Raw genomic sequence first — 72,089 nt, 5'->3', positions numbered from 1 at the left:
AGGCGCTCCAGAGACTACATATGGAGTAGGTATTGGCATTGGGCTTGGCGTGTAGGAAGCCCTTGGGTTCCACGCTTGGTACGGTGTTGTGCCATGTGGTGGCCCAAAGTTCATATGGGTGGCCTTGGACATAGCAAACGTCGGATGTGACATGTTAATGCTAGCCGGTATAGACCCATGGAGATAAGAACTTGGGTATTGTGGTTGTGGAGCATAGGTTGTTGAAACGATGGGAGAGGTAGGGACTACATGAGTACGAGGACCCATGGCTGTATATGATTGGTACACACTTGTAGGTACTATTGCAGGCATTGAGCTACCATAAAATGAGGTCCATGGCGTGTTTCTTGGCTTGCCCATCATTGGGGTAGGCATGGTAGCTGTGGTTTCATCAAGGGAAAGATTAGCTAGACTTGGAAAGGTAAAGCTATTACTTGTGGGCTCAGATTGCACTGAGACCCCTGGCAAAACAACATATGGAGGATCCATCGGACTTACCGAGGGAGTCTCCATTTGCGATAAGGTCGGTTGTTTAGCCTTCCCTGTATCCAAGAATCTCATGAGACCCATTGAAGGCATGTGGATCCCCTTGTTCTGTCTCTCTAGCTGAACGACTCTATGGATGACCTCACAAACTCTTTGTTGTTGATCCTCCACACTAGTAGCACCCGTTGTGGGTTGTAGGACATCTAACCAACCCACGTCATTGGTGTGACCTGTGTATAGGTCAGTTAGAGTTTCTGTTTGTAGTTCGTACTCCCAGTTCTCATTTAGAAACGCTCCATCTAAGCTTGAGATGCTAGGGGTGTCCTTTGAACTAGATGCAATGTGGCTCTCTATGGGTTGACCCTTTGTGGTCGCTAATTCAAGAGCACTCGATTGCTCTCCTAGCAAAGATATTGACATAGGGCTTTCTTTTTTAACTCTCTTCGTCGCTCTGCCTTGCGTAAGCTCTCAATTTCCTTTTCCCTAGCCGCAATGATATATCGCTCAACCTCTTGCACTTCGGCAAGGCTTCTACCATCAGGTAATATAACCTCGGAGGGTAATATCTCTGAAGAGTCAGGGGGTGCAGTGAATGGAGTATTCACGTGCACACACTCTAAGGGCATAGGGTCTACGTTGGTCATGAATGGTGAATTTACTTCCCCACCCACCTCATTTACATCATTAGCTCCATGTTCGGAGCGAGTGGCTCTACTAAAGGTTTCCTTCAAGAGGCTAAGCATGCTCGACCCAAACCGTGGGCCCATGGCATGCATGTCTTGGCTTGAGCTATCGGGATTAGGCATTGGGAAACCCTCCATGACGTCGTAGTTAGAGGAAGAGTCACTAGCCGCTATGTTTGGGTCTTGGTTTGTACTACCTTAGGTCCCCACCGAGGGCCCGAAACCTAAGGTAGGTGGATAATGAGAACTCACGTAAGTCAAAATTACTCTAGGTGCTCCATCTCTAGCACATGACCAAATCGCAGATGCATGTGCCTTTTGCACCCTACAAGCGGCGAATAACCTCGAAGGTTAACCGCTTACTTTTTTAGGCATCCGTTTTCACTCGTTTTTAATGTTTTTTTAATTTTTTTAATGATCGGTTTTTTTATTAAAGTGTGTGATAGCTTGAAACGAGCATATCACTCAGAGGGTTGCAGTGTGCTTTACAGCACAACGTTCGGTCGCCTGAAGCTCGTTGGTCCTCAAAAAGGTCGATTTTTAGCTACGTGTGAGGCTAAAACACGTAATTTTAAAGGGTGACTGAGGCCTGAGCCTGAGCGTGAGATTGGGCTTGGGTTTGGGAGATATTCCCGATCCCGGTCCTACCTTTAAAATTTATTTATTTATTTATTTATATTTTTTTTGGAATAAGGTTGCCGCGGCCGCGCTGTGCGCGCAAGCACACACACACCTAACCTACCTACTTACAACTAATACAACTACTGTTACACACTAACACACTACTACAGTAACTCATTAGCTCTAACAGATCTACTTACTACTTACTGTACTTTACACAAAACTAGTATTATGGATCTACTACCTTAATCCTAACACCTTAACACAGAAAAAACACAGTACCTTTCAATTCCTTATTAACAAAACAATATACAGCAGCAAAACAAACTCCTTCTCAGCAGACACACCTTCCTTCTTTACCTTTCCTATAATTGAAATTGCACCAAAAGAAGCACAGAGTGCCATTCAAGCTTAGTGTATGGCATTTCCCCAGCAGCGGCTCCAAAAATGTGCGCGTATGTGGCACGTGTCAATGCAAAGGACTTGCCGATACATTGTGTGCGAGCCACAAATGGCTCCAAGCACGCAACTAGCCTAAACTAGTAAGCTCAAAGATGACAATGGTGTGTCACTCACCGCTCTAGCTTGCTGTCGTGGAGAATTCCTCGCCACGAAGAAGAGGGAGACGCCGCTATGCCGCGCTCAACCGCCTTGCCTCCATCGTGTTGCCGTTGCAATGATCTCTCTCTCTCTCTCTCTCTCTCTCTCTCTCTCTCTCTCTCTCTCTCTCTCTCTCTCAAGCATACACACACACACAAGGAGATGAAGAAGAAGACGGAGATGGAGCAAGAGCACTCTTCAATTGCACAAATGAGAGAATGAGTGAATTTTAGGTTTAGTTGACTTTTATATAATCTCGTCCCATTCACACTTGTGCACCCATGCTTAGCCAACTAATCCCTAGAATGTTCTAGTTAGAATGCACCTCTCATCGGCGATCACTCTTACCCTTTTCCTATTGGATCAACAAGCCCGGTACCTGACTCTACCAAATAAATAATACGGCATCCGTCTTAGGTGATAGGAATGTGCCTGAGGGTTAACACTTTTGGAGTAGTGGCTTTTATGGGAGGCTTTATCTTCATCATCATCATCCACAAATCTAGCATGCATGCAGCATATCTCTTCCATAAGATTGGTAGAATCCTACCACATTGTCGTCACATTCACTCTCTTATACATGTATCCCTTGTGCCTTCAATGATTCGCCTTCACCCTGAGATTGTGGAGGAATAGACTCAATGAGAGTTTGCCTCTTTTTTTTTATGATATCTATGATTTCCTCATGAAACTTGTGCTTAGGAAATTTGGCCAAGGTTTACTCAAATTTACTATTCAAAATGCTTTCCTCCAATACCTATTTTCAGTTTGTGGCAGGATCAATGTCAAATCATAGTCTGTACGTAGGATCTTTTGCTTTTGCTTTTCCTTGCTCTTTCTTCCTTCCTGTAGATGCTTCCTCCATAGGAACCGAGGCACCCACGACGAAGCCTCATAAAGAAGGTCCAGGATCCCTTCTTCCTCCAGCTCTTGTAACCCTCTTTGAAGTAGAGGGACCTACATCTCCATTCTCACATCTACACTTCTCTTCCATGCCTATCCTTGCAAGATAGGAATGCACTGATAAAGAGTCCACATGATCATCCTAATTTGTGGTATGGCATATGCAATCACCAGCTTCATGTAATACTTGTTTAGTTACCATCCCTTTTTCAATCGACACCACTGCAGATGGCCACAAGATATTGACCTCCTCAAAAACATCTTGAGTAGGCTTTGACCCTTTCTTTGGAATCAAGTCTGTCTTTGCCCCATAGGTAGTAGCCTACGCTGTAGAGATGGCATGATTGATTGCCATATCCTCCACTAACTTCTGCATATCCCCTTTTCCAAAGTTAGCTCCTCATGGCATACTTGTCTCTCGCATATGGATATTTCCATCCTTTAAAAGCACAAGATCTCTTTTCAAGGCATCACTAAAGCTATCACAATTCCTTATGCCATGATATGTGCTATCACACCATATGAATCTGTGAAAAAATCCTTCTTTGATTTGGGATTTCTGTCCTACATGTTGTCCTTTCTCTTCAAGCCTGGCCAGCTTTAACTTCATTTCTTGCATGCCCTTAACAAGCTTATCAAGCATAGAATTATCACCTTTTGGACTCACAATAGTAGGCCTTGGTGGCATCTCTGACATGCTAGAAGTAGAGGTAGAACCATTCACCACCATATTGTCCCTACAATGTTGCCTCTTAGCAAGCAATGAGACTACATCCTTAACCTCGTTCCACTTAGTCTTTAGACCCTTTGTTCTATATTCTTGTCTTAAAGGAGTAGGTCTAACTTTGCTTAGCGCTCAAGACCTGCAGCTTGAAGAAACAATTTAGTCTTTTCACTATCCATAGTAGCTCGCTCTATTCCTGACAATTGCGCATAGCATCGCTCAAACTCTCTCAACATTTCAGTGATTGAAAGTCCTTCTTTTGGCTTTGCAACCCATTCCAAGAAATTTCTTTTTGTAACCCTTTTAGAGTCCTCCATGTCCTTTAGAGCTGCTTTGAATTGCTCCCAACCTCCTCCATGCTCCTCTCTGATTCCCCTTACATCATCTCTAATCTCAGGGACCACAACAAGCTCAAAACTACGAATCGTGTCCACCTCTGGAACCCATTGTAGATCCATCTCCTTCAGATAACCATGAAGATACTTTGTGACATTTTTCCCATCAAATTGGTCCATTTTGTTCACAATGAAGCGCTTTGGTTGCTGACATCAAATTGGTCCATTTTGTTCACAATGAAGCGCTTTGGTTGCATAAACATGGCAACTTCTTGAAACTGTGCCTTGATCAAAATGCATGCCGTGTTGCTCTTGTTGATCCATAGCTTTAATTATTTGTATTTGAACCTGAAAACAATTTTTTGAACCTTCACCCCAGTTGCTTCACGTCGGGTTCACCAAGAATGTCGAGAAGTTGTGCAGTCTAGCTAGGAAGGTGCAAAACCTTTGGCTGTGAGAACCTCTTTCATGGAGTCATGTAGCCTTGCCCCCAATTACATATCGCAACTTCAAACATTTGAAAGGAATACACTAGCTTTCACATTCATGACACCCATTTTCTAATTTTTCAAAGATTTAAGAGCTTCCATATTGAAGCCCACACACCATTTTAATGAAAGGAAACCCTAATTGACTTCCTCACAAGCTCAGATACAAGATTGCGAAGAGGCGAGACTACCTTACACATAGATTGAGCAACCATGAAGGGAATTGAACAGAAGGGAAAAATTGCAAGATTTTTCATTAAAAAATAGTCCTCTCTCTCTCTCTCTCTCTCTCTCTCTCTCTCTCATGGAAATTTAGCTAATATGTCAATTTTTGGACCGTTTTTCTACTTTGGACCAAAACGAGGTAATTCTCAGGTCATTTTTTACCCAAAAAAATCCTTTTTTTTGTGAAAATTCCCAAACGGAGTCGGAAAAATTCCTAATTGCATAAGCATAAAAATCATAGATATACATCAATTTTCATCAATTTTTAATTTTGGGTCACTTTCCATGCAATTTTGCGACGACACTTGTTAGCTGCTATTTTTGACAGTTTCTGTGCGTATCAATCTTTATATGCGAGACAAGTGTGCCACCATGAATTGCTTGAAATATGCACATCACAAAAGCATATTAAGTATCTTAAATTGTGAAACACACAACGATGCCACATCTAGGGCCACGGTTCCCCATATGGGTATGTACATGATAGCGACTGCAGCAACCGCTTCAACACATATCGCAATATGTACATGATTGCTTTTATTTCCATGCATCAAAAGGTGTCAAAAGTGAGGTGAATGTTTTTATTTCACATTGTGCTCGTGCCACAACACGACAACACAAGAGGGTGGGAGAGGGAAAGCTGCTTCTAGCAAGTTAGAGTGTGTATGAGCTAGGCTCTTTATACAAAAGTTGAGATAGCAGACCTCTAATGATAGGCTAGCTATGTAGCTATAGATATGAATAAATCTTTAGCCAATAGGGTTATTTCTATTTTATCTAGTAGAATCATTCAATGGGAGACATTAGGGAGACATATGCTAATAACCACAATTGGATATGCATTCGTTTTTGCCACAATATGGGTTGGTCCTTTCCAAGTATAATTAAGGTTATTGACATACGTGACAATAAGACTTGGGAGGTATTGTCAAGGGGAGTTGGCCTAGTGGTTAAGGCAAGGGGCCCTAAGCGTGCCCACTATGGTTCAACCCTTGCGACACGTGGGTGTGGGTGTGTGGGTGCAATCCCATAAAACTAGCTGATGAGAGATTTTATTAAAAAAGAAACTTGGGAGGTACTAAAGGTTAAGGTCCTTAAATCTCCTTTAGCTTTTGCATGATCAACTTGTTGATATCATTATTGTCTTCTTCAACCTTTGCTTTCTACTTTCCCTTTTTACTTTTGCTTTTATGTTTCAAGGTGTCCTACTTATTGTGCTTCCTTCTCTTCTTCTACTTGAAGGATAGCGACAAAATGTTCTTTCTTTGAAGCATCTCCATAGACAGGGTGGGCAGTTATGTGACATAAAGGGGACAACAACAAGATCATCAAAGTGTTTAGGGCCTCTAAAGATTGCCGTGATCAAGCCTCGAACTAAAATGAATGCATTAAATACAATTATTCACTTCATCTTTCATGTTTGACGATTCAAGTATTCAAACAATGGGCTCAAGATTATTGTCTTATTGTAGCTAAGAGGAGGGATGATGGAAATTGAGGGAGAGGCAGTGCTCTTCTATACCAATGAATATGTGTGTCCAATTCTTTGCTATGGATCCACCAATTTGGCTTTATACAAAGAACCCAAGGTCTTTAGTTGTTGTTGTTGTGGGGTGGGTAAGCGGGTGTGTGTGTAGCTATTAAATCTTAGATAATAAGACATAATTGAATTTTTACATTCAAAAGACACCTGGCAATGGAACAAGGAATAGATATGTACAAAAACAACTCAGTATTAGAATCATTTAAGTACAATGTTTCTAGGAAAGAGATCCCCTTTCAGTATGAAGAAAGTAAAAAAAACTTCCCAAGTCATCTGTGAGTGCTTTATCCAGAGTAAGGTAGCTTGCCAAAGTAAACAAACCTTCCGAGATAAGATAGAGTCCTTACCTGCATCCATCCAAACAAGACAACAATTTAGTTAGCCTTGGATGTGTTTTACAGGTATCAATGGACCATATCAGTGTTATCCATGTCTTCTTATTTCAACAAGCTTAGTATCAAAAAAGTGTAATTCTTTGTTAGTCTTTTTTTTAAAATCATATATACATCTCATTATGATTAGAAGGCCACCACCCCTTTTAAACCAAGTGTCATAGTCCTTAAAAAACTCCTTCAAGTTTTAATGAATTACATCCGAAGCTTAGAAAAGACCACTTTTATAGCCCAAATAATTAGTACACTAGTTTATGTTCAATTTTTACATGTTCATTATGGTATATAAAATTAGAAACATCCTATGGCATGTATGACTTCTATCAAATACATCTCTAAGCTCTTTTGAGTGGCATGGAGCCTTTGAAGTAATCAAGTACTTTTCACAAAAAAAACCTTTAGTCCTTAGACCAAAAAAACTTCGAAAACCATAGAGCTGGCATAAGTTACTATGCAAAAAAGACATCCGGTATCATATCCTTCTTATGCCAAACCAAGGGGTGTATGCTATGTAGCAAGGGAATAAACCCATAGTGCATACTTACCTTAACCAGGTCGAGGGTTTTTAAATAAGAAAGAGCGAGGTATGCTAACAAGGCAAAGGGTATGCCAGTACTTAAACACCAATTCGTATATATGTCCAGCGAATGCGACAGGTAGACAACCTTAAAACCAGATTTCCTACAACAAACGTTTGCAGCCAACCAAAACAATCCTGTTCACTGTGTGAAGCAAAGCGCAAAACGATGAGTTTTGCCAGAAGTGAGCTCATACGGCAAAAGCTAGCATTAGTACCCCAGAAGAATCTTAATAGTCTTGTGATTCCCCAAATAACAAGTGAAATTTTATGCTCACCAGTTAGATTCCCCAAAACCAAACCCCCTTTTTTTAAAAAACCAAAACCACTACTGGTCATCACTCGAGGAAGGAAATCCCCCCTTTTGAATTCCAGTTATGTATAAGCAAAGACAGATCCCACTATTACTGCTACCAATGTATTCCAAAGCATTCTAGCCAATCTTTACCTTTCCAGGGCCATAGAGGTGCTAACCATATACAGTATGAAGAACCGACAGACCCCAACAACTTACCATAGATACGGCAGAACCAGTCCAAGGTCAGCAACACCTGCCATTTATATTACCATAATGTTTTACCATACCATGTCAACCCATAGCAGACGGGGGTATACCATGCCCATAGTTTCCATGCTGAGCTTATTAATACAACAACAAGAAAAATACCAGCTGTATACAGTATAAAAAACCAACAGTCCTTGCCTTATGTTCAAAGTATATGATGTACGCGAGCTGAATAAGCCCAAGGTAGGACAACCTTTCCTAATCTAAAGCATTTTAATGTTAATCTTGCCCAAGGTAGGACAACCTTTCCTAATCTAAAGCATTTTATGAGTGTGTGTTTGCATAGAGTAGCACGTTGATACCCATGAATGGAGATCCAGAGTCAGGGAGGAGAGGCCGCCTTCACTACGCCATGAGAGAAGAGGCCATTGAACACGCTTGACTCTGTAGAGGTAATGAGTATCAATTGTTTCAAGGGCTATGCCCTCCGGTTATAGCAAACTAGTGGTATAATTTTGAGTATCCTCTCTTAAGGTGACCTAGTCAGGTCCGGGCAAAAGAACAGAAGAAGGGGGGGGGGGGGGGGGGGGGAAGATTTTTCTAGTTGTGAGTTATAACAGTGTGTGTGTGTGTGTGGCTCTCTAAAACAAGCCTCACTATCCTTTAGCCAAAGGTCGACTCTGAACAACTTTACTCAGTATGGCCATCCATTTGTTTGATTTTCTTGTCCTCACTTACCTATTCATTTCTTAGAGATTGGAGTGTTCTTTTTCTCCTTTTCAAGCAAAAAAGGTTTTGCATAGGCAATGCACTCTGCATTTTTGTTCATCGTCAAAAACTTAGAGAAATTTTGCATGGGTGTGAACTTAGGGAGCCTAATTTTGACCCCTCTCTCCCTCTCTCTCTCTCTCGTTAGCAAGCCTTGTGACATTTCAATCGAGGACTGTTTGCAAAGTAGTAGCCTTGAAAGGCATTGTCAAAAGTTGGATTATAGCTAGGTAGTAGTAGCCTTGAAAGGCATTGTCAAAAGTTAGAAGCTCACAATGTTAAGATTAACATTCGCCCAAAGAAAGAAAAAACAAAGATTAGCATTAAGTCAATGTTCACTTTCAAGCATAGCAACTCCACTCCTCAATTGATTCGTGTAAAGCTTCTTTTGACAAGTCTTTTGGATTAGTCACAATGCCCATGGATTACCCAAGTAGTAGTTGAGCTCTCAAGTCAACAGCATACGAAAACGAAGTTGTAATGAACACTTCAATGTAATAAACTAAAGCTGCTCTTGAGTTTTCTTTAACAACAAGTAATACTAAAAAGCACAAGTGCCGTACAAGTGATCATTTTGGTAAGAATTGCCACGAGGTAGAAGTTGCCAGACCGTCTAGACAACTTGGAGACGCATTACTAGGGAGGTCGAGCCCCCCACAAGTGACACAACAGCGGAAGACAAGGCCAGAGAACAAGATATGTCTTGCATAGAGGTGTCTAATGAGAAGGATTGTCCGCTAGTGGTGAGTCAAGAAGAACCATTCACGCCTTACCAAAATTGCTCATCGCCCTTGCTGATGAGACGACGATTGATTCTAGCCATCTTGGTTGAACTTCAGGTAGTGATCAAAACCCAAAGCTTGATCTCATTAGCCATGTTGTTCGTGTTTTGAGCACTGTGACGAATACGGTTAGTTTACTTAAACGCAAGAAAAGGAAGAAATAAAATTAAGGTTTTAGCGGCTTGTCCTCTCGGTGTTATGTCTCCTACGCACTCGCTTGGTGGTCAAGGGGTGTGTTGTGGTAGGGATAACTCCTTGGTGGCAAATCCGAGTCAGTCTTTGTTCCCTTCTGTTGTTAATGTTTTCGCGGTGGCACCCTTTGTTAGCTGATGTATCCTGGTATATATGATAAGGTGTGGTATGGATGTTGGCAGATGCCATGGCTCGGATGGAGCATGATTCCCTATGCAACCGTTTTTTATTTCTTAATACATTTATCACTTACGGTTTGTGAGTTTTTTTTTTTTGGGGGGGGGGGGGGGGGGGGGGGAGGGGGGGATACTAGAAAGCAATTGTCTTCTACGACGCTAAAATACTACTCTTCCTTACAAGGAAAATGGAAGATTGGTTTTTACAAGACTGATCTTTTCCTTGGATGGAAGAATTCAGGTGGTCCTGCCATCCTCATCAACACTCAAATCGTTAGGTACGTCTTCTTACATAATGTATGGCAGACAAGGAACGCCGTGTGTTTGAAGGAGGTCTTGAGGTGGCAAGCTTGGTAGAAATTATACAAGAGAGCAAAGTGCCCCTATGTATAAAGGATAAGGGGGCGAGTTGGGTGGGATGGTTGCCCTGATAGCCGATGTAATTATGGTCCCTGGATGACGTCATGGCTCAACACGAGCATGAAAAGACCTTGTAATTATATGGGCTGATAAATATAATTCACTCACAATTGTGAGTTCTGCTTTTTTTTTTTTTAAAGATACTTTTTTTATTATGACAACATAGGATAAACGTCCCATATTAAGGACGATGAAAATGTCAAGCCTGGACGTGATCGATGGTGTGAATTTGTGAGAGTGGAATGATGTACTCGGTAGGTAGAGGACCCGCATGCTTGGAAAAGAAGTATTTTGCCAAATCACGACATGGATCTGTGATTCGTCCTCTTGATGTACTCTCGCTAGAACAATGGCGATGGCACTTTGAACTCGCACGTTGACAAATAGAATAATAACACGTAAGCTGGAATAGTCCACTCGCACCATCTTCAGCGTTCGATGTTTACCCTAATGGAAACTATTTAGTGGAATAGTATAAGCTGGTGGTCACACGAAGCTTGGTTATCGGTTATTTTAAGCCTCGTTTTTTGTCACTCGCAAAAAAGAGCATTAAATTAATAACTATGCCTATCTTGGCATAGTTGTGAAGTTCAATGCCTAGTTGGGAGGTTGAATGCATAACTAAGCCTTGAATGACCATGCAACCGGCTTAGTTATTCAATTTTAATGCTTTATCTGGGCATAGTTGGCATAGTTATCTATAACTAATAACTATGCTTCGTGTGACCACCACCTAAGAAGTTGCAAGCAAGCAAGACGTGTGTATGGGATTGGCTAGTATTATGCAAGCAAATACTAGGTTGGGTTTAGACAAGCTAGTGGAAAAGAGATGAAAAGGAGTGTGGCTTCATGGTGGCGACGGTCGCCTATTGGCTAGTGTGGATTGCGAATCATGCAAAGCAAACGCCAACGAGTGGTTGCAAGCAATGGAGCTTTACCATTAAGTTGTGTTCATTGAAGGAAACAAAAGTTAGAAATAAAAGTGATATTGCTATCTTCACCTCTTGTGAACGAGGGGAGTAGCAATGGATGAAAGGCGAGGTTTTTGACCACTGTCTAGTTTGAACCCACCCCTAGTCTTCTTGCAAAGTGTCTATAAAGCACTGCCTTGTTGTTGAGGTCAATGTGTGTGGTAATTGAGACATTGTGACCAGCCTTGGTTGCTTTACTTTTTGTGCTTTGGTTGAGGAATTCCTCCATCATGAAAAGTTCCAAAAGTTAACATGCCCACTAGGTTGCTAAGGAGGCTCATGTGCTTTTTTCCTTTGTTGATTCTATGGCATGATGAGCTCTATGAAGGTTTTTTTACCTACAAATCCTTTCTTGTAAGACTTTTTGGGTTCTCAATGATGTATTTTCCATAGCAATTTGTTTGAAAATTGCAATTTTCAAAATTTATTAATCTTTGGGATTCTAAGATTTATAAATTTATGAATATTTTGTTCAAAGAAAGCATCCATGAATGCAACTACCAATAGTAACTATGTAAGATAAATATAAATGTAATTCTTTCAATTAAAATTTTAGAGAAATTTTCATATTTGGGGCAGCAATTTGTTAATTCGGGGCGCTAGATCCATGGCTCTAATTTTGCTCGCCGCCTAATGCTCGCTTGCCCTTGATCTACCGCACTCGTGTCACTTAGAGAGGAGGCAATGCTCGTGTCACTTAGAAAGGAGCCCCTATCCCCCCCCCCCCCCCAAAAAAAAAAGGTATTTTATATAATAGTGTCTTGGGGGAAAAGGTAAGTCCGATACTTCAACGCCACCAAATATATAGTCTTGAGGGCACTGCAGGAATTGCGGGCTACGAGAGACCTTGCAGAGAGAGAGAGAGAGAGAGAGAGAGAGAGAATTGCAGGCTACGAGAGACCTTGCACAGAGAGAGAGAGAGAGAGAGAGAGAGAGAGATGTACGCCTCTATGCTAGCTGCGGATGGTTACATCCGCGGCAAGATAGCCGCTATGAGCGTAGACAGAGCTGCATCATCATCGCCATTGTCGTCGTTGCCAGTAAACCCCATAGTGGAGGTATTGCCGGCATCATCATCAACACCACCACCATCAGCTAGAAGCAAAAATGCAGGATTCTTGCAGGGCGCATGGCACCATGTCAGAAGATGGTTCCGAGGCAGAGCAGCAGCACGGCGCATTTCCCCCTCACATCATAAAAACCCTTTGGAAAGTGATGGATGATTTGATTTGTAAGTGGGGGAACCTGCAAAACAATCTGAAAATTACATGCTCCAGAAACTTTTTTAATTCTGTGGTAAACTAAAACTAAAGAGAGCCTTTGGAAGAATGTATCAGATGTTTTGGCAGAAGCCATATTCAGCATGACTAGCTAAGATATATATATAATTATATTGTATGTGCCTTTTATGAAGAAAATGTACCACATTCTGCCTTACCCACGTATCTTCCATGTTCAACGCGGAGCCATATGCTTCATGAAAGTGGAATGTCTTTACAAAGTTGATGCCTCAGAGGAAACAAACTAACACATTACATGGTGGGCAAAACACTTATATTACATGCACCACCACCAATGGAGGGACATTCCTTGGAGGAAAATGTCTGAAAACTACAGAAATTGCGCAGCTGCCTCATTACCGGTATAAGAAATGAGGAATGGCATGTTGCCTTTGACATTGGCAAATCTTATAAACACAAGATAAGCAAGTAATTAAGCATCATTTCGTTTCAATGTGTATGGTGCCAGGATATGAATCTGGGTCTTTAAGAGACACTTCGAGACTACGACCCCATTGGCAAGCAACAGTTTCGAAGTATCTAAATTCTGCTTCCCTAATCCATACACAAGACAACACGTTGGGCATGGGACAGAATATGCTCAGCCTAATTACAACTTGGGAACTTGCAACAAAAGCATCCTCTGCTACTAAATTATAACGAAACATGTGATCTGTGTCTATAAGCTTAGTCATCATAAATGCGATGAAAGACTTCTTGCATCTTTTTGTGCGTGTACATTTGATTATTCAGTTTGCCCCTTTGAATACACATCACAATGAAGTTTTCAAGAACACATGTTACAAAATCTTGTTGCATAACCATGTCTTTTTGAAAACAAGCACAGATTTCTTCGCTGTACATGTATGACTAAATGAAATCGAGAAGTTACACTCATAATACATGGCGACTTTACAGGAAGCTCTTGAATTTGCATCGTTTTCATGCACAATACGCTTATGCCAAATGTCAATGTTTGCAACTCTTGACCCTCGTGCAAACACTTCATCTCAAGTACATCTACATCAAGAGTAAACAACCTACCCACCTTGTGAAAGCCCTACGTTACCCAAAATTCCACAATTTTTACCAGTCAAAGGCCCCATTTGTTGCTCAATTGTTGGAGAAGAGATGTATATGTTAATTTCGTGTGTGTGCACACGCACGTGAGTGTCTGTGTGCATACTTATGCACGCACACAAACATTTTGTGAATAAAGTGTTTGTGTGGTGCATAAAATAATGAGATGCTAAGGGAGATTTCAAGTTTGTGTGTGTGTGTGTGTGTGTGTGTGGGGGGGGGGGGGGGGGGGGGGGGGGGGGGGGGGGGGGGGGTTGTATATGTGAGAGAAAGGAGAGAGAGAGATGTTTCCATTGTCGAATTTGAATTGATTGCCTGATACCACACAGCTCAAACAACCTTGTCATTGAGACAAGTGTGCTTTTCTCGAGTAAAATGGCTATATTGAAATTTGTGAGAGGTAACCATGAGCCTATGGCCCATGAATAACCTTCCCAGTAGAGTTTTTGGAGCTCTTTTGAGCACACAAGAGGCTGGCCATGCTCTCACATATTTCAAGTGCATGTCTCTTTTGCAGTTGAGAATGGTTTTCAAGGTACAAATTTCTTTTACAGTTGAGAATGGCTTTTATGATGCGCCACCCACACAAATGCACATTCTTACAAGTGAATCCATCTTGGAAAAGCTCGTCCCATAAACCCCATGTTCTGCATGTGAGTTCTGCCTGGCTTCAAATTGGCTTTGCAAAGAGTGATTGGAATCCATCGACCAGCATATAACCTGCAAAACCAATCGGATAATGGACAGTCCACCATGAACATCAAATGGAAGAGAGAAGCTCTCGACAGAGTTCGTCTAGCAACATCATCATCATCCGGTGAACTCTTCAAGAAGACCCTATTATCAGCACCACAATAGACGGTGTAAGACATTCAAACACTACTTGATGAGGTTACGATAGTAAGCATCCTTGTTTAATTGAAATTGACCTGAGATATGAGAGACTCTGCCTCTGTCCGTTTCATTAAATGAATTGAGTTCCGAAGCAACGTTGTGGACTGATCATCAAGGAGAACTTCTCCCAAATCATCCATGACCCTTACTTGAATATATGGATCTTTTGGAGGCGTTGTATCCTGTGCACAAATACCTTGTCCAAAATCAACCATCAAAAGCACTGGCCATCTGATGTCAACTAACCAGCAACCAGCACTCACAAAATGCATGAGAGCATGAAAAAGCTTTCTTACCACTGTCAGATCCAGATCTATGCTTGTCATGTAAGAACCAAGAAGATCGGAGTAGTTTTTGAAAAATTCTTTTTCGGAGAAGTTGAGCTTTTCTTGCAGATCGGCGGGAAGAACTGCCCCAAGCTGCCACCTTAAACGCTGAACACTCTGGCTCCGGTTGTAGCTGGCATAGAGAAGGCAAGTGCTAGTAAGCATGAAAACATTTTGTTTCTTGATGCATTACCATCCCCTACAGTACTTGACAAATCTGAATGCACCATAAGTTTGAAAGCGCGGTTTAGCTACCTCTAGCTGAACATCACAATTTTCATTAACGGAGCACGCAAAACTCACATGCACCTCAATATCCCCAAACCTGGATTGCATTACATACACATAAGACATCAAGCATCGCTTGTTGCGGACCAGACTAAGATGATGAATCAAAGCTCCAAAGTAGTCCCGATTCTGAGTAGTCTCAATGTCTAGACCTTCCTGCTGCATCTTTCTGCTTATTATAAACAAGAAGTCAAAAGAAAGTAAGCTTTAGTTTATGCATGCAAGAATGGGATAGACAGCTTCAAAGTTTAAATAAGAAACTCACACCATCCTTGTTTCGAGTTGATGATAGTGCTCATTTGCCTCCTCTATTACTTGGTCAAATAAATCATTCTGTCAGAATTTTAGTCTCGGTTTAGTAAAAATTGGCCAAATCCATTGAAAACAAACTTTTAGTTTACTTTGGAGCCTATTTGACACTTCGCTGCTGCTGAAGAATGTTATTAGGGACCCAGAAATTTTTGTATTAGCTGCAATCACATCTCTTAAAAAATGAATAGAAGAGCAAACACAAGAGAATATCAAACACCACTCAAACATGAAATCAAAACTGGGTACCAAAGGTATTACCAGAGCCATCGAATTTCCTGTTTTATGTAGATTGTTTGAGCCTAACTGAAAAGCCTTTAACAAAGCCCCAAACAAGAGGTTGGCTCCATACAAAGTCGTCATTTCTACTTAATATCCAGCTAGCCTGTCTGAGGTTCTAAATAGAGAGCAAGAAGATACCACCAAAAGGGATGATGGCTGATTGTCAATAACCATAGTTCTTCGTGCTAGTGTATCGTTTGAGTAGTCAAATGCATGTATGCATGACATCAGTGTCTATTGAGCTGGTTTTTGTTTTCCATGCGTAATATAGGGAGATTACTCCTCTTAAGAGGGGGAGGCGATATGTCACAAAGTGATGATGTAGCACTACCATACTTAACCGAACAAAGGAGAGAGAAAGCGTGACACTAATGATGACATGGCAGCCCACGAGGTTTGCCGCAAATCACATCGCAATTTGCGGGCTACTGACGTTGAAGTTGGGACCTGCTTTTCGGTGACAATTATGAAAGCGGTTAACTTCGCTAGTTTTTCATATTTAATGATTTTTTTAGTGCTAGGCTTCGTCATGGTTGAGTCTGCCCTACATCCCTAGAGTTATGACAAAAACTCAGTACATAGATCTTTGTATTGATGTATGCTCGTGTGTGTGTGTGTGTGTGTGTGTGTATTGATGTATGCCCATATTTAATGCTTTTTTTAGTGCTAGGCTTCGTCATGGTTGAGTCTGCCCTACATCCATAGAGTTGTGACAAGAACTCGGTATGCAAATCTTGTATTGATGTATGCTCGTGTGTGTGTGTGTGTGTGTGTGTGTGTGTGTGTGTGTGTGTGTGTGTGTGTGTGTGTGTGTGTGTGTGTGTGTGTGTGTGTGTGTGTGTGTGTGCGCGCGCGCGCTTATGTGCGCGTGTGTGTACTCTCTTCAAGAATATTTTCGCCCAGAGCCACATGACATCCCAATCTGAAGTACTGTAACAAAGGGTTCCTTGATGTGTACTTGCCGGTCTCTTTCTTCAAGCCGATAACCTTGGAGGACTAATGTGAACGCTATACTATTGGACTGCCATCACCCTTCCAAGAATATTGTTTGTCTAAACAAGTTGCTACTATGCAAGAGCTTACGGACCATGCTGCGGTCAGTTACAAGCTTATGAAAGCAAGATTGGAACTGAAAGATCAACCGATGAATACCCAAAATCCTTGAACACAACCCATAAATTATTGGGATTCTCGCAACAACTTGACTCAACCAGCAAGACCTCGTTTAACGCCAACGAAAAACTCTACTACAAGAAGGCGGATGCTTTGAATGTTTCCATATAGGACACAACTCCTATGCATGTCCTACAAAAGAGGACAACCCTCCAGATTAAGCTCTTGCTAAGAAAGCTAGAACTGTGGGGGGACTTTGTTCCCAACATTCCAGGCATCATTCTTGAAGGTTCCAACAAATTGTGCAAAGCTTATGGGAAGATTAATGGCTTCAAGGCACTGATCTATCAGGTATAGTCCCTTTTTAATCGTGGTGTTGCGGTCCTTGATCCACTCATGTATGGATTACAGCAACATACCCTTGGTTTTACCATGATTGAGATTGTGATTGTAACAAACTTGGACACCCCAAGTCAAGATTCTACCACAACACTTCAAAGATTCATTTCAAAATAATTCACTAATCAAAAGAGAGTCGACACGGCCCGGCATAGTTCCGTGCCAAGAGATACTAGCCCCAAAGACTGGCACCCCTTTCGGTATTTCTTTTATATTAATTGTTGAGCAAAGTACAATCGACCCGCGGGTGCTCGCTCTCAGACTTTGCGTCCAGATGCTCTGCAAAGTGAGCCCTAGGATCACTTATAAAGAGTTACAAGGGATGCTAAAAGCAGAGCCCCAAAAGCTTTCAAAAATCAAAAGCAACTTGTTCTAAAAGCTGTCAGCTCTAAAAGCGAAATTTCGTACACTGCTGTCAGTGTAAAAGCAAGAAATCCATACGCACTATCACGTCAACACTGTCAGCGCAATCTACAGAAATCCGTAAAGCCAGCCAGCAGGAAATCCGGACGTTCGTACACTGCCAAGTTAGCAAGCCTTTGCGCAACTTTAAAGTCTTTGTGTCCCTTGGGCCCCTCGTCCCTTGGCCATAAGTTGGGACTACTTGTCACAAACGGGAGGGCATCGCAGTATAGAATAGACTCGGATAAATAGAATTTCACTTATTACTGAAGCCAAAGGATATAGAGAGAAATAGAGAGAGAGAGAGAGAGAGAGAGAGAGAGAGAGAGAGAGAAGATTGACACAGTACTGGGGACAAGAAGATGGGCTGGTCCCCCCCCGTAATAGTATCTTTATTACTGAGGAGAAGTCTATACAAGCACTTGAACCGAACGTATTACCACGTTCGTTCTAGAATAAGACTTGATGGTTCCCGAAAGCCTCGACTTCCTATTCCTAGGGCAAAACCCTATTCCAAGGAACTTCCGTTCCTTATTCCAAATCCTCGAGAATCAAGGTTCTCACCTCTGGATCTCACCTTCCAGACTCGGGGCATGACATCCCTTCAACTCTTTTCCGACTCTGTTCCCAGAGACCTCTTCCTGCAGAATAACTCTGCTTTCCCGAACATGAAGTCCTTCCCAACTTCCGGATCACATCTTGAGAGTCTTAACACTCTCGGATTCGTGGATCTGCTTCCCAAACTCGAGTCTGGATCTCACCTTTCAGACTCGGGGCATGACATCCCTGCAACTCTTTTCCGACTCTGTTCCCAGAGACCTCTTCCTGCAGAATAACTCTGCTTTCCCGAACATGAAGTCCTTCCCAACTTCCAGATCACATCTTGAGAGTCTTAACACTCTCGGATCCGTGGATCTGCTTCCCAAACTCGAGTACAAAACCCTTGGGCTGATCTCGCTCTAGTTCCTCATAGCACTTTTATCCTGCAGAGGCTCGTGCCTTCCTTTGCTCCTACTCCCTCACAAAGAGGAAGTACACCTGCAATCAAATACTCAGAGATCATAACATGAAAATCGTTACCTTCACAATCTTGACACTCGAAACGCAACTCAGTTTTCGAAAAGAAATTCCCCAAAAGAGATCTCAACATAGAAAATCCTCTCTTCCAATCCTACACACTAAAGAGGTGCGTTCTCGTAAATCAGCCCCGTCTACGACGTTTATGGGCTGAAAACAGAGAAAAACAACAACTTGTCACGATGGAGACACGCTCCGCTCCGTAGGCACTTCTTCGCGAGGGAACTTGCGCACTGGGTCTTGGCGACATCTGGTACACTTGGGGCAGCCATGGGCATCACCGGCAACGTCTTCTTGTAGGTGAAATCTGCAGCAACATCTTCTTGCAAAAACTGATCTCCTCTCTGGGAGAGGGCGTGTGATGCTTTTATAGCTCCCTGGCCACGGCAAAGATAGCAAAGCATTGGCTGCTCGTGTAGAGACCACAGCCGTTTTTTTTTTTTTCCTTTTTTTTGCGCTTTTCTGCTTGAAAAAGAGAGAGATAAAAAACGTTGGTTGACTTTTTGCTACCCACTTATTAAATGGGCGGCCGGCGTATTTTAAAAATAGTCTGAATCTGCCCAAAAACTCAATAAAACCTTATGAGTTAAAAACAATGCCTTCACATCACTTCCCAGGCGTCCCTGGAAGCAATCACATGCAAAGTTGCAATGCAGACATAGGCTTCCTCGCGGGAAAGCATCTCCTTTCTCGAAAAGCAATTCTGCTTTCTTAGAAAGCGTATGTTTTTCCTCAAAGTTTCCTCTGAACCCATGTTCATTCAAGTGCTTGCTTTTCCTCGTGCACAATTCTAACACAGTTCGGAATTTCCTCTTGACTATGGATATTCCCTTTGTGATGCACCCATCACCCACCTTGTGACGCATCAGGAATACCCATCACCTAGTCTTTTCCTACCGAACTTACAGTACAATCTCCTTCACGATGCTCTAATGTCACCCATCCTATGACGCATCAGAGATGTCCGTTCCCGGATGGTCGGATACTTCTTTGCGATGCTCCCTGTCACCCATCCGATGCAACACATCAGAAGTACCCGTTCCTGGTGGCCTTACAGATATTCCCTTTCACAGTGCTCCCGTTATTACTCTGAATGACGCACTAGGAATACTCTGTACTCGGATGTCTCCAGTGAGAAAAACCTTCTCACTTAAAATTCCAATAATTCATTTAGAATTATTTTTCGTGGTGTTCCAAGCGAGGAAAATCTCTAACATATAAATCCAATAATTCATTTAGAATTATTTTCCTGTCAAATAAAGCCAATTTAGCAACACAACTTGATTACAGTCATGCCACGTCATCAGTTTGTGACATAACCCCCCTCTTGAAAAAATTGTAATCACCCTCGATTACGCCTACAAAACAGACAGAGGCCATAAACTGTCTTAGGAGACACTAACTGTTAGTACCGACGGACTAGACACGGGACATCTAGCACTTGTACAAAACGACAGTCACATCACAAGACATCACATGACAAATCACAAAAAAATTCATTCCAAATCTCAGACCATGACCATCGGCAACGTATTTAGTAATCGTATCTAGACCCATTCCAAACCTCATTGATGCCCAAATAACTAATCCTTATTGCAATCATGTCTATAGAGAATTATGAGACCGAAACGCTGCAATCATTTTCTTTCAATTCCTGCACTCAAACAAGTCAAATGAGACAGTACAAATCTATCATATTCAATTTCAAGAATTCCGTGTCATAAAGTCATACAACAGAATATTGGTCAGCCCATTAGTATCCTAAAACCCAAAGGAGACATCAGTGAACTTATTCAAAAATCGGGGTAATTAGTTGACAAAGGAGCGGCGTGACTCCCCTCTTGTGCAAACCCGCTACACTAGATTTACCGTTGTTGAATTCGGGGTTCTATCGGAGTAGACTATGCTAAACCGAATGCTTCAAGGTGAAGTTCCAAAATCTATGAAGAATCTGTGACTCCTCTCTTGTGCAAACCCACTGCACTAGATTAACCGTTGATGAATTCGGGGTTCTATCGGAGTAGACTATGCTAAACCGAATGCTTCAAGGTAAAGTTCCAAAATCTGTGAAGAATCTGCTAGGTCCTTCTCCTCCATCCACTTTGCATCCAATGCAAGATAGTTCTTGAATTTAACCAAGAACCACCTAATCACTTTACCTTTTATCTTTCTGTCCTTGTGTGCCGAAATCTGTTCTGAACGAGTATCTCCTTGCTTTCCTCCACTTCGGGTTGCCTATCAAGCTCCCCATCAATTGGCACATCAGCTTTCAAAGGCTTCAATAGACTCACATGGAATGCATTGTGAATCTTCCAAGTATCAGGCAACTTGAGTCTAAAGGAGACATCATTCGTCTTTTCTTTTATCTCGAAAGGGACATAATACCTCATGCTAAGCTTTGGAAAAAGCCGCTCCTTTCCTTAGGCGTTCCTTCTCAAAACGTAAGAGCACCCAATCGTCTTCCTTTAATTTCAAACCTCCTTGATGTCGATCTGCTACCTTCTTATGTCATTCTTGAGATTTCGCTAAAGCCTCCCGGACCTTGGCAAAAGCAGTGTCCAAGTCCCTCGTGTACTGGTCGGCTTCAAAAGTCTTATCTTTAGTGCTAAGGAAGGGTGAAACCTTCGGAGCACCTTCAATGATCTCAAATGGCGCCTTCCCCGTCGAAGAGTGAATCGTGTTATTGTAGGCAAATTCCACCAAAGGCAAAAAAAATCCCATTGAGTCTTAAGATAAGAGATGTAAGACTTCAATAAATCCATAACAACTGAATTTGCTATCTCAGATTGCCCATCTGTCTGCGGGTGGAATGATGATGAGAATTGCAATTGTGTGCCAATGTTCTCTCAAATAGCCCTCCAAAACAAACTCGTGAATCGGGGATCTCTGTCGGGGACTATTGTCTCAGGCATGCCATGTAGTCGAAAAATCTGTGCAATAAACAGTCTCGCTAAATGACCGGCTTGACGGTTTTCTTCATTGGAATGAAGTGAGCTTGCTTGTTAAATCTGTCGATGACAGTCCAAATGCCATCATGCCCACTCTGTGTCTTCGAGAGATCAAAATGAAATCCATTGCAATACTTTCCCAAGGGTGGGTGGGAATGGGAAAAGGTTGTAGTAATCCCTATGCCATATGCCTATCAAACTTGACCTTTTGGCATACTAAACATCTGCAACCAATGTCGTCCACATCTTTCTTGAGTCTCGGCCAAAAGAAGTAATGCTCCACACCTTTCAAAGCGGTGTCGTTCTGTTAATTCGTTTAAATCTTCTGCCTGGTCTCCTCCCACCTCAACAATTGCAAAAAAGGTCAAATGATTCTTATCGGAATCCATAAGTGTCGCGAGAAAAGGGATCGGATTTCTTAATAGAAGAGAATCGGTTGTGCTTTGATACCACTGTAACAAACTTGGATACCCCAAGTCAAGATCATACCGCGACACAGCAGAGATTCACTTCAAAATAATTCACTGATCAAAAGAGAGTCGACACGGCCCAGCGTAGTTCTGTGTCAAGAGATATTGGCCCCAAGACTGGCACCCCTTTCCGTATTTCTTTTATAATAATCTTTAAGCAAAGTACAATCGACCCGCGGGTGCTCGCTCTCAGACTCTACGTCCAGATGCTCTGCAAAGAGAGCCCCTAGGGTCACTTATAAAGAGTTACAAGGGATGCTAAAAGTAGAGCCCCAAAAGCTTTCAAAAATCAAAAGTAACTTGTTCTAAAAGCTGTCAGCGCTAAAAGCGGAATTCCGTACACTGCTATCAACGTAAAAGCAGGAAATCCGTACGCAGTGCCACGTCATCATTGTCAGCGCGATCTGGGGAAATCCGTACAGCCAGTCAACAGGAAATCCGAACGTCCGTATGCTGCCACGTTAGCAAGCCTTTGCACAATTTTAAAGTCTTTGTGTCCCTTGGGCCCCTCGTCCCTTGCCCATAAGTTGGGACAACTTAATTAGAGTTACGCCAGCATAGTCACCACCCAAAACGAAAACTGGAGAAACGAAAACGGAAAAATCGGTGTTTTAGAGTTTCACGCGAGGTAGAAACGGTTGAGAAACGGCACTTTTTTTTCAATTTGTAAATAATGTATTTCATAAAACCAGTAGCCTAGGAGGAGCCATAGGTGTATTCAAAATTGAAAAATGAGAAGACCTAATTCAAAGGTTTCAACTTTAATGCTCAAACACAAAAACGGTAAACCTACTAGCTACAAGTTTACAACTTACCACTTCATAGACTGTTTTCAAACCAGACCTAGTACTTCATGGTGTGACGAGTCAAACCAAGGTACAATCACACATGATACATGTAAGTTTGTAACATGTAACATGTCAAAATGTCAAGAGCCATGACTCATAGTATCCATGATCCAAAACATCAATGTCATAAAACACAATTAAAGGTGAGAGTCCTAAAATGTCTAATACATATCACTAAAATCACTACAAACATAAGATAGGGTCCATAATCAAAATAGTGGTCCATAATGTGAATGATCATGCTCAAGAATTATTTTTTTTTAAAATCATGCTCAAGAACCTTTTTTTAAAATGACATCCCGAAACGCCGTTTCGGCCGGTCTAAAACGGTGGGGAAACTCCGTTTCCGGTTCCCCTCCCCGAAACGCTGTTTCGTGTGACTATGCATGCCAGGTCATGCCACGTCATCAGTTTGTAACAGTGATGATCTCTAAAGAGATGCCACTAAACTGTTGGCACTACTAGCCCCTACTTAGGTCTAATAGTATGGTTCAGGTAATTATTTGTATGTAACCTTGTATATGTGTGTCACGTGCACATATAACCCTATGTGCATGTGGACAAGCTACTTCATGACAAGGGTTCAGTTAGCTTAGGAAGTGTTCTGGCGCCTTTGTGAGTCTGTTCGCAGGCCGTGCATGTCCAGGTACTTAGAGTAGAGTAGATGCATATCCTCTGGTTGCACACAGCATGATCATCAACACTACCATCAAAATCCATCAGGAGCATTTTACAGTGCACAGAACCAATTTCCCTATTTTAGCCATTTTTCACTTATTATTAATAAGCAAAGTTATCCAGAACAGGAACGGGGGCCTCCGAAGCATTTCCGGAACGCCCCCTCCCCCCCCCCCAAAAAAAAGGCGGAACGGGAATGGGGGACGGAACGGTAAGTTTAAAATATGCTTAAATTAGGCTGGATTTAATCTATATGTTAGTAGAGAGCCATACACACCCATTCATAGTTTTTTCATGCGGCAACCATGCGTCTCACTCGGGCGGGTATGGAAGCCCGATATAAGCCCGATTCAGACCCCCCGAAGATTCCATACGTGGAATACCATACGGCACTAAAAAATTAGTGTATATATATATATCTCATAACAAATAGCAATTAAAATTAAAACACTAAACTCTAGAGAGTAGCCCAAAGCCACATAATGCATTAAAACATCATAGAAACTTGAAAATGTAGAATCTAGCTAAATCAAGGAGTCGGGAGCCGAGAAACAGATCAAGATCTCTGATCAATAGATACATCAAATGATCAATGAATCATGATCATACTAGATGGCAAAATATGGAGCCTCCAAAACCAACAAGACTGTGTACTGAGTACTCCAAAATTCAAATGACAAAACATAAATAGAGCCTAGAGGGTGGAGTCCAGCCGCTCCATGCTAAATAGTGAATCCAAAACATAAGTAGACTGTAGAGCTAAGAGGAGTCAAGACCGAGGCTAGAGCAAAATGCAATGAGCTCTAACTCTCATCAAAGGCCACCTCCTCATCATCATCATCATCATCCTCATCATCACCCTCATCATCCTCATCCTCATCCCAAGCCTCATCCTCAGCAACAGAGCATGAAGTCCCAATATCACTGGGCATGCTAATCGGAAGAGACTCCATAACATCAACAGTGCTCTGTGCAATAGCCTCCTGAATCTCCTGCAACTCAAGCAAGCGATCCTCATCCTTCTCTTTGTTAAGCATCTCCAATGTCACCTCCATTCTCTCATAGCCGCGCTCTTTGATCTTGCATAAGAGCCTCAAGTTGGTGTGTATGTAGACAAGCTTCTCGGTATGAGCAGGAAGTAACCTATTTCTTCTCTTGGTGTGAATGAGAGAGAAGGTGCTCCAATTTCTCTCACATGGAGAGGCACATGTCCCTTGAGAAAGCACCTTAAGTGCAAGAGTCTGCAATGTGGGCGTGCAAGCCCCAAAAGTCTCCCACCATTTTACACCCTCTTGCATTCTCTTTGGATCCTTTGCAATAGGATGAGCAAATGACTTTCTTTCAGTGAGGAAAGTGTCCAACTCATCAGTGAGGGTACCCTGCATGGTCAAATCACCCTTGGTATACCTGTCCAAAAATGTCATCCACCCGTCATGAACCTCACTATCATTGAATTGCCCTCTTCCTCGCCATATAGGATGCAACAAGTATCCCACAGCATGCAATGGTGTGTGCATCATATTCCATCTATCAACACATAGGTCCTTGATCTCTTGCATCCTTGCCGCATCAATACCTTGCATGTTTTGAATTTGCTCAACCATGCGATCCGTAAGCTCATACACAAGCCCCATGGTGGCTCCTTCCCTATCAGCCAAACGAAGTATCTTCAAGATGGGAGCACAAATCTTCAAAATCAACTTGGCCTCTTGCCAAAAAGATGCATTAAACACAATGTCCGAGACCACTATGGCCTTTGCAGTCCTGGATGCCTTCATTTTCACAAATTTTGCATCAATCATAAGCCTACGCACACCTTGCATACATCTCTCATCCACAAGACTAGCCAACATGATGAAGTAGTAGGCAAATCGAGTGGCCGATGGCTTCAACAATTCCTTCTTGCTAAGCATTCGAAACAATGCCAAGACAGTGGACTTCCTTGTGACAAATGTGACAACCTTTGTTGCATCTTCAAGAATTTTTGCAATCCAAGGGAGCTTCCCAATATCCTCAAACAAGAGGTCCAAGCAATGGCATGCACACCTCGTGAAAAAAATGTGTTTCCATTTCTCTTCCACCATTTGCCCGGCCCCAACACAATTCATTGCATTGTCCATGCATACCTGCACAACATTGGAGGGTCCTACCCCAATAATCACATCCTTAAGCTGCTTGAAAATAAATTCTGATGTCTTTGTCTCCCCAGATGTGTCCACAGATTTCAAAAACACAAAACCATGTATAGAGCATGCAAGAAAGTTAATGATAGACCTACGTCTAGTGTCAGACCATCCATCACATACAATTGTGCATCCATGTTTTTTCCATTTCTCGCGCACACCCATGATCTCATGACCAATGCATTTGACCTCATCATTTAACTCTGTGGTGCGCAAAGCATTGTATGTGGGAGGCACATACGATGGACCAACTTGTCCAATTGCCTTGACCATTTCCAAAAAGAAAGGACTCCGCACTTTCCATTCAGGAATGTCCTCTGCATAAAAAAACCTGCGCAAGGCTTGATCTGCTTGCTTGCGTGCTTGCAAGCTAAATGCACTTGCCAAGGGCCCTTGTGCAACCTTCCTCTTCTTGCTCGAGGACCCCACATTTGATTTGGAAGCCGAAGTCCCATTGGCACTTACATGAGCACTCCCTGATGCATGTGTACTCATTGAGCTTGAGGCAGAGGCATTAGCTCCCAAATCATCCACCAAGGCATCTACAAATGCATTTGGGTCCTTCCCATCATTCTGTACATCTACATGCAATCTTGTGACCACCTCTTTGACGTCCTCTGGCACCAGTCCACATGGGCCTACACCATAGCCAGAGAGGGACAATAAATGTGCACGAATACGGGAGGGACCGCCGTCCCAAGTATGCCCACAATACTTGCATTTACATGTAAATTGCCCTTTCTTTTGAGGCTTCAATTGTTCTACATACTACCATTCGGGACGCTTCACTCGGCCCATATGGATTCTGCAACCTTGACAAAGTGGAGGCCTCACGAGTAACGGACGGCGTAGGTGAAGAATCAGCCGCGCGCGGGAGAGTGTGTGGGCACTGGGTAGGGCTCCCGGCTCGCGGTCTCGAGTCCTCTCGGCTCTCAAGCTTTGATGGGGGCTCTCTCTGCACAAACGGGATGGCTGCAGGTTTTTCACAATTCGCGCAGAGGCGTTTTGGGCCACATTTGACAAATCGGGGGTTTTTTTGCCAGCGCGTCAAAAATCCCCTGCTCGCGTCCGAAAAACTGAACCATGCGGCAACCATGCGCACACGCGTGAGGAAGCTCGATTGGGCAATCGGACGCGCCTGGAAAAAACTATGCACCCATTAGTCCAAGTAGAATCCTATTTAGGCATGCTCTGCAATGATTCTTCAGTCTTAAGGGCCAAGGCTTACACGCGATTGCGCAATACACAATACATGAATTGGGATCATCCTTCACAAAAGCATCTTGATTCTTCATAGAAAGAACATCAACTTAGAGTTAAAGAATAGAATCTAGAGTCCATACTCTACACAAAAGCTTGGAGGAAAAAGATGATAGATCATAGATTATAAAGATGGCTTACAAGGCCAGCCAAGGCGCTACAAAAAGACATGTAGAGGCTAAGAGTGCTAAATAACAATTGCAAGAGTCAATAGGTGACATGTCAAGACTCAATCACTCATATGGTAGTGCAATACAAAAAGGGGGCAAAGCCGACGGCCACAAAGGAAACAAATATCAAAAACCAATGAGCAATGAGTCATGACTCATGCCTGAAGTTCACCTCTAGGTAGGGGCAGAAGAGCATCCCCCCTCCCAATTTGTAGTGGAGTCCTGGACGTTGTGAATATCATCCCAATCCTCCTACATAGGCTCATCCTCATGTGTAGATCTTCCTACCTCTCGAAGCACCTCTGCCTCTGCCTTCATTTCCCACTGTAGAAACGGATCTGTCACTTTGGATGCTGACTTGCAAAGCATTCTTAAGTTTGCACTGACAAAAACAAGGTCATTTGCTTTCTCCACTCCAAGTCGATTCCTCTTTCTAGATGCAATGTGGCTATATACACTCCACAATTGCTTCAAGCAAGAGCTAACCGCTTGGCTGAGAATGCGGACGGCAAGTCGCTGAAGATCGGGACCATCTGAACCATTTTCTTGCCACCACAAGACGGAGGAAATCTTGGTGCGATCAATTTGGGCATCGGCTGTCCCAAATGATCCTCGCATATCCCTGTAAAATGCAAGCTGATCCTTTATCTTGCGTTGCATGTCACGTTCAAGGTGAAGCTTCTTCAAGATGGTGTTCCAATGTGTGTTTACCACCGAATCATGCTCCTGCCCTGCACCCTGGAACTCTAGGTCCAACACAAAAGCTGCACCATGAAGAGGTGAACTATAGGCATTCCACCTGCTACTACAAAGCTCTTTGATTTCTTTGAGCCTATCTGGGTCTTGCTCATACTCTTCAAGGGCCTCGACCATGCGATCCATTGCTTTATAGACCTTGCCAATGCAAGGTTGTATACCATCCATCACTCTAAGCAAGTGGATCACTGGTTTCACCATTTTGTCAATACTCTTTAGGGACTCCCAGAACTCAGGATCCTCCACCTTCCCTGTACAAATGATCCCTGCGACTGTACTTGCATGGGTAGTCTGAGCAAACTCTGTACTGATGAAGAGCTGCCGCACTGCACTTTGACACTCTACAAAGCGGCTCACCATTAGATAGTTGTAGGCGAAGGGGGTCTCACAATACTTTAGAAGCACTTTGCTCCCCGACTGCTTCAAGAACTCGGCTCGAAGTATGTTGTGGTTGTTGATGAAAGCAACCACCTTGGATGTGGATGCAATGAGAGGCTCTATCCAAGGTAGTTTGCCGAAATCCTTCAAGAGGTTGTTAAGGCCACGCATGGCAAGAGACATAGTTGGCCGCGCACCTAGAGGAAGCCGAACGAAGGCGCGCCCCTTTCTTTCAATTGGGCCCACTTCCAAGACAAGGTCAAGGCGCGGTTTATGCCTCCTCAGTACCTAGCGCGATTGAAAGAAGATTGACACAATCTCAAGCAGAATGGTATGCCAGTCATGTCTTTTTTTAACCGTGTTTTGCAGCTTGGCACCCAACTACGCAAATCGGATGATGAGCGCAAAGAGGCTTTCCTTTTTGGGTTGGACGAATATATCAAGTTTGATGTAAACTCTTTGAACCCGTGGATCTCAACAAGGCGGTCGTAATTGCTCTCTCCCAAGAGATGAAGCACAACAAGCAAAAGCCTAAGGAGAACAAGTCGTCTCAAAGTACCTCTCAGACTTCTCAAAACGCTCAAAATGGTAAGAATGGTAACTCTTCTAGCCAATCTTCCTCTAATCCTTCGGAAAAGAACTCACAAAATAAATCTAAGGGTAAAGCTAACACACTTGCTAAACCTAAGCTCACCCCATATGAAACAGCAACACAAGGAATTTTAGGAGGATACATTCCGTTAGAAGAACAAGTCATTTATTCTAAGGAAGGTCGATGTTATCATTGTCACATCAAGGGTCATATAAAAAGAACATGTCCTAAGATTGAATCTAACGAATCTAAAGAACCCAAAGAATCCACATCCTTTGTTAATGCCATAAATGAGAACACTCGTGTCCCAAGTTTCTCATGATCCTCCCATTGATGAGTCTCCCATTAAGTGTTATGGTCATGTGAAGGGTCAATGTTTTGTCATATTGTTTGATCCAAGCAGTATGCATGATGTGATTAGTGACTCTCTTGTCTAAAGAGCCAGCTTGGAGCTTAGCAAGACATCTCCTTTCGAGGTGTCAAGCTTTGCTCCCGGTATGGACTCTCTCATTACACGAGAGTGCCTTGATGTGTTATTCACTGTTCAACAAGCGTCCTTCCACAACAAAATTTGTAGTATCTCCTCTTTCAGGATGTGATATACAGGCATTCGATGGTTTCGTAAACATAACCCTCTCATTGATTGGGCAGCTAATACTTTCACTTTCAATGCCAAAAGTGACTCTCCCATTGTCATTTGTGGGGAGGAAGTTGTTCATTCTTCATCTCTCATTTCTAATGTGCAAGCGAAGATTGAAAAGAATTAGGAGAAGGAGACTCTCTCAGTCTTGTCTTCTCCAAAGCACGACACACATGATTTGCATGATATAGATGTGATTGTTCACAAACATGATGATTTGCATGATAAAGATGTCATATATGATTGTTCACCAGCATGATGGTTTAGTTGATGTTTTTTCTAGTGAAGCTAACCTCATTGCAGATTCGGTCAATTACGAAGAACCGATCTTAGCTCTCGAGTCAAGATCTAAGGAACCCCACAGGAAGTATTGTGTATACGCATGATTAGTCAGTACGCATTGTTTGAGTGTTTCATTCGTGACGGTTTCTTGTATTTTAGTCACCGTCTTTATGTGATCCCTTTTCATAGGCATGTCATATTGTACAATGAACACGATTCACTCATGAATGAGCACGGATGTATGCGAATTACTCATGAAAAGATAAAATGTTTGCATTCAAGAAATTCACATTCCATGTCTCTTCCTTGACATGACACATTATCCGAAAGAGCACAAGAAGGATTAGCATCAAGCATCGGCATTTCCATTGTGATTTGCCACAGTTGATTGATTTGGATCAAAAAGTCAAGATTCAACCCTATTTTTTGCATGTGTTTGATGACGGTTTGGCACTCCGTCTCTTTGTTCATCTGCATTGCATGCACAGTTTTTTCGAAAGAAGTCTTTTTCCACACACACTACATGGAATGGGTATGTTTATGTTTTTGTGTTGGAGGTGGTTTCAAGAATTTTCCTCCTCGGAGATTCTTGATGAAGGTGGACCTACGTCCATAGACGCAGTTGGACCATTGACGCGACCTCAGATGACTTTGTGTCGCTTTCGGCGGGGTCCAAAGAAGCAAGTGTTGCAGACCTTTATGAAGTTCAAGTATCGCACGACCCACGCATCAGAGTGGGCCGACAAAGAGTCCTTCTCAAGATTCCAGACACTGTTGGCGATCTCCCTCGACGCCATGCAGATCGGTACCAGTAACTCAGATGTTGGTTTCGGCGATAATAATGAAGATTCCAACCAACATCTTCCATCTTCTGAAGATTCAGTGTGGTACAGGCCATCTCCTCTTGGTACCTATAGAGTACGAAAGGATGGAGATGTAGCGGCAACAAAAAGTTGACGCTTGTGCCCAGCAGATGGTTCGATACTCCAAAGATTTTTGGCCAAGCATCCACTTGATGAGAGGCCCTCCAGATGGCGTTCTGTCATCAAATCACCTATGAAATTGACAATGAAGAAGTCAACTACACCAGGGTAGTTTTCGTACGACGTAGGGAACGTCTTGTTCCGTACTGCGGGTCACGGACCGTCCCGTTCGTTTAGTACGTTCTGTACGGTTTTTTTTTTTAATTTATTTAAAAAAAAAAAGCAAAACTCACAATTATGAGTGGATTATATTGAGCAGCCCAAAAAAATTTAAATGGTTGTTTATAGCCATTGGCAGCTCTTGACTGTTGACTAAGGGCCATTGAAGGCAACTTTTGGGGCCGTTTTGGAGCGCCAATTCAAGCACTTAAGCCACATTCAAACATTGGATTCTATATGCTAGGACTCCACTTCTCTTATGCTCTCCCTCTCCCCCACGCTCTCCCTCTCTCATCAAGAGTCATCATCCATGCTCTCTCTCTCTCATGCTCTAGCCTCTTCCTATTTAAGCAAATGCCTCTCCATCTTGTTCTCCAACACTTCCAAGCTCTCAATGCTCATTGCTCTCAAGCTCTCAATGCTCAATGCTTCCATGTTCTAGCTCTCAAGTGACAAGCTCTAGAGACTAGAGTCTTGCCTCTCCATCTTCTCTCCATTGGGTTCTCCCTCTCAAGCTCCCATTGAAGATCTCATAACGTCAAGTTTCTTTAAGTGTAAAGTTTAAACCCAAGGGCCTAAGCCTTAGACGTAAGAATTCTTTGTTTTTTTATTTTGAACGTACGTAACGTCATCGTACATCTTAATATTTTTTAGTTCGTTTAGTACCGCACATCATCGTACGTGTACAAAACGTACGGGACCGTACGAGACCACTATGAACTACACCTAGGTCTCTGGCCCAGAAGGTGTATTCAGAGGATGAGTTTGAAGCAGAGTTACCAGGGAACGCTACTTTCGGGGCTTAGAACGGCGTTCCAACCGAGCAACTTTTCTTGGAACGCCTCGGAACGGACAGGCGTTCCGACGGGCAAGCAGTGACCGAAACGGACCGGCCAGAACGGACCGGCCGGAATGGTCCCAACGGTCAGAAACGGGCAGATTTGAAGTTAAAAAAAAATAGTTGCTTGGGCAACCAACGGCCATTTACAGCCACCTAGCCTTATATAATTCCCCCCCTCTTCCCCCATTCTTCACAAAAGCATCAAGTTCAAGGTTGAGCTTTGAACTTTGAAGGCCCTCTCTCTCAACTCTCAAGCCATAGGGGCCTAGGGCCTCAAAGAGTCAAGGCTCAAGCTCTCAAGTATCAACCTCTCTCTCTCTCTCTCTTGGGCTAACCCTCAAGGCTCAAGCTCTCTTTCTCTCGGTCTCAACTGTCAAGAGGTGAAGCCTCTCTCTCAAGCTCTCTATCTCAACTTCTCATTGCTCAAGCTCTCATGGAATCAAGCCTCTCTCTCTCAAGCCCTCTCTCAAGCTATCTCTCTCTCTCAAACCCTCAAAGATCAAGCTCTTTCACAGATAATCCATGGCTTCTTCTTCTCGTACAACCCCCTCCGTTCATGCGGGCGAAGGAATGGTCGTGGTGGGATGAAGTGACCTCGAAGGGCACCTTGTCGGCGGCGGGAGGTTCTCGTGTATGGGCATGCAAGCTATGCTCTTACACGCGAAAAGGGGGGCATGACAAAGTGAGGGTACACTTTCTTCGAGTGCTGGCACATGAGGCGAGATTTTGCACCAACGTAACCATCGAGAAGAGGAAGGAGCTCGAGAAAAAGGATCGGCAATTCAACCATAAAGCCAAGCCCGTACGCAAAGGTATCGACCCAAAGACCCTCATTTTCCCTTCTTCTTCTCTACCTGGTTTAGGTGCCGGTGGATCTTCATCGGGTCCAATTCGTCGCCAAAGGACCCTTGCCACCTCTTGGGACTCAAAGAAGAAGGAAGAGGTGGATGCGGCCGTGGCCCGATTCTTCTATCGCGACCATATCCCATTTGTTGCGGCAATGTATATTTTATGATTTATCAATCTTCTCTCTCATTTCTTCCGTTATCGTCGTTTCCGCCCTTTTGCTACTAACCTCTTCTATGTTTCATCGAAATAGGTCGGAGTATTGGAAAGTCATGGTGCAACGAATAGGAGAGTATAGCACCGGCTATGTGCCGCCATCTTCAGAGGCTCTCCGAACTACTTTGTTCGATCGAGAGAAGGCTATCGTGGAGCAAGCAACCCTCAATATTCAGCGTCTTTGGGCAAAACATGGCGTTTCCCTCATTGCCGACGGGTGGAGCGATACAAGGAAGAGATCTATTCATGGTCTCGTCGCATACTCGAGTGGAGAGATGTACTTTGTGCACTCTCATGATGCCACCGAGAGTGGCAAGTCCGCCGATGTCCTCTCTGCAAAGTGGACAGCGGCCATAGAAACGATCAATGAGCAACATGTGGTGGCCTTTGTCACAGATGGGGAGGCATCAAACAGGGCAGCAACAGCTATTATAGAGGGCCACTATCCGCATGTGACAGTGTGCTTTTGCATGGCACACTGCTTGAACAACCTTCTAAAAGACATCGGTACGCTAGACTGGATCGCTCCAGTCATTACTGATGCAGTGAAGATCGTTACTTTCATCAACAATCACAACTTGGTTCGGAGTGAGTACCTCAAGAGGTCGGGCGGGAAAGTGCTTCTAAAGTTGAATGCGAAGCGGGTGTCTGAATACTTCAGAAGCACTTTGCCGCCCGACCTCTTGAGGTACTCACTCCGAACCAAGTTGTGATTGTTGATGAAAGTAACAATCTTCAGTGCATCAACAATGACTGGAGCGATCCAATCTAGCTTGCCGATGTCTTTTAGAAGGTTGTTCAAGCAATGTGTCATGCAAAAGCACAGTGTCACATGCGGATAGTGGCCCTCTATAATAGCTGTTGCTGCCTTGTTTGATGCCTCCCCATCTGTGACAAAGGCCGCCACGTGTTGCTCACTGATCGTTTCTATGGCTGTTGTCCACTCTACAGAGAGGACATCGGTGGGACTTGCCACTCTCGGTGGCATCATGAGAGTGCACAAAGTACATCTCTCCACTCGAGTATGTGACGAGACCATGAATAGATCTCTTCCTTGTATCGCTCCACCCGTCGGCAATGAGGGAAACGCCATGTTTTGCCCAAAGACGCTGAATATTGAGGGTTGCTTGCTCCACGATAGCCTTCTCTCGATCGAACAAAGTAGTTCGGAGAGCCTCTGAAGATGGCGGCACATAGCCGGTGCTATACTCTCCTATCCGTTGCACCATGACTTTCCAATACTCCGACCTATTTCGATGAAACATAGAAGAGGTTAGTAGCAAAAGGGCGGAAACGACGATAACGGAAGAAATGAGAGAGAAGATTGATAAATCATAAAATATACCTCGCCGCGACAAATGGGATATGGTCGCGATAGAAGAATCGGGCCACGGCCGCATCCACCTCTTCCTTCTTCTTTGAGTCCCAAGAGGTGGCAAGGGTCCTTTGGCGACAAATCGGACCCGATGAAGATCCACCGGAACCTAAACCGGGTAGAGAAGAAGAAGGGAAAATGAGGGTCTTTGGGTCGATACCTTTGCGTACGGGCTTGGCTTTATGGTTGAATTGCCGATCCTTTTCCTCGAGCTCTTTCCTCTTCTCGATGGTTACGTTGGTGCAAAATCTCGCCTCATGTGCCAACACTCGAAGAAAGTGTACCCTCACTTTGTCATGCCCCCCTTTCCGCATGTAAGAGCATAGCCTGCATGCCCATGCACGAGAACCTCCCGCCGCCGACAAGGTGCCCTTCGAAGTCACTTTATCCCACCACGACCATTCCTTCGCCTTTTGAGTGTTGCCCGCATGAACAGAGGGGGTTGTACGAGAAGAAGCAGCCATGGATTATCCGTGAAAGAGAGAGAGCTTGATCTTTGAGGATTTGAGAGAGAGAGATAGCTTGAGAGAGGGCTTGAGAGAGAGAGGCTTGATTCCATGAGAGCTTGAGCAATGAGAAGTTGAGATAGAGAGCTTGAGAGAGGCTTCACCTCTTGAACGTTGAGACCGAGAGAAAGAGAGCTTGAGCCTTGAGCCTTGAGGGTTAGCCCAAGAGAGAGAGAGGGAGGTTGAAACTTGAGAGCTTGAGCCTTGACTCTTTGAGGCCCTAGGCCCCTATGGCTTGAGAGTTGAGAGCAAGGGAGAGAGTGCCTTCAAAGTTCAAAGCTCAACCTTGAACTTGATGCTTTTGTGAAGAATGGGGGAAGAGGTGGGGAATTATATAAGGCTAGGTGGCTGTAAATGGCCGTTGGCTGCCCAAACAGCTACTTTTTTTTAACTTCAAATCTCCCCGTTTCTGGCCGTTGGGGCCGTTCCAACCGGTCCGTCACTGCCTGCCGTCGGAACGCCTGTCCGTTCCGGGGCATTCCAAGAAAAGTTACCCGGCCGGAACACCGTTTCGACGTTCCAAGCCCCCAAAGTAGCGTTCCCCGATAACTCTAGTTTGCAATGCATGGGGACACTCTTACGTACTCCACAGATATACTAGTGACAACTTGGACCGGACAAGTTATGAACAACACTAACAAAAGAAAGGGAAAACAACAAAAGAAGAGACCATTAGGCCCTCGCCTATTGGCAGAGCAACGGGCCGAATACTTCAAGGAGGGTAAATGTTACGTATTTGGAGAGCATGGGCATGTTTTAGCCAGATGCCCTAATAAGGCACCAAAAGAACAACCAGAGGACAAGCCTGAGAGCTCGAGAGCAGCAAAGGAGCGAGCAAAGAAGGGAAAGACAAAAGCTGGACTAGTAGCATATTTTGTGGGGACTGACCCTGAGCAAATGGATGAGAGTACGGAGCTCTGTAGAGCGTGGGGCAAAGTACGAGATCAAGAAACCCTTATCTTCTTCGACGAAGGAGCCAAGACCAACTTCATTTCAACTGAATTGGCAGCTAAACTTGGAATTACGCCAAAGGAAATAGGACCACCAGCTGAGGCCGTTCTAGCAACACCCCGACGAGATGTTGCCATTAGACCTATCAATGGAAAACTTCGGTTGCAATGTCAAGGGTATTTGGAGGGCACGAGGACTTTTATATCATGCCTTTGTAGGTTTTGCGGGCGTAATTGAGGGCGATTACATTTCTTTCAAGAGGGGGGTATGTCGCAAACTAATGACGTGGCATGACCTAGAGGATAGAGCCCCGCTGAAAGATACAGAAGAGGTTGAGACAACTTGCAGAACCAATCCGAGAGCACAAAAAATGAAATGGTCCAAATTTTTTAAGTTGTTTCAACGTATAGGGTCCTGTCCGATGGGACTAAGGGGACACAAGAATATTAAAATAAAGAAAGGACTCTCAATTTGCGTGTGACTGTTGATGTGGCATCACTGTACGGAAGTCCCGCAAATCGCGTTGGCTGCTGACGTGACATCTTTACGGATTTCCACGATTTGCGATGACAACTTTTGGCGATAGGAGTTGGGACCAGATGCTTTTGAACTTGAAGCTTTTCATGTACACTGCTTTTGGAAGGCCCATTGCCTATAAATAAAGCATCAGGGCCTCAATCTTGGGCAGATTAGCTTGGGAGCACTGTTGAGACGAGGACCCTCGAACATTGTACTTGGTGAAGCATTAATAATAAAGAAATACCGAAAGGGGCGCAAGTCTTTGGGGCCAATCTCTCTAGGCACGGAACTTCGTTGTGCCGTGTCGTCTCTCTCTCTCAGTTTTGTTCAGTTCTTCCAGTTCTCTCACATGTGTTGTGGTAGATCTTGGCTTGAGTGACATCCAAAGTGCAAGTGGAGGAGCCACAGAACCAAGCAGAAGCAAGGAAGAAGCTCTACCAAGGAGAGGCAAGGCAAAAGAGCAACCATGGAGCACTGTGACGGAAGAGACCCTGCAGGCATCCAAATGCCAAAGGATACTCACATCTAGGAGTACATGTCCCAAAGAAGTGTCTGACGCGCCAAGAGGCATGGGTCCATCATACAGAGAACAAATGGAGGTGGATAGGGCAATCCCAAATAGAAGACAACATTCGAGGGAGAGGGAGGGAGGGTTACTGAGGAAGAAGTAGCAGTGGAAATTACAAACCACATCCACATAAGTACCTGTACCAATCCAATCCCCTCATCTTCCCGAGGGCAAGAGAGCCTCCAGGAGAAAGATCTGCAACGTCGAGGGAGATCCGTCCGTTGTGCCAAAACCTATATCTGAGTCCACGTCTCAGTGTCGAAGAAGGAGCAAAGTGAGAGGCAAAGGGGAAGGTGTTGTCCATGCAGGAAAACGCAGCAAAGGGGGACTGGAATGCTGCTGTAAACAGAGCATTGAGCCATCCTCAAAGTGCCGGGAGACACCAGGTGTTGAAGGTTGGGGTGGATCCGGGCTGAACAGGTACCAAGATCAAAACGCAAGGTGTAGAACCTCCCTCCAGAAAACAATGAAGGCAAACAATAGAAAACGCAAGGCCCTCAAATGCTGGTGCATAAGAGGTGAGAGAAGAGGCGTTGGTGGAGAGGAACCCTTTGCTTGCAAGAAACGCTGGCCAGCAAAAAATGCTGAGGCATAAGCAAAAAAGCCAGCAGATGGGTGTAGTTGAGGGTGGGAAGGAGGATAAGAAGAAAAGCTCAACGAAGATAGTACCCAAAGCTAGAAACGCTGGTATGGCTGAGCCTGATAAATGTAGATGCAAGGAGCAAAAACGCTTGCAGCCAAGGAAAAAACGTTGATGGGTGGATGATGGGTTCTTCGCGATGAAAAGCTTTGCAATGTCCTCCAGGCTGATGGCGATGGCAGATCAACATAAACCATGCTCTGATACCATGTCAGAGTGTGCAACGGAAAGGGAGAGGATGGAGACAATGGAACACCATGAGACACACACACACATGGTGAAAGGCCAAGGTAGTTAGGTACGTAGTGTTCGGTACAAATTCGGTTTGTAAGGTACGTAGTACAGAATGGATTGAGTTTTTAGGTACGTAAAAATTCGTACTTTTTTTCACAAAGCCTAAAACTGAGAGTACTCCATACGTTAATATATGCATTCACCAAGACTCTTAATAAAGACTAGCAAATCAACAATAGACCATTGCAAATGCCAAAAACTAGAGTCCACGACTCTAACCGAACAATGAAAACACAAAGCTGAGCTTAGCTAACCAAATAGTGTCCGATGTCTGCTGTCATGGTCACATAAAACTAGGAGAATCAATATAAATACATAATGAATAATCATAATCCAAGATTGAAGTCTGAAGTCCTGACTCTAATAAGTAGTAAGTACTACAAACCACACACTGCACTCAAAGCTGACACCTGCAAGAGAGGAGCACACACTGCACTATACCTGTATCTCTGCTAAAACCAGCCGCTCTCAACTACAACCAGGCATTTTTCCAAAAGAGAGGCCTAATCGGCTGAAATAGAGCAACCCCCACCCTCCCAAAGACCCCCCCCCCCCCCAAAAAAAAAAAAAGTGTACAGAACCTATCCGTACGTACTTAACCGTACTGTACAGATGTATGGTACAGATAGAATCTGTACGTACGTACGGATGCAACCTTGCAAAAGGCTAGCAAGCCAATGTACTCCAGATGGCGAATCATGTACAATGATGAGATTAATGAAGAGAGGACACCCCTGCTCCTATATATAGGAGAATAGGGGTAGGTCGGGCAAATGCCTAATAAATCACCCTACCTAATAAATGACCCTCCAATATAAAAGGGGGAATGTGAAGTGACCAAAACAAGTCTAAGTGGGCAATGTGCTGAAACAACCTTAAATGTGCCTGAGATCCCTGTGCAGAAGGTGTACAGGTGGCCAACCCACAACCAAGGGCCAATGCACGTGAAAGTGAGGAGCATGTAGACAAGGTGCAAAGCATCTGGTGATGACAAAAATCTAACACCCAGTCAATGACACTCTCTTTTGGGCATGCCTTGGCAGGATAAGAACTATGCTACCATCTAGATCTAGAACCATACCATCACTTTACTGCATAAGGACAAGCTAGTAGTCCTTAGACTTCAACTAAAAATAATCGAGACGAACCCAAAATGATTTTAGTTTGCTTTGTATTAAGATACTTTGAAGTTTGTTTGACAAATGCTCGTTGCACTTTGTTTGAAATAAAATTGATCACTTTTGAACTTGTCTTGGAGCCGACTATGATTGCTTGATTTTGGTTTTGATGATAATTTCAATGATTTCAAGAATCTTATTGGTTAACTCATGGCTCGAACATTGGTCTGGGAAAAGTACTGAAGAGAAGAAATGTGCTTGATAATGTTTGAATATCTCATTGCTTGGGTGTTTCTTGTTAGATTTACACCACTCTGCTGCTTCACACAGGTCTAGGGCACTTCCTTGTACGGCTAGTGTCTCTGGGCTAGCCACCCATAGCATAGGTTGCACCTTGTCCAACCGCCCAAGTTTGGGGCCGACCGCCCACTTGAGTTGGGCGCCCACCTTGGGCACTCATATATATGGGGCCAGGGGGTACACATATCATATATATCATCTGATCATTGTACGGGTCTTCTGCTCTAGTAGTCATGGAGGGTTGATCGCACCCTCTTCCCTACACCAGCGTTTTGTGGTCTACTGTCTCTCTCTCTCCTCTCCTCTCACGCTTCTGCGCACGCGCACTCACATGGTATCAGTCGCCGGTTGAGTCCAAGGCACCTTCCGCATCAGGTACTCCTCCCAAGAAGAAGATCAGCCAGCGTTTTTGCAAGGAGAGGCCAGCACTCAACCTACAGCAGCGTTCCATCACGAAGAGCCTGCGTTTTCAGCCCATCTACGTTTTGGGCAGCAGAAAACCCTAGCGTTTTTCGGAGGCTACTTGCGTTTTTGCTCTCCCTTCGTAACGATCAAGTCCTGGCTGGCAGCGCTGGCCCTTTTGGGCACTTTCCTAGCGAAAAACCCCTCCCTCCACCTGCGTTTTCAGCCAGATCTGCCTTTTTGGGATCTGCTGCGTTTTTGGACAGCAAGGCAGCGTTTGCTGCACAAAGGGGGAGCATTGGGCTTCCTACCCTTGATCTTGCCTTTTGACACACCAGCTTGGCATCTGGTGCCTTGCCGGCCCGTATCCTCTCCATTTTTGTCAGATTTCAGCCATTCCCCACTACTGTTTTTTCTCTGTTTTCAGCCTCCGACGGCTGTGCACACAGAGATAAATCATCTTTAGACCCTCTGCACAGCTCCCGACCCCGCCGGGAGCGTACGAGCACGCTGAAATTGGCTGGACAGCAGCATTTTCATCACCTCGCAGTTGCATTTTTGTGGTGGACAGCAGTCACATGGCTTGCGATTTTCACAAAGGATGAAGCTACCTCCTGCCAGGAGTCAGGACACCATCCGGTGGTGGTCCATGCGAGCTCTCAATGACTTCTGTAGTACATGGTATCTTCGACATCGGCTTGATCATCTATGGGCGTACGATCCTTGGGAGATCCATTCATTCCAGCCATCATTCGGCGGTTGCGCACTCCAGAGGGGGTGGTGACTATTGGTTTGCTATGGACACACCTATGCACTCATCAGAGGAGTTCACACGAGATATGGCCATGCTCATGGCATATGGGATTTCGACATTCCTAGAGAGGACACCACCATCTTGGGTGGACAGACACTTGTCACTTGACCTCGACACGTCAGATCACTTGCTTACACAAGAGGATCTACATGGACTTAGGAAGAGGTTCTTGGATTTCATCTTGGACAGGTTCATTGCTTGGATCTACAAACTGGAGTGGGACTTCAGTGCTTTGGACTCTCTTGGAGACTTTACCCGCAAGATGCGGGAGAGAGCATCATCACGCAACTACATCCGAAATCATCCGGAGCTTGGCTTGGATGGTAGTGCAGTTGCTCTTTGTCACAAACCAATGACGTGGCATGACCAACTAATAAGTTGGTTCCAACTTATGGACAACTGCCGAGGGGCCAAAGGGACACCTAGCATTAAAAATAATGCGTAAAGAGTTGCTGACGTGGCTGATGTACGGACACCCATGATTCACGCTACTGACGTGGCAAGCTGTACGCACGGCCGTAAAACGCGCTGACTGCTGACATGGCAGCACCGTACGGAAATTTCACTTTTGGCGCTGCTAAGTTCGGCTGGCAGCTTTTGGATCAAGTTGCTTTTGAGTTTACTGCTTTTGGGGCTTTGCTTTTGGCATCCCTTGTATCAATAAATAAGCCCCAAGGGCCTCATTTCTCACGGCATTTGGACGCAGAGTTTGAGAGCGAGCACCCGCGGTAGTTGTACTTTGCTCAAAGATTAATATGAAAAGAAATATAGATAGGGGCACCTGTCTTTGGGCCAATCTCTCTTGGCATGAAACTACATCGGGCCGTATCGACTCTTTAATTGTGAAGTATTTTAAGTGAATCTCTATTGTGCCGCAACAAAATCTAGACTTGGGTGTCCAAGTTTATTACACTCTTCTACACTCCTCATCATTTGGATTGCTACCTTCAGAGTTGCTTACACTCACCTCGGTAACCTTACAGCAGAATTATCCCCCAACCTAGGTGGTTTACCACTCCCAGCTCATTTACATTGAGAGCAACACCGTGTTGCGGTTTGGTGGCGTTGTTGGCATGGATTCTATTTTGGTTGACACCGGAGGATTGGAGGCAAGAGATACAGGCAAGACGGCACAGACAGACTGGTCTGGCATTTCCTCTTCTCAAAGGTTCTTCACAGCGCACACTACTCAGTCTGGCTTCCCTTCATGGAGGATGATCACCGTGCAGATAGCTTGGTTTGACCACACCTCTTCTCAGAGGCCCTTCACAGCACAGACTGTTGAGTCTAGCTTTCCCCAAAGCTTGGATTACCCTACCTACTGACAGGACACCATCCGGTGGTGGTCCGTGCGGTTTATCAATGACTGCAGCAGCAGCTTACGGTAGCTTCTACAATTCAGACTATTTAGTCTGGCTTTCCTTGTTTCTATCACGTGCACATCTAACCCTATGTGCATGTGGACAAGCTACTTCATGACAAGGGTTCAGTTAGCTTAGGAAGTGTTATGGCACCTTTGTGAGTCTATTTGCAGACCGTGCATGTCCAGGCACTTAGAGTAGATGCATATCCTTTGGTTGCACACATCATGATCATCGCCATTACCATCAAAAGCATTTTACAGTGCACAAAACCTATTTTCCCTATTTTAGCCATTTTTCACTTATTATTAATAAGTGACTTGTTGAGAAACTGGGTAGGGCAAGCTACTATATAAGAAAACTAGCGCTAGCACTTTCTGGCAAAAGAGGCAACAGATACCATCTCGTAGCGCACCTTCTCAGCAAGACCAGCCAGCGTTTTCAGCAAATGCAGATTAGCCCCAGCGTTTTGCAGTTGCAGATCAGCCTGGCGATAGCAGTTTCTCAATAGTTCCTCTAGCGTTTCCAAATTTGTTGCATCACCTAGCATTTTGCAGTTTCTTGGCGACAGTTCAGCCCACTGCATCAGCGTTTTGCATTTTCAGCGATCAGACTCCGTACCGCAGCCCCCAAACCTCACAGATCTCACCTTCCCGCAATAGATCCTCGTCGCAGGTTAGATCAGCCAGCGTTTGCAGATTCAGCCCGCTATTCGCAGATGTTGAGTGCCTCGTCGTCGCATCCTCGTCATCGCTGCCGTCACCGACATAGAGTCAGAATTCAGCAGATACAAGATTTGCAGATTTCAGCCCTAGCGTTTTCAGTTTTCAGCCCGTCTCGTCGTCGACATCGTCAGCAAGACCATTATATTTGGACCATTGTAGAGAGTTGTGCAATCAATAGCAAAGACTTCTCTCGCCATCGAGAGAGGGGCCCTTGGAGGAGGGTTTGACAACATTCTGGTTTGTATTCTTCTCTCTCTATCTCTCAATCTCAGCACCTTCATTCGCAGTGTTTACCACTTGTTTGTGATCATTTGCACTCTCTCACTATAGGAACGGAAGGCTCTCCCTTCCGTAAGTAAAAGGAACCCTTGAGCATAGTTCGGAGCACTCATCTTGAGCAAAAGTTCAACATTCACTTCCGCTGCACCTTACATTGGTATCAGAGCTTTGACAGTGTTCTGTATCACTCAAGGAAAGAAACACGAGATTTATTTATTTTTTGCTTGTTGCGATCGCACGTAACCCAAGTCCACTTGGACATGTCGATTCCTAATCGTGTTTTGAAGAGTGACAATTAACCCAAGAAAGAAGGGCTTGTCCAGCCTCTCCTTGTTTCTCTTTTCACTCATTGAGAGCGGACCATGCACTTGGCGGCCGGCCAATCGACGTGAGGTGGGAAAAAGCAACCTTGGTGTGAGCGCAAGGCCGCCAAAGGGTGCGCCCGCAAGGAAGAGTAGAGCTCGGGTAAGAGAAGATCCTTCTCTAACACACATTGCAAGCTAAAGAAAGAACCTCAAGAACCCAAGAATCCAAGAACCACAAGAACCCAAGTTCCTCGTGAACTTAAAAACCCAAGACTTCAGTGTATGGTCATCACCCGAAGCGGAATGGATACTTCGCATGGAGGTGATGAGCATGGAAGTGGCGAAGAAGAATTTTCCCCACCAAGAGGTTTTTCCGACCCTCCCCCCTCCCCAATACGCCAAGGATTGTACCAAATCCTATGGAGGCTTTGGTCAAGACAACGATGGACATGATGTTACAACAAGAAGCGCAACACGCTGCCTTGGAGCACGAGCACGAAGAAAGACAAGCATCCTTGGATCGCGAACGCGAAGAAAGACAGGCATCCTTGGATTGCAAATGCGAAGAAAGAAAGGTCGACTTGGCGTGAGCGCGAGCAAGCGCACTTGGCAGCCGAAGAGAAAAGGGTAGCCTTGGAGCGTGAGTGTGAGCAAGCGCACTTGGCGGCCGAAGAAAGAAAGGCAGCTATTGAGCTTGAGCGTGAGCAAACACGTGAAGCCCAACGGGTAGCGGCCAAAGACAGACGAATAGCCTTGGAGTTAGAGCGTGAGGCGCAGAGAGACCAACGCATGCAAGAGTTGGTCCTACAGGTACTCACCTAGAAACCAGATCCGGCCAAAGATGTTGGTGGTTCATCAAGTGGCGCAAGCCGAGATTCAGACTCCAACAACCCCGTCACCGAGAAGTTGACATTCAGTAAGTATGACGATAAGATGGATGCTAGCGTTATTCATTCTTGGTTGCATCAATTTAATGCTTATTTTGCAAAGAGAGAGAGAGAGAGAGAGAGAGAGAGAGAGAGAGAGAGAGAGAGAGAGAGAGAGAATGTACTCAAAGTCGTGCAGGCCCGGGAGGCAAACTCTGCTATCACAAGAGAGATACAAGCATCACACAATATGCCCAAGTGGGTACGCCCCCCCCCCCCTTCTTTCTTATATAGGGGTGAACTATGGCTGCGTCACACCCCTCCAAAATACCCCATGACCCAAAATAAGGAGAATATGAAGGGTCACTGACAAGAAAATAGGGCACCCAACAAAAATGCCAACAAGTGTCAATCCAGACAACATATGGGGAAATCCCCCAAGATGCCTAGACTCTAGAAAAGCCTCACAAAGCTGGGCACAGCCACAAAGAAGCCCTATCTCACCAGATCTAGACGGTAAACCCAAGAGGTGACATCCAAAACTCTTAAGTGATCTTGTTCCTGGTTGATGATTTGCACGCTATGCACTTGTCAAAAGTGGCTTCCTTAATGCTGTATGTAGGGATGAGTCACTCGAGAGACTCGCTCTTCATTTCCAACTCTGTTTGAGTCGTCTATGGACCAAAAAACAGAATAACCAGCATGATCTCCGTTTGAGACTAGTTCTTCAATGACATTTACGGGGTGTCACCAACGCAAGTGTGACGATATTGAAGTCGGTAATTGTGATAAAGAAGTCGTACTTGTAAAATGGCTGTCCCGTGTCTTTGGAGTTCCAAGAGGAAGAACCCAAAACATCTCTAGTCCTTAAAGTGCATGACTCATCTCCCTTCAATCTCATGATACATAGTACATTGCAAATGTAATGCTCCATCTCTGGCTCCCTCCCAGAAAGCTGACATATATGATCCTTTGCATCTATCCTCCCCTTTGTATGTCAGTATCCTCAGCTGATGTGATGCGGTACAGACCTGGCCCACAGTAATCAGAGGGCAGAGAAAAAGCAAAACTAAGACCCAGTCTTGGTTGTTTTCCAGGTGGAGGTTGAGGATTAGACCTCGTTTATAGTTGGCTTATATCAAAAGTTTTCTGACCATAAATTTTGCATGTTCAAAGTAACAAGCGGTAATTTATAGGAAATAGATTTCTTGCAAGAGACAAGGACAGACACACAGACAAAGATTTCATAACATTGGTAGCTTGAGGTACTCTCACGATATCAGAACACAAGAAGAGAGAGCTCAGAAGGATAAAACAGTAGGAACGGTGGCCAAAACTAAACCTAAACCAAGATTTCCTAGATATAAGGATATGTGTTGCTAATAGGGGCTGAAGCCTGAAGACCTTATGCCTTAGAATGCACAACCACCTACGGCCACAATCAAAAGCAGTACTACTAAATAGCGGACCAAAAGTTATGGATATGTTGAAAAGAGTGGGCTGTTCAACAAATCAACCGTTAACCATTGGTACGAATTGATTGAATGAGAGAATGAAATAGGGCTTCTGGGGAAAAAGGATTTCTTTGTTGGATCTTGCTTAATCGGCCACAAAGCCTAAGACAGACCCCGCAGCAATCTAGTGTTTGCACACATTCACAGCATAATTTGGAGTGCACATTGAATCAACTCCCTGACACGTTCCTCCCACCCCTACTGTAGACCATTGTAGCCTAGCCAGGGAAACATAAGACATGTTAGTTAGCAAACGGCCAATGTATTAGTGCCTTGAGTTCCACTAGGTATGTTTTCTCCATAAATTACAGGCCAGGTTGAGGCTTCACCATTCTACGTGATAAATAAGGATTTCGGGGGTCTGTCTAAGCGGAATTCTTGAGCTGATGGGTCCTTCGGACACACATTACCTCATCTCTAGCTCAATCAGAACCAGAGCGAGTGACTTGAGCCTGCTTCTTAAAGGTTATTATGCAGCTTGCATGGAAGTTGTCAATACCAGACATCTGCATCCATAGAATCTCTGATATGACTATAAGCTTACATACTCTTTACTTAAACAGTTGAAGGTCCAAGCAAAGCTTTACTTCCACAAATTGCAAATAGAAAATCTCGGTTGGAACTTACATCAAATCGGCGCAGACGGTCATCGTCATTTTGAGCAAGCTCTGAGCAGAGCTGGGCTGCTCGCCTGCCGAACATCCTCTCCTCCTCTGTCTGAGTGCGTGTCCTTGTATGTTTCCCTCCAAAAAGTTCAAACAAATTGGAATTAGATAGATCACATGCTGCTTCACATTTTTAGTGAATTTAAGGGGACAAGGCCTTTGAAAACTAGATCTTGTTAGTACCAAATGTGTGATCCGTCCGAAGAACGTCCAAAGGACTTACAGAAACCTCAAAGATCGTTTCGAGGACTCTTGAACTCAAACTATGTTTTTCAAAGGGGAACTAGGATAACCACACTTGGGAGAGAGGGGGAGAGAGAGAGAGAGAGAGAGAGAGAGAGAGAGAGAAAGGCCTGCAAGAATCACCAATCTACCATTTTTCGCCGCTTCATAAAGTCTATTGGGATGCATGTGCGACTAGATCTCTCTCTCTCTCTCTCTCTCTCTCTCTCTCTCTCTCTCTCTCACACACACACACACACACACATTACACAGCACAACAATGGTCATATGGTTACGAACCCACAATCTAGTACAGCTAAGAGCCTATAGCTAGGAGCCTATGGGAAAAGGAATAAGAGGTTTTCTAGTCTAGGAGATGCACACATAGGAAGGGGTCCTATATATGGGAGCATGGCAAGCCTATGTAAGGAGTTGGTTAGAGCTTCAATGTGCTTTTCCTACCCATGATGGGATCAGCAGTCATGCATGGTGATGGACGCTCATCCCTCTTCCCTTGCAATGGTATTAGAGCTCTTTATTCAATTTTCTTCTCTGTGTGAAGGACAACTGTGATGTAAAATGACACTCGGTGCTAAAACCGCCATCCTAGCTGTGCGTAGGAGCTGACATTTGTGCAAGGATGCAAGATGGGGGTGACTTGGTTGGGAATAGGACCAAAAGGGGTCGTCTTGGTGTGCTAGTTATTTTTATTTCATGGAGGGCGTTAAGGATCCACAGGTGTTGCTATCAGCGGATTCTCTCTATCTATCAATGTATGGCCACCATGAAAGCTAAGTGAATTTTCCTTTCGCAACATTACGTGGCACCCAGTATTGGTGACCTCTTTTTAGGAATCCCCCAATTAGGTAGTGATCACGCGATGCATAGTTATCTGTTACTCTTTGAAATGCCAATTTTGGCATACTTGCATCAGTAACATCATACTGATAACTATGCTTCGCATGACCACAACATTAAGGGTAGTTTTCCCCGATTCTATAGAACGAGATGATTTCATTATTCTTGCACAAGTTTTCAAGTGCTAATATACGACGTTATTAACCCAATCAACTTGGTGAAATCTTGCTGAGCTTTTGTAGGTTTCAGAGATGCAAAACCAAAGAATTTGGATTTGCTTACTCGCCAAATTATTGGGTTTAGAGTTGAATACACAAAGTAAAATTTTACTTCTTGTCAAGTACTATTGTTTTACGAGTTCCACAACACCAAATTTGTCGGATATGAATCAAGTTTAACTAATGAGCTTAAAGATGGGAGTTTACCAAATGCTACATACATACGTGCTTGAAAGAAGGTCCCTCAAAAAATATATCTTTATTGTCACAATTTTCCTAACCAACTATATGATAATAGCTTTTCAATTGGTGATTTCTACCATGCTAGAAACAAGTTTGTGCTTTTTTTTCAATTCCTAGAGCATAGTTAGTTATCATTGTAGTTGATCTAGCTCAAGCCTAGATGAGGCCAATACGATTAATATGTTTAGATATTGTTTCTCTACTTGTAGGGCATGTGTTTCCAGGTCTACCTCTCCTCTTTAAGTTTCATGTCATGCATGAGGACATGCATCAATTATGTTGAGTTGTGCATTCTTTTGCCCACCATGGCCATTAAAGACAGATTGTACAATGGGGTAAGTTGGGCCTTATGTAAAGATACAATTGTCCCTCAATCATTACTACCATGTGATTGTCTTACGATATTTTTAGGGGAAATTTGGATACATGATGGTTGATAGGTTACCAAGACCTGATTTTCCAAGCATTAGGACATGCTTTGGTGAGTATGACTCACAAGTATGTAGCAATTTGTTATCACTGCCTCCAAGGGCATAGGGTGGTCCTCTTAGACTTTTGGAAACGTGTGTCCATACTTTTTCACACCCACAAGACATTGGCATGCAATCTATGTGTCCAATAGCGAGCCAGTAGCAAAGAGTTCCACAAGGTACAATGTTGCCAAGATTTTAAGGGTATATTTCATTCAAGCATGCATTCAAGACCAAGAGCCTTGGTAGTTACTTACTAAGGCTATGCTCTTTTTAAGCCAGATGGTTTCACATGTTGTGATATCTTGCAAGATACTAAGGTGGTTTAGGATCATATGTGACCAATCCTCATGCTTAGATTTGGTTGCTAGCAACACGTGTGGAAGTGTAGTTGCACTCACTCCCATTATAAGTGTATATTAGCAACAATGTGCAAGTTGCACATGTTCACCATGGATTGCTTATCATCATGGTTTCACAATTATTCTTCATATCAATTGTTTGTGCTTTTTTTGTGGTATGGGATGCCTAGATTGTATGAATTGACTGGATAATGGATTCCACATTGACTATTTATATAATTTTGATGGTATGAGAAACAATATTGTGCAAGCTAGTGTCTCTATGAACATACTTTTGTCAAAACATTTATACTCACTTCCATTATAGGGATGTATTAGTAACAATGTGCAAGTTGCATGGTTCACCATGGATTGCTCGAAAACATGGTTTCATAGTTACAATTTGTATCAATTGTTTATACAATTTTGGCGGTATGGGATGCCAAGATTGTATGAATTGGTTGGGTTTCACATTGACTATTTTGCCAATTTTAGTGGTATCAAACACCAAGATTCTGTGAGCTAGTTGGCTATGAACAGACTTTTCTCAAAGCATTCCTTGTTTGATACATTTTTTGGTGGCATGGGACACCAAATCTGTTCCAAAAACATGGTTCCCTTTCACATTTCTAAATGATTTTATGAAGTCCACATAATACGTTATAAGTGCAATACAATGAGTGTACTTCTACTGTTAAGCTTACTATTATTATAATTGCTATGGAGAGGTATATATGTTGTGTCCTTTCCTTAGATAATCTTAACAACACCTCTAAGAAGTGGTATGGTGCGATCTGTAAAAGTAATTGCTTGGTCAAGTCTATACCAGGTTGTGATACCAAGTTATGCTCGCACTAAATCATGGTACTATGAGTATGCAACTTGGGTTAATTGTGATCATATGCAAGATCGTCTTTTTGGCTACTCAAATTAGAAGAATCGAGGTCATAAGGGTAAAGATCCTTCAAGTCTATGGATGTAGGTGTGGATATTGTGCATGATGTTATGAGGGAAAAGAATTATCTCCAGCATATTGAGATTTCCTTTAAAGGCAGTAAATATGCCAACCTTGAGCGTAGCACCAATCACTTGATGGTAGCAAAATTTGCCTTAGGGTGGCCTTAAGGCACTTTAAGGCTCCCAAATTCTACCAATGAAATTGGAGCTTTCTTGATGAGAGGAACAAACACAAGCAGTGAAGGAAGGTGCGCCATGTTGTGTAGAGTGTAGCATTGGCCATAGAGAGAGATTTTGATCAAGTTTCCATATTGAAGTATGCTCCTATCACCCCTCGCTCTAAAGATGAGCTCAAAATGAATGTGTGTGTGTGTGTGTGTGCGCGCGCGTGCGTGTGTGTGTGTGTGTGTGTGTGTGTGAGAGAGAGAGAGAGAGAGAGAGAGAGAGATTTTATTATCATGCTTGGAGGTCAAATATGACCTATGGGACCAAAGTTACATGTGTTGTAGTATGTATGGGGTTGATGAGAGATTCTCAATGCTCCAGAATTGAGGTGATGACAGTCACAGAGGAAAGTGTGTAGGTCTAAGTCATGGCTAGAAATTTGAGGGAAGCAAATTTGTGACCAAAAGCTGAGCACTCTAGTAGTGTGTGGTACTCAAACTCTCAAACTTGTAGTGAGAACAATGTGCACAATTGATTTGACTCTTCTCCATTGCCCCAACGCCCTATCTCGCATAGAATGGGGTGGGATCTAAGCTGAATGGCTACAATATTGCATACCATCGACAAGGGGATAGGCTCAATGTCAGGTCAAGGGCCAAGGGGGCTCAATACGGCTAAGAGAGGGCTTGGGCAAGCCAAGGTCCAAAGGGCATAAGGTAAGGGGTCCTACTTACTAGAGCCAGGGGCTATAAGTAGGGAGGCTAGGAGGAGATCATTATGTCGGTCCATCCTTTGGTCTCACATTGGTTTCAAGAGCCTCAAGTTTTTTTGGGAAGGAAGGGGGTGGTCCTCATACGGTAAGGGGTCCTACTTACTAGAGCCAAGGGCTATAAGTAGGGAGGTTAGGAGGAGATCATTATGCCGGTCCATCCTTTGGTCTCACATTGGTATCAAGAGCCCCAGGTTTTTTTGGGAAGGAAGGGAGTGGTCCTCATTTTCACCATCTGCATGTTCATGCAAGACGTGTGGAGAAGCCGACATGGCGTGGGCATGGCCCTAGGGTAAACGGTTGAGATAAAGTCGGAGTTGTGAAGGCCATGTGTAGGGCCGCTAGTGTTGAGGAGGCGGGCAAGGTTGAGGTGCATAGAAACGGATGGGGTCGGGCTCGTTAGGGTCGCAAGGCAACACCCAGAAGCTAACTAAGGGGTTTGGATTGCAAAGGCAACACCCAACGTTACCAGTTCCTATTGCTTATTTTTCACTAATCTTTACTTTAATGTTTAACAAGTAACCAAACTACATTTTCAAGGCTGGTTTTATGGTAAGGCACCTTTTCAGTTGCATTTTTAGGTTTTCAAAGTGCACATAAGTACGGGTAAGTGAACTCTATGTTCAACCTCCAGGTACACATCTGGTTTGGTTTATTCCATTTTTGCATATGCTATGCTTGCCTTTTTCAAGTTGGATGAATAAGCTTGAATGCTTTCATCCGTTTTTGCTCTTTAGAGAGATGACAAGGTAATGTAAGAGCCAAGAATGTTGGATCGTAGTACGTTTCTGCACTAAGCAACAATGGACCCATTTGTAGGGTTTTATTTGGCACATGTTGTCACATGGGATACAACATGGTCTAGGAACTCAAGGAGTTCGGTTTAGCTAGTGTGGAGCATGGATAATGAGGGTCCCTCTCACGCACATCGCATGTGTGTTTACAGCTACCTCCACACACAAGTACATCTTGTACTTGGAAGGATGTTCTTTTTTTAGACATCCTTACCTAAGACATATTCCACGTGTGGAGAATATGAGTCTCTAGGACTGACACTGGCACCTACTATTTCAATTATGTGTCACAACAAAGTCCCTAAGTGCTGGTCAGATCCATTTATAAAACCGGTTTGAGCACATCGTATCAAGAACAATTTCAGTGGCAAAAAATTGTCAGATACCTAGTCAGACTTGTTAAGGTACAAGTATTGTTAAACAACTTTAACGGATGGTTATTTATACATGTAGCAAGGCTCTATTTTGTTGATGAACATGCTTCATTGGTACCTAGGTGTGATTGATTTTCACATTCCATTACGGTCCAATGTTAGGCCAAGGGCCGAGACAAACATGGATATGCAGGTTTGAATCTGTTTTTGCTAAATGCATGCACACTAGGTGTTATGGGCCCTTGTGTTTAGCAAAGACTAATTTGGAATGTCATGCACATTCATGACATAGATCTAACAATCACCAATAGAGGTCATGGCTCGCTTTCAGTGCTTGTAGATCTTTCAAGTCAACCAAGATAGTTTATTCATAACATTATTGATTTCTCAGCAATGTTGTAAGGAACGTTGATCCCTATTTACCAGTCATTTTGGAAGACTGTCTGTAAAACGTGGGGAAACGCACATCAATACTATCAATATCCAAGGGGATAGACAGATTACAAAGTGTAATTTTATGCTAAAGGATATGCAAAGTGCGTACGTTAGCACCAAGCAATCCAATTAGAAAGCATGTATTGCTCTAGTTGGAGTTTTCTTATCATAAGTTAAAGCATGTTTTATGACTAGGTTTAGTCTCTTCATGTATAAATTAGGTTCTCAACCTTGAACACTAGTTATAGTGGGACTGTTTACTGATGCAATAAGGTAACACGTCAAGGACTTCTACTTTGTTGATGAGTTACGTCAGCTAGTTACTTTTGTGGAAAGTGAAAAGCGGTTGTCTTTTTGGGTACTTCCTAATTGTGATAGCTCGTTTAGCATGCTCATGTGAGTTTTAAATGGAGTCTACACGCTATGTTGTATATGAGCCGATTACACAAGACGGTTGCAAAGGGGTGTTACTCTTGGTTTCATTGAACCTCCTACTGAACCATGTTCCGATCCAACAAACAACTGGATCCATGAAGTATGCCATTATTGAAGACATTAGTGTTCTGAAGATACAACCACTTTTTTCTTCAAGGACAAAAGGCTCCTCCAAGGGGGGAGTAATGTCAGGCCAAGGGCCGAGGGGCTCGATACGACTAAGAGTCGAGGGCTTGGGCACGGCAAGGGCCAGAGGTCATAAGGTAAGGGGTCCTACTTACTAGAGCCAGGGGCTATAAGTAGGGATGTTGGGAGGAGATCATTATGCCGGTCCATCCTTTGGTCTCACACTCAAGCATATAAGGGTGAGTACGGTTTTCTCTTTCCACAAAGAACATGGTTTTGTAGTTGGGGGCAATATGGGTGGTGTAATGTATGAATTGTGACCCACCGGATTCCTTCCAAGCTATAGTACATTGGCATTGTAGAAAAGCTTCATTCACTTGGGAGTCTATTGAGCCATCATGTAGAAAGTGTAATGCATCCCATCTCCCAAACCACTTCTTTATGTCTTGCATCCATCCGGTGCTCAAGATCTTGCTTTTATGCGTTTTTTGAGCTTTTTGCTTGCTTCCCATGCATTGTATGAATTATATGTGAGGGGTTTTGACACATCTTTATCACGTACTCCACAACCATTTCCATGCCCATAATCTTGATTGGAAGAAGTAGGAGCATGGAAATGGTTGTGGAGTCCAACTCAAGAAGTAGGAGCATGTATGGTGTTTGTGTCTTAACTTGGAGAAAGTTTGTAAGAAAACACTTTTGGACATTCTCAAACTCTTTCCAAGTAGACTTTGAGATGCTCCCGTCCCACACTTCAACTCCATAAAGAAGAATTGATTACCAGTGTCACCAATGTGTCAAAAAGGTACTTCTTGAGAAACCAACATTGGACTTTTTTTGCATTACACATGTTCTCAAATGCATGTTACACTCTCTTTCCGGCTTCTAAATGATGCATATCGCGTTCATGCCACTTGTGATTGAACGAAACGTCAAGGCAAGGTACTTAAAGATCTCAACTACTTCGTGTCTCATTGTTGTTGTCAGGCCAAGGGCCAAGACGGACATGCGGTCAAGGGGTGCTATGTTTAAATAGCTAAGAGCCTATATATGGCATGGTTGGGTGGAGAGTTGCATGGTCTAGTCCCTCGCAGTCTAGCATTGGTATCAGAACTCAAGGGCAAGGAAGGTGACGGTATGTTCGGTTGATGAAAATGTTTCATTGTTGGTACCCAGATGTGATTGAGTTTTCACATTCTACTATGATCCAACTTTTGATGCAAGATTTTCACGTAGTTACTATGGAAATCCTAGGCATGAAAATGCGGGTTCGGATAGGTTTGTGTTAAATGCATGCACACTAGGTGTTATGGGCCCTAGTGTTTAACACATGCTTGTTTGGAATGTCATGCAAATTCATGGATTCATGGACAAGATAACTTACGAAGCATATTTCACCACATGTGCAGTGTTTCTATGAGATTTAGTGTGGATCTACCAACTACCATACGAGGTGCACACTCGGTGTGCGTGTTTGTCGATAGATTGATTGAATTGTATACTTTTATTCGATCAAGTCCACTCTTTAACCAAGGTTCATTCCAATCTGTATAGATTATATGGATTACATCACAATTTTGTGAGTAATTGAGAACCCACGCTTACCAATCTTTTTTGGAGAATTGTCTGTAAACGGGTGGGAAGAAAACAACAATACATAGTACCACTCATCTAAAGACAGATGGGCAGTTGGTAAGTATTAACCTAGTGCTAAAGGATATGCTCAGAGCATACGTTAGTGAGAAGCAACCCAATCGGCAAAGATTACCTTTCCAGTTTGGAGTTTGTTCATCATGATGCAAAGCATGTGGCGATTGAGTTTAGTCCTTGCATGTTATTGTCAGGCTTTCAAACTTGATCACCAGTTTTGATGAGGTTACCTATTACTGAGACACGATAACAAGCCAAGGACTTAGTTGGTGTTGGATGACCTAAGCAAGCATGTTACTTTCATGGAAAGTTGTGACGAGGTATTCTTGCATGTTTCAGTACTTTCAGCCAGGCTCCATAACTAGGCTATAAAGTTGCATCTTTAGGGACATTTTGGAGTGATGTGGTACATCCATCTAAGTAGTGCACAAAGTTGTCCCCAAGTGACGTGAGAAGGATTCCAAGTGCCTTTTCATGTTTGGTATGAAATTGTGCAAGGCTTTGACGTGTTTCTACCCTTTCACTCTCCCCCAATGGCTTGACAACACTCCACAATTGCTTCTTCATCAAGTATCCTTTAGTTTTGGCTTGCCATGTGTGGAATCCTTGGCCGGTAAATTTTTCGACACTCTTCTCAACCATTGTGGGGCACCCCAAGTGATGTGGAGGAAGGTCTTACTCTGTGATAAGAGTAGTGTCTAGTCTTTGTGTGAGTTATACATTGATTGCTCAAGTAGATTACAATTGTTTTTTTCCAAGTGTGAAGTCACTCTTTACTACTGTGAAGTACCTCTTCACTGAAGCTTGAAAAAATATTAGATTGGGGAGCTTGACATCTTTGGTGATTGAAGCACTTAGAAAACTTGAAGGCCTTTGAGAAGTGTACTTTTTGATGTGTTGACACTGCTGAGGCGGAAGGAAAGTGGATTTGGGAAGTTCAATGGAGGTGGGGGCGTGGAGGTTTACAATGCCAAGAGAAGGTGAAAATTTGGGCCTTAAAAAATTTGAATCTCAATGAGGTAAGAAAATGTCACCGGCTTACGAGTAGATAGTCAAAATCGCCTTAAGGATGTGCTAGGGTAGCGGGTTTGGGGCCATCTTAAGTAGGGCCGGTGGCGGTTGAGGATGAGTTAATGGACAAAAGGCAAAGCGTAGCATGGGTGGAAAGATCTCCACTTGTAGTGCCTATATGAGAGGCATTGTGAATATTCTTTATGTATGGAATGATCAAATTTATTTTGCATCTACTCTATTGTGCAATTGTTCTCTCTAGCTTTACATTAATCTATCTAACCATGCTTTAGCCATGAATGGTACATTGGCACATCCACCATAAAAACCCTACAACCGGTATTAGAGCATAATATAGGGCTTATTGTAGCTATTCTTAGTTTTATTTTGACTAGTAGAACATCTATTTTTACACTATATATATATATATATATATATAAATTAAGTGTATCTATGTATGCATGCTCCATGAGACAGATGTAAAAGTCTTTGTCTTTGAAAGGCATTTAAGCATTATTCAATTCGTATTCCTCTCGCTCTTTCTCAAGCCACACATTATTTTCTTTCTCCCTCTATAACGAGCCCATGCCCCAAGCCAAGCCTCTTCTTTGGTAGCCTTGCAAGCATTCTACTGGTTGCCATGCATACATTTGCGCTATCAAGCCTTTCTCGCAACCTATGGCCAAAGTCTTGTGTGACACCCTGAAGCACCTCATCATCAACGCTTGTTGTCGAGTCCAAAAAACCCATCCGCTATGTTGGCCATGCCTTGCTATTGTCTTGCCACCTGTCATAGCCTCGCCACATGCTTTGGCCCGTGCTCACCCTCGGCCATTGTATCCTGCATGGTTTTTTAAATTTACCCTACTTGCAAGCTTGCTCATGTGCTGACTCGATAGGCCCACCATCATGCAATGTATCATCGCCATTGGAGCCTGCAACCACTTTGTAATGTGTTGTCCTTGCCAAACACACCAGCTCTCCACAAGCTTCAGTGCTTCACATCCTCGTTGCCTTTTCTACCGATAAACCAAAAATTGTTCACCTACGCGATGTGCAAGTGATGCCAAGATTTAGACCCCAACCTGTTGTCGGATTGCAACCCTACACTATCGGCTCCATTTTCCCATCCTCTACCAGCGGTTCTGAGACCTTCAAAACGTAAGCACGGAGGCTCTGGCCCTGCCAAGAAACATCATACACCGCACTGGCACACCTACCTACACTAATATTCAAGCCTATGTTAGCCTCTCTCCTATTCAATGCCTAAGATATTTGTAGATAAGAGTCAAGACAGAAGATGCCTTTGTCCCCCTTGATCCTACACATGATCTTTCACATGGAATCACATGGCTACACGTGATGGCTTGGCCTACAAATTCACATGACTCTAGACCACAAGTCTTTCTACATGGAGGTCTACATGGATAGAGGGAGTTCTTGTGGTGCAATAAAACTCGCACCCAACACCAATCACTCAATTTTATCTCCATTAGGCACCTAAACAACTTTTCCATAAGAGACCTAATCATTATAGTCCGGTATCTATTTACATTCTTTACATCCCCTCCTTTATGAAAAAGCTTGAACCCATTAGTGCTCACAAGGCATACCATGTTGAAGTGCGAGGTTGAACATATCACACATTCAATCATGTGTAAAATCTCTCGTCTTGTAACATTTAATGCACTAGTAATGATAACATAGTGAGCATTTCATTAAGAACAAGTTCCTAATGAGCACATAGAGAGTACTTAGTTGGAGAAAGCAACATAGCAATTACACCTAGCTAGTTTGGCATAGAAAATACTTGAAAACAGAGAGAAATAGAACAATTGACACAACAGTTGAGGACCGGATTTACATGGAGCCGCCCCCCCTCCAAAAAGGCTTTGTATTATAGATTCTCCCATCAAGGGAGACTTTTGTACAATACAATCTTTGTGTTCCTTGACAAAACTCGTTGGTGCAATGAAGATGGAAGCTTCATGCACCAAATTATGCTTGAAAAACACACCTAGTGGGCCTAGCCACGGTCCCAAGACCTCACACACCATCAAAGATGGTGAGAGCTAGCAGGGTATGAGGAAAGATTGAGAGGAAGAAGATGTATCTTACGAGAAATAAGTATTCTCCTCACTCACTCCAATAGCATAACTTAGCTTAGTAATTAGCATGGTAGAGGAGATGAGCATGCCATTGAAGCTTGGCTTTTGGTTGGATTTGCATTCCATAGCCAAGAGTTGCTGGTGTAGGCCTCTACTTCTCAATGCTTGGAGAAGGAGATGGAGCTCTTGCTCAATTCACATGAGTTGTGTGTGTGTGTGTGTGTGTGTGTGTGTGTAGCAAAAATTGGTTAGTGTAAAATGCCAACCTCTCTCTCTTCTTGGTCGTCCCCTCTTCCCAAATGCTCTTGTTGGCTTCCCATTGGCTCCTGCAGAGCTTTTTGTGAGAGCTTTAGGTAATAAAATAATATATTTAAACTCTCATTTGACCTTTTAGTCTTCTGGCCAATAGGAATCAAGCAAGCCGTTGGGGCTGCTGGATGCTCATTGGATCCCTTGGTAGACTGTCCAATAGTCTTCTAGGGAGCTTAATTTCTATTGGTTCTTTTATCAAGCATTTTTAAAGTGATTAGACTAATTTTGCTCTAGCCTATTTCTCATTGGTCCACCTCTATGGCCATCCAATAGGATTTGAGGGGAGATTGGGGGCATCTGAGCTAGGAGCTTGCCATGTGTCCATTATTCCCTTTGTGTAAAGGGAGATCTTGGGAGTGTGTGTGTGTGTGTGTTTCTCTCTCTTCCCTACCTTTAGGGATCGCCCCCTCCTTCCTCGCGTTGTGGGAAGATTGTTTAGTCTTACCATAACCATCCGATTTTCCCACTTTTGGCCAATAGACATTTTAATTAATTTTTGGAACCTTAGCCTATGGAAGTTTCAATGGAGCTGAACCTTAGGTCTTTTAAGCTCCATTGATGCACATTGCTCTTTTGCAGACTGTCCCCCTTTGGATCCCTATTTTTCCTTCTTTGGATCCCCGTTGAGACCGGTCTGGTAGCCTTACCAATATTCTAGCTTTTACTCCCCTGGTACCTCCCCATATTAAATGATTAGTTTAAGATGAGAAAATCATTTGGGAGAATTAGATATTAGTTTTTGTGACATTACGTCTCTCTTGAAATCATAGTTGTTTTTGACTATGAGGTAGAGAAGATAAAGCCTAGTCATTAGTCCGTTTGCTAGCGGGTAGAGGATCCCTATTTCGTAGGGAATCATAGTCGTTCTCGACTATGAGGTAGAGAAGATAAAGCCTAGTCATTAGTCCGTTTGCTAGCGGGTAGAGGATCCCTATTTTACCCTACGACACCGTTCCAGAATGGATGACTAGTCCATTTGGTGCTTGAGAGTCTTAGCTGCCGCAAGCATGTATGCACATTAGTCCGTATCAATCTTATATAGTAGTGTGACAAGCCCTACTTGGTGTTCAGGAGACGTCGTCTCCAGAAACATGATCGTAAGCATGCATATTTATTAACATTTGTGCACAATAAAGAAAAAGAGAGTCTTATAAGACAAAACTTTGTTCATTTATACATATGTACCTTTGCTTACTCTAGGGAATCATTGTGTGCATTGACAAGGTTTAGGTTATCCTTTAATTGTATGCCTTGCATCCATCTAGCATCTTCAAAAGGATAAATTTTAAACTTGATAAGATATTGCCGGATAGTCTTATCGCCTCTCAATACCTTGTCTTCGTGTCAAAGAATGGACTCGAGCTGTAACACCTCTTTCTGGTCCTCGATCTTCGGTGGGTCTTTCAATGGTTGCTTCTTGAGGTGGCTCTCCTTTGTAAGGATTTAGTAGGCTGACATGGAAAGCATTGTGTATGAGCCAATGGTTGGGCAACTTGAGTTGATAGGCCATCTCATTGATCAACCTAAGAATCTGAAAGGGACCATAGTACCTTTTTGCTAACTTAGCAAAGTACTTTTGGTGCCTCGTAGGATACTTGCCTGTCGTGTGCCTTAATCAAGCCTTGGAAACTTGAGCAAGACCCAATCATTTTGTTTAAAGGCTAGGGCTCTTTTGTGCTTATGAGAAACAATTTTTTGCCTTTGCTTAGAGATGGATATAGCATCCTTAATCTTTTGGAAAGATTCTTGCAAGTCTTGGCTATATTCATCTGCAGTAAAGATCTTCCCATGTACCTTGAGTAGCAGGGGACTTTTTGATCTTCCCTCCATCACCTCAAAAGGTGCTTTTCCTGTGGACGTATGTACAATGTTATTGTAAGAATACTCCACTAAAGGTAAGGGGACTTTTTGATCTTCCCTCCATCACCTCAAAAGGTGCTTTTCCCGTGGAAGTATGTACAGTGTTATTGTAAGCATACTCCACTAAAGGTAAGTACTTCTCCCATTGGGACTTTTGATCTACTTCTATAACATAAGCTTTTAGTAGATCAAGAATTGTTAGGTTAGCTATTTCATTTTGGCCATCCGTTTGGGGGTGATAGGCCAAAGAGAAGTTTAGCCTTGTACCTAAATTCTCAAAGAGACCCCTCTAGAAATTACTGGTCATTCTAGGATCTCTATCCGACACTATGGACATTGGCAAGCCGTGGTACTTGAAGATTTGTGATATAAAGAGGGTTGCGATTTGATGGGCCTTGATAGTCTTTTTGGCAGGTATGAAATGTGCTTGTTTGCTAAACCTGTCCACTATCTTCCATATTCCTATATTCCCATGGATAGACTTGGGCAATCCAGATAAAATCCATGGATATGCTCTCCCATGGTGAATTAGGGGTTGGCAAAGGTTGAAGCAATCCAGGTTGCTTCCCTCTATCAAGCTTTGTCTTTTGGCATGCCACACATTTTGAAACATACTCTTGTATGTTTGTTTTCATGGCAAGCCAATAGAAGTATGTTTCTATCCCTTTTAGGGTAGACTGAATCCCTCTATGCCCTACATAAGGAGGAGCATGAGATTCATACATTACTTTCTCACGTAGTGAGTTAGTAACGCATAGCCTGTTGCCATAGAGAAGAACCATCTTGTAGGGTAATTGGTTCTTCCTTCTTCCCTAGTGCAAGGGCCAAAATCACATCATTAAATTTGGGATCGATAGCATACTCATCTATCATAGAAGATAGATCATTGTGAGTTGCTATGGATACCGCATTCACTCTCGGTCATCTTGAGAGTGCATCGGCTACTTGATTATGCTTGCCAACAATGTGAGCAATATGAAAATGGAATTGCGAAAGGAAATTTTCCCACCTCATTTGTTTCTCGGAGAGCTTGGTCTGCGTCATGAAGTACTTAAGGCTTTGGTGATCCATTCGCAGAATGAAAGGAGTCCCCAATAAATAGTGCTTCCACGAGTCTAGAGCAAGTAGAACTGCTAAGAGTTCCTTCTCATATATACCTAGAGCTTGCTCAACAGGGTCGAGCCTTCGACTTTCATCGGCTATGGTGTGCCCTTCTTGGAGCAAAAGAGCTCCAAGACAATCTCCACAGGCGTAACATTGGACCTTGAATGGCTTTGAGAGATCCGGTAGTGTAAGCACAGGATGAGAGATAAGCTTCTCTTTAAGCTTTCCAAAAGCATTGTTCTCCTTGGTGGACCATATATACCTAATGTTTTTCTTTGTTAGGTCATTTAATGGTCCTGCGATTTGTGATAACTTTTCTATGAAGCGTCTATTGTATGGACACATACCTATAAAGCTTCTTAGTTCATGCAGATTCATTGGATTAGGCCATCCTTTTATTACCTCTAACTTTGTTGGATCCATTTGGATGCCATCTTGAGAGATAATGTGACCTAAATACTAAATCTCTTGTAAGAAAATTCACTTTTCTTTCGATTAATGTAAAGTTTATTCTCTCGTAAAACTTGAAATATTACCTGGAGGTGTTGCTTGTGTTCGTCTACTGAATCAGAGTAGATGATTATATCATAAAGAACACTCTAGTAAAGCTTTGGTGAGGCCTGAATAGCTTCTACATCAGACGGTTAAATGTGGATGTGCATTGGTCAAGCCAAAAGGCATGACAATGTACTCATAAAGACCAAACATAGTGCGAAATGTGGTCTTTACAATGTCTTGATCAACTATCCTTATTTGATGGTAGCCACTTTTTAGGTCAATCCTACTGAAGTAGGTTGACCCTTGTAGCTTATCAAAAATAGGTTTTCTACCTGTGAAACGGGAAACCTATTCTTGATAGTGATCCTATTTAGTGCTCTATAGTCGACACACATACGATATGTGCCATCTTTCTTTTGCATTAATAAAACTAGTGAACAAAATAAAGATGAGCTAGGCCGAACCGTGCCTTTCTCAACCAACTCATGCACTTGTCGCATAATCTCCTCTTGTTGAGCTTGAGAAACTCGATAAGGAGGTTTATTAGGCGGTGAGCTTCCTGGAAGAAGTTTCGTTGCATGGTTGTCATCCCCTCGTTTGGGAGGTAGCTCACAAGGGATGTCGTCAATAAAAACATCTTGGAATCCCTTTAGGAAATTGTATAACTCCAATTCCTTTTGATTGCCTATATCTTCTTTTGCTAAAACATTAGGTTCATTTTGAGAATCTTTAACAAAAATCATGTACACAAAAATAGAGCTCTTTATTGACTTATTGAAAGCTTGCTTATGTACAATTGGTATGGTGCTACTTAGCATCTATGTACATATCTTTTTCCCTGTACCTAAAGTAGATTTGTCTTTTAGGGAATTTAACATTGGCAGCCATGAGAACAAACCATGGTGCCCCTAGGATTACATCCTCATGTTTGAGAGGAGAGATGAAGAAATCCTCCTTGTCCACACAGCTTTGGACATGGAGCCTCATTTCCCAATTAAGGGAGTGAATGAGGCTTCTTGTCCCTTGAAAGCACTGTCGACAGGTAGTACATCTCCCATCTCATAGGCTTGGATGCCTAGCTTGGTGGCCAAGTATTCTCCTTGGCTTTGTTGTTGTTGGGATTGCCTTTGGGAGACTTTTGGACGTTGTCCTTCCCCTTAGGCTCACTATGGTCCTTGTTTTCCATGGGCTTAAGATTTCTCTTAGCCCGTTGTTGGAAGTTGATTCTTGAAGCCACCATGGTATGGTGTATGACCGCAGATATGGTGTGAGGCCTTTGGGAGTTAACATACTCTGCCATATCCTCAGATAAACCCACACAAAATTGTTGTTTTTGCTCTCCAAAATCCATCTTTTTGTAGATAGTGGCTTTGAGATGTAAATCCCAAAACTTGTCTACATATTTGTGAATAGATTCATAGGGAGAGAGCTTCAAGCTTCTCCATTCAGTGAGTACTTTGTCTTTGGTACCGCTAGCTAAAAACTGCTTTTCATGATGGAAGCTCTTAAAGTTTTCCATGTTCGTGGAGCTTCACCGTTTGCTCGTAGGCTAGACCACCATTGCCTAGCAGACTTTTGAAAATGCATAGCTACATGACGTAGCTTAGAGGACTCCATGAAGCCCTCATCTCCAAACGCCGCATCAAATTGTTGGATAAAGGCCAAGACTTTGTCTGTAGCACCAAAGGTGCCATGTAGGTAAGGAAAGAGATGTTCTTTCCTTTGTCTTTGAACTTTTTGAGCTTGGACGACCTTTTCCAGGTGGCATAGGATTTCCTATGGCCTCTTCTCTTGGGAGGTTTGAGAGCTGCATTATCACTTTATTCAGAAGGGGAAGAGGATGAGGAGGATGGAGAAGAGGGTGACCTCTTTCTTGCCCTTTTCTTCCCTTGTTCCCCCTCTTCTACACCATTACTTTCTTCAGAAGAGGAAGAGGATGAGGAGGATGGAGAAGAGGGTGACCTCTTTCTCGCCTTTTCTTCCCTTGTTTCCTCTCCTCCCTCTTTGAATTATGATGAAGAGGAGTATGCGATGGTCTTCTCCGTTTAGGGGGTGTTGGAGAGCATTTTTCCTACCGTCTTCGTGGAGCCATCTCCACCAAGGTGGTAGGAGATTTGCTTCTTTCTCGTTCTTTCGGTGGGGGCTCTACCGTTGAAACTTGGGCTCTCCTTTGAGAGGGAGATGCCTCATCGAGTAGTAAGTTTTTGAGCCCTTCGTACGGATCCTCCTCTTCTTCCCTTATCAGAAAAGAGTCCTCTTTTGGAAGTCTCACCAGGAGCTTTCTTAGGTACTCTCTCTTCTTGGTGGGGAGTTTGGAGAATACCATGGGTGCACAATTGCTGTAGCATTTCACCTTGGAGCAATGGATTGCCCAAGGCTTGTTGAAGATTAGAAACAAGATAGCTTACAAGCATAGGGGCATCATTAGTTTCTCTTTCATTAGCAAAATCAAAGCTATCGACATTCATTTCAATCTCTTTTCCCTTATCGGCCATACTAGTAAATTTTATATGTAAATTTTTACTTGTACTCTGGCACTTCAAGCCCTAGTTGATACTCCTCTTTACCTTCAAAGAGAAGCACTCAAGCATCCATACCCGTGGCTCGAATATTATTAATTGCAAGGAATAGGAGAGAGAGTTTCACAGAGCTGAGATAACACTGGTTCCTGTCAAGCTTCTAATAGCTCAATATAGGCAAGCCACGTAGGACTCCATTATTCAGACTATAGCTTTCAACGGTACCCTCGTTAAAAAACTACACAAAGCAGGCGTGCTTCAAGGATGAAAAATCCCTATTCTACTTAATCTTTTGCAATTAATAACACCAACCATTTGTAGCAAGCTTGAGGACCTCTCTTCTTGGTCAAGAAAAGAGAACCCAATAGCTCTGATACCAATTAGCATTTAATGCACTAATAACTTGTGTGTAGCGGAAAATGATAACATGGTGAGCATTTCATTGAGAACAAGTTCCTAATGAGCATAGAGAGAGTACTTAGTTGGAGAAAGCAACATAGAAATTACATCTAGCTAGTTTGGCATAGACAATACTTGAAAAGAGAGAGAAATAGAACAATTGACAACAATTGAGGACCGGATTTACATGGAGCCGGTCCCCCCTCCAAAAAGGCTTTGTATTATAGATTCTCCCATCAAGGGAGACTTTTGCACAATACAATTTGTGTTCCTTGACAAAATTTGTTGGTGCAATGAAGATGGAAGCTTCATGCACCAATTATGTTTGAAAAACACATCTAGTGGGCATAGCCTAAGTCCCAAGACCTCACACACCTTCAAAGATGGTGAGAGCTAGCAGGGAATGAGGAAAGATTGAGAGGAAGAAGATGTATCTTACGAGAAAGAAGTATTCTCCTCACATAATCACTCTAATAGCATAGCTTAGCTTAGTAATTAGCATGGTAGAGGAGATGAGCATGCCATTGAAGCTTGGCTCTTGGTTGGATTTGCATTCCATAGCCAAGAGTTGTTGTTGTAGGCCTCTACTTCTCAATGCTTGAAGAAGGAGATGGAGCTCTTGCTCAACACATGAGTTGTGTGTGTGTGTAGCAAAAATTGGTTAGTGTAAAATGCCAACCTCTCTCTCTTCTTGGTCGACCCCTCTTCCCAAATGCTCTTGCTGGCTTCCCATTGGCTCTGCAGAGCTTATCCAATAACAATTAAGAAGCATAATTGATAGCCTTGTGACAAGTGTCCCACTTTCCCCTTTTGTGAGAGCTTTAGTCAATTAAAAAAATTTATTTAAACTTTCATTGGACCTTTTAGTCTTCTGGCCAATAGAAATCAAGCAAGCCATTGGGCTACTGGATGCTCATTGGACCCCTTGGTAGACTGTCCAATAGTCTTCTAGGGAGCTTAATTTCTATTGGTTCTTTTATCTAGCATTTTGAAAGTGATTAGACTAATTTTACTCTAGCCTACTTCTCATTGGTCCACCTCTATGGCCATCCAATAGGATTTGAGGGGAGATTGGGGGCATTTGGGCTAGGAGCTTGCCATGTGTCCATTATTCCCTTTGTGTAAAGGGAGAGCTTCGGTGTGTGTGTGTGTGTTTCTCTCTCTTCCCCTACCTTTAGGGCTCGCCCCCTCCTTCCTAGGGATGTGGGAAGACTTTTTAGTCTTCCCATAACCATCCAATTTTCCCATTTTTGAACAATAGACTTTTTAATTAATTTTTGGAACCTTAGCCTATGGAAGTCTTAATGGAGGTGAACCTAAGGTCTTTTAAGCTCCATTGATGCACATTGCCCTTTTGCAGACTATCCCCCTTTGGATCCCTATTTTCCCTCCTTTGGATCCCTGATGAGACCGGTCTAGCAGCCTTACCAATATTCTAGCTTTTACTCCCCTGGTACCTCCCCAGATTAAATGATCAGTTTAACAGGAGAATGAGATATTAGTTTTTATGACACATCCATTTAAGCATTTTCAGCTTAGTACCTTGAAGATTATGCGCTTTGCGAGTGGCCAGCTTTTCAAGCCCGCCACACACATTCTCAATAGTAAAAAAAAGAGCGCATCTATGGGAGTGAACCATAAATTGAAATATTTTGAGCATTTGGTTGCTCATATAGTTACCTACATTGTGTGTGCTCATCCATAAGACTAAAGTCACCAAAACTATCAACCCGCTTGCCCTTCAAGTTTCTCCAAAAATTTTCACATGCGTGTGCATTTCCTTGGAGTTGAAAAAATTGATGCGTGACTTTCCATGTTGTTCTCTTCTTTTGAATCATTGCCTTGTATGTATACAAATGACTTTAATAGTTGTCTTTGTCCATAGTTACATCTAGCTTTATCAAGGACTTTCAAACATATTGAAATTTTTTATCAAACCACCTTTTGCATGATCTACCTTTGTTGATACCATGGACATGCTTTATGGCAAAGAGAGAGAGAGAGAGAGAGAGAGAGAGAGAGAGAGGTCCATGCAAAAGCATGTATGAACCTCCACCTTCTTTCTCAATTAAATTTAGCTCTAATATCAATGCAAGTGATGTCTCGTTCACTCCAATTGACCAATTTCCTCTTATAGGCTTGTCGACATTTAGGAGCCCCGTGTGCATGCCAATCATGTGGCACTTTGCCATCAGGCCTCGCCCTAAACCATAGACCTTAGCCTTTCTTAAGACCCTTCTCTTGATATATGTCTTCTTTTTTATTAATTCTTTGCTCTCATTTTGTTGACCTTTCTTTGGTGATGGATTTTTATTTTGCAAATTGGGACTTTATGTCAATTCCCTTGACCTACATTACATTTCAAAGGCTCCTATGATGATGTTGAACAAGGCAATTCTTTTGATTTTTTTTTTCTTGTTCCAATCTTGGCGTTGAAGGTGTTGCAATAGGATAGACTGTATAAAGTTTGATAGTTTGCATATGTCTCAAAAGTATAGAAAAGTTTGTAGCTTATGGTTCCTTAAGATGACCAAATCATTGAAAATCTTCAAATAGATGGATGGCCTTTTGATATTTTCCATCCATTGGATGAGAATGTAGTTCTAGATCCTCCTCTTCTCTTGATCATTGCCCGCTCCATCTGTTTAAGATTATTGACTACGATGTGTTGCCTTCGGAATGAAAAGAGCTTCAGCTTGTAGGTTGTAAGCCCATGACCTTCGCCTCCATTTGTACGAGCTTTGGCCCTTCACTTTGATCTTCATGTACGACTATTTTTCTTTGTATACCTGTAAAGGATTGGAGATTATTTCCAAGACTACTATGCCACCACCAATTCATAGAATGAGGTCGTTTCTATTCCCTTTAAGTTGATAAGGAGGAGTGAAACTCATTTTATTAAGTGAATATGGTCTGCATCACAATGGCTTGGGTAGAAAATCCTAGATTACCACTTAACAAGATGAATTGTAATTATGGGTAGAATTAATTTCTTTGTATAGTGCAGTGTGATAATTTTTGTGAGGAATAAACCAATAGAAAATGGAATTGGGGATTTAAGGTAAGCATAATGAGTAGATGAACTTGAATTTTCAAAGCAGATGGACCTTCCATTTTATCTTATTAGCAAAATTTCTATTGGAGAAATTCAATGAATATAGCACCTTGTTGGAAACTTCATTTTAGATTTATTTGGGACTTGGATAAAATGATTAACCAAAATTTCTTTTCTTGAATACCAAACTTGGGCTTCTTGATATATGCCCTTAGAGTGGAAGTTATGGCCCAATAAATTGCTCGATCCAAAACCAATAGACCACTCTTTTGAAATGGGTTTGATATTTCAATACATTCCACTGTTAATGTCTTAGTATTAGGAGGATTTAGGGGACCCATAGGCAACACCAAAACTACAAAAGATTGGCCTAGCACAATGAAGCTATGTCTAATGGGTAAGTACTTTAGAACAGTAGCTATGTCATTTTTCAATCCCCTTTGCAATTGACCAATGTGGTCTTGATCCAAAAAATAATGGCCCTTACTATGATGGTTTGTCTCTCTTCGCCTCATCTAGCACCGCCAAATTTTGATGCTACTATCTTAGGTAGGGTCCCCACAATATACTTATTGTGCAAGCTCAAGGTAAAATGCAAACCTTTAAGTATAATATGCATCACTCATGGATAAATTCTGATGGGATCGAGGTTCAAGGGGACACAGGTAGATAATCATATATTGCCACAACCAAATTGAACAAAAGGAAACTCAAGCACAAGGTGAGAAATTATTAAATCACCGTTTAATTAAGGGAAGTAATTTACCACTTGGTGCACCAATTCTCTTAGTATAAAAGAATAATTAATGGAACTTATCTTATGTGCATTGACTATCAAACACTTAATAAAACCACCGTAAAGAATTGGTTTCCTATTCCTTGTGTTGATTATTTGGTAGATATGTTAAGTGGTGCATTTGATTTTAGTCAGATAGATTTCAAGTTTGGTTATTATTAAGTATAAATAATGGAATGTGATGTTTATAAAAACTGCATTTTGGACACAATTGGACATCAAGATTTTGTGGAGGTTTTTTTAATGACATTTTGGTTTTCTATAAAAGTAAGGAAGAGCATTATGCACATTTAGACTTGGACGTCAAACTCTTGTGACAAAATCATCTTTATTTGAACCCAAAGAAAAGTTTTCTTTAGAAAAATGAGATCGACTATATACATCATATTGTGTCCAGTAACTACATTCGTCTCGATCCAAAATAGCCTAAATGTATTAATGAATGGCCTAAACCTCAATCTATTCTTGAAATTTGTTCTTTTCTTGGATTATCTAGCTATTATAGAATATTTTTTTTGAAAATTTTCATACATAGCATTGCCACTTTCTAATCTTCTATAAAGAATATATCTTTCAATTGGACAACTCAACATAAAAAATCCTTTGAGACTCTCGAATATACACTCACACACGCTCTTATTTTACAACTTCTTATTTTACGCTCTTATAAAACCCTTCTTTTTTATTATAATTGATGCTAGTGGTAGTGATACAGGCCTTGTGTTGATGCATGATAATAATCCTATTGCATATGAAAGTAGAAAATGAAAACCCAATTAGCTAAATTATAGCACTTATGATAAGGAATTGATGCTAGTGGCCATGGTATAGTGGTTGTGTGGATGCAGGATAATAATCCTACTGTTTATGATTAAAGCCCAATTAGCTAAATGACAATACCTATGATAAGGAATTGTTAGTTGTTGTGCATCCTTTGAAATTATGGATGAAAGTCAATTATAGGATGTACACAATTCTTAAAAAGAAAAATTTTCCTTTTATTGAAAGCTCAGTGGAAATAAAAAATTATCGATAGCAAAAAATAACATCTAGATAGTTTAAATGAACAAATTTTGACAAAACAAGTTGTCGATTCTCTACCATTGTACATCCTTCAAAAATTGGAAAAGGGAGTTCAAGGGAAAAATTCAAAGCATCTCGCACACATATCTTGTACTGTGTTGAGTGCCGGACTCAACCTTGATTTTGTACTCATGGGACTACTAACCATTTGCAAAGACACAACTACTATTCTTTGAATTTAAATATTTTGTCTACTTGTATAATATATTTATTAAAAATAAAATAAAATAAAAACAACATACACTCATGATTCATCTACCTCAACCACCCACAATCACTAAACAGCTTGTGAATCAGCAACAATCATTTTCATATGAATGCATGAGACAATCACGAATTAGAGAAGAAGTTATTGCATACTACATGCATTGAATCTGCACCCACTCCAAAGAGGAATGGAACTAGCAGGATAGCTTTCATCTTCGAAGATTTTCTTTTTTTGTAAAACTCACAATTGTGAGTGGATAGTATTAAGAACAGAAATATACACCAATCCTCAAGCTCAGAACGAGCCTTGAGGGTCAAAGGATTACAAGTTATCTGCTTGGTAGAGAAACCATTCCTACTCCTCGGCTTTACTCATTACAAGATGTTATGTATTGTTCTAGACTAGTTCTCTGAGGCTTTTTTGCATCCGATCATGTGGATCATCAATCTGCTCTCTTGCGTGATTTCACAAAATCTTGCCATAGCTAGATCCCCCTCAAACATGCTGCGGTTCCTTGCTTGCCAAATATGGTGGAAGAAGTAGTACCTGATTATTTGAGTGCATACGAGAAGAGCAGGACTTCCCATCCTGTTACTACCAAAGAACAAATCATTCTTGAAGAACTTAATTTGCCATGTCCTTTGAATCCACTTGCATATTTTTCCAGCCATGCCCCTAATTGCCTAGCATCTCATGAACAGGTGGGCTAGGTCTTCACTGGCTATTCTGCACCCCAAGCACTGATCGGATCCGATGCCTCTTTCTTATATCTTTACGCCCGTCGGCAGAGCACCCCACATCACTTTCCACAGAAATATCTTCATATACTGAGGCCATCTTGGCTTCCAGATGTTCTCCATGACTCCTTCCCACCGTTTTTCCGTCCAGTGCCTCTTCCATAATTTGTTGAGGGGGCTACACCAATCAGCCTCGTACATTAATGCATGGTAAATGCCTTTAGAGTGTGGTTTCCAAAAGAGGCTACTCCCAGGTCATCTCCAAGCGTCCCATCCAAAGTTGGATTCACAAATTGGCATCACCACCTTATCGAGCTCTTTAATCACCCTATAGACTAGTAGGATCTCAAAGCCATCCAATTGAAATTGGATGGCTAAAGAGTCAGCAGTTTTCCAACACTTCCTGCTGCCATCCCAGAATTGCTCTAGTCGAACGAGCCCCTTATTATTCACCTTCCTGGCCATATCTATCCAGTAGGGGCTTTGCGGTGGCTCCACTATTTTAGAGAGCCAAGGGGACCAATGCAATATGGAGTTCTTAAAGTATCTGGTTACTCCCCCCATTCCAAAACCTCAGCCGCACTTTTACACTTCCTCATCATCTCCCATGAGAGTCCATCAGATCTAAGATAAGACCACTTCGGGGCGAGAAGTTTGTCGTGCATCACAACCCCCTTCCACTTTTGCCGTCAGATCCCGGTTTTGCTGGATCAATCATTTCCTTGGTCATGATAGCCCAAGCTTGGTCCTGTTTAGCCAATGAGACCATAAATTTGGCACAAAGGGCCTCAACATGAGATACAGGGTTAAGAATGCCGAGCCCTCCTTGGTCTACCGGGCGAGCAACTACCTCCCATCTAGCCCACTGCCATGGCCGGGAGGTTTTCGTGTTGTTCTTCCAAAGAAACCTTTTCAATGGTCATTCTTGCATGGCAACTTATACCCACAACACATGGTATTCGACCTCCAATGCATTGAATCTGTAAGTGACCTACTGTGAAAACTCTACATGGATTTCTCCTTAACCTCTTGGGCTTCCTTCTTAGCTCTCTCCAATTTGGCCTAGATTTGTAGCCTCTCTTTTGCATGCTACTACTTCTTGCTTGCCCCGAGACGTTCACTAATTAAAACTTCCTATATCACTATGGACATATTAATAATAGTAATACCCCAATATACATATTATATTTACACTATGGACCCATTAAAAAAAAACCCACTCCTCTCCAATGTATAATAAAAGTATACATTTTGCACTATTAATTATCTTCTCTAGTTAACTCACGTGATATGATACATATTTCGAAAAGACATTCATCAAGATGGCAATACAAGTTTCAACATAATGCCTCTAAGATTTAATATGACTTTGATGTTCTTTAAGGGCCTTAAGGTGCTTTGTCCATTCCTGATTTTTCCTATGCATTGTCGACTAGTCAACTTTATCTTGCATGTTATATACCATCTGCATAGCTTGAAAACCTCAAGCCATTGCGGCCCACATCAATGAATCCTTGACAAAAATATCAATGTTTGATAGTGTCACTAATGTAGGTGGTGTAACTATTATGGACACATCTTGGCTACCAAATTGACCATGCTCTACACCTCTACCTGTCACTTCCATTGATTTGGATGCATCTGACATATCCTTATTACTGACCCTCTTGAAGATTGTGATTGGCAATCTAGAGGCTTTTCTGCTGCTAAAAAAGTTGCTGGCTTGCCAATTAAATTCTTATAGAAGTGCTAGTTTCTCTCTTCTTTATTGGTAGAGGTGTTGCAATTTGGATATTTACACATTGGGCAAGTTGCTTGCCCTACGCGTAAATATCCAAATTCAATTTTGGGCAAGTTCCTTGCGAATGTTGCTATCTTTCAAAGACCAAAATCTATGGAATTGTTGCATCCTCTTCTTTTTTTCATTTGAGGATTAACCTTTCCCTTTCCTTTATTTGCAGGGCAGGTTGTAAAACTAATGCACCTCTTTGCAATTTGTCCAAAGTCTTCATATATTTCCTTGGTTCAGCAGAGCTTGTTTCTCATTAG

General features: G+C 42.8%; 1 protein-coding gene and 1 pseudogene across 4 annotated transcripts; both read right to left on the bottom strand.

Annotated features, from left to right (window-relative positions):
• Positions 1-14,036: 14,036 nt before the first annotated feature.
• PSF1 (partner of SLD five 1) lies at positions 14,037-46,633 on the bottom strand. Of its 4 annotated transcripts, none has more exons than XR_015185753.1 (7): positions 46,477-46,633; positions 46,256-46,371; positions 15,525-15,592; positions 15,297-15,428; positions 14,942-15,104; positions 14,681-14,841; positions 14,037-14,588 (listed from the first exon to the last, which is right to left on the bottom strand). XR_015185753.1 is itself a non-coding variant. In XM_086494552.1 (7 exons), exons 2-7 carry the CDS (start codon positions 46,328-46,330, stop codon positions 14,562-14,564), a joined length of 576 nt encoding a protein of 191 aa, XP_086350678.1. In that variant the 5' UTR covers positions 46,331-46,371; positions 46,477-46,632; the 3' UTR covers positions 14,037-14,561. The 4 variants fall into 4 exon arrangements, 3 of the variants coding, with proteins under 3 accessions (XP_086350678.1, XP_086350676.1, XP_086350677.1); XM_086494552.1 differs by having other exon boundaries at positions 15,347-15,428; positions 46,477-46,632; XM_086494550.1 differs by having other exon boundaries at positions 14,681-14,827; positions 46,477-46,630.
• Positions 24,589-26,766, bottom strand: LOC147431209 (uncharacterized; annotated as a pseudogene).
• Positions 46,634-72,089: the final 25,456 nt, after the last annotated feature.

The sequence above is a fragment of the Adiantum capillus-veneris genome, chromosome 21 (genome assembly GCF_014529385.1).
Source record: "Adiantum capillus-veneris isolate H3 chromosome 21, ASM1452938v2, whole genome shotgun sequence".
In the NCBI taxonomy this organism is placed as follows: domain Eukaryota; kingdom Viridiplantae; phylum Streptophyta; class Polypodiopsida; order Polypodiales; family Pteridaceae; genus Adiantum; species Adiantum capillus-veneris.
Note: the sequence above shows the minus strand (reverse complement) of the source record. Positions and strands in the feature narration are given on the sequence as shown.

Excerpts from the sequence above, each read along its gene's own strand:
- PSF1 (XM_086494550.1), bottom strand. The coding sequence starts at position 46,330 with ATGTTCGGCAGGCGAGCAGCCCAGCTCTGCTCAGAGCTTGCTCAAAAT. Across the intron at positions 15,105-15,296 it reads GTGTATGTAATGCAATCCAG|CTACAACCGGAGCCAGAGTG; the intron begins GTTTGGGGATAT and ends TCTCTATGCCAG. Across the intron at positions 14,828-14,941 it reads TAGATCTGGATCTGACAGTG|GATACAACGCCTCCAAAAGA; the intron begins GTAAGAAAGCTT and ends ATTTGTGCACAG.